The sequence below is a fragment of the Amblyomma mixtum genome, chromosome 7 (assembly GCF_055824585.1).
Source record: "Amblyomma mixtum isolate Tamu chromosome 7, ASM5582458v1, whole genome shotgun sequence".
Lineage (NCBI taxonomy): Eukaryota > Metazoa > Arthropoda > Arachnida > Ixodida > Ixodidae > Amblyomma > Amblyomma mixtum.
Genome location: NC_143018.1, coordinates 65,911,112 through 65,981,287, shown reverse-complemented (window position 1 = coordinate 65,981,287; position 70,176 = coordinate 65,911,112). Strand labels below are relative to the sequence as shown.

The following is a 70,176-nucleotide window of genomic DNA, read 5'->3' as shown; positions in this document are numbered from 1 at the left end:
GCAACGCCAGCTAAGTTACACAAGTGGTACTATACTCTCCGCAGTGCCCACACTGTGGCGAGGTAGCTAACCTCTACCATATGGTGTGGGCTTGCCAATTTAGTCCCGTAGTTGATCCCATTCCAAACCCCTCAGAGGAGCAGTGGGAGGCTATCCTGCTCAGCGATGATCCTGACCGTCAGCACTGGCTGGTTTGTAGGGCCAGCGCAGCAACAATTACCAGTGGACTACCGGAGTAGGCGGCCCACCCACATGTTCAAGAATATTCAGCAAATAAATATGTTTTCAATCAATCAATCAATTGTAGGGATCAGGCAAGAGTTCTGGGGGAGGCTTACGGACGTGGCACGCCCAGATCGTGTGGTCGAAGTTATCTTTCTCGCCGTTGTTGTTGTTGTTGTTGTGACTGAGAGAAGGATTAAGAGGAAATTGCACGGGCCTGCTACTGGCTCGAGCCAAGCCACCACCGCTGCCACGTGCAGATAGAGGAGAGTTAAAAGATCAGAGAAAAGAGAAAAAGGAAAGAAAAGACGCGCGTCGCAGCAACAACTGCGTCCGCCGGAGCGGACGCTGCTCAAAAAGAAGCGGCCGAAGCCGCGCTCGCCGAAGCGAGAACAGATACTCCTTTTCCCTTTTCTCGCCGCAAAAGCGGCAGCACGGTATTTATATCGTCTCGCCGCAAAAGCGGCAGCACAGTATTTATATCCCTGAAGGCGAAAGCCTTTCCTTTCCCACTGGTTTGCATTGGTTTCTTTATTTTTTTTTTCATTTTTTGCGTTTTTATTTTTTATTTATTTCTTGCTTTATTTCTGTTCATTTTTCTTGATTTTATTTATTCCTTTAATTTTTCTCTTAGTATTTATTTTTTAATTTTTTCTTCAGCGAAAAGAGGAAAATGGGAGTGAACGAAGACACCGTATTCGCTAGACGCGCCTTTGTTCATTCCCAACCATTGAGCTGACATGGCGGAGTGGTTAGCTGGCATGGCTGGCGGAGTGGTTAGCATGCTCGCCTCGCATTCCGGAGACCCTGGTTCGATTCGCCAACCCGACCGTCTAATTCGGATTTATTTATTTATTTACTTATTTATTTATTTGTTTATTTATTTATTTATTTATTAATGCGGAAGCCTTTAATGCCTCATCATTGTAAGCAGAAGTTGTCAACAGAAATGGCACGCTTTTAAATTGGCGGAAACGCTCGTGACGTCACAGTGTGCGAATTTCAAATGGGGCCAATTGTACTTTCGCTAGTAACCATGCAACGAATTAAATGGATGGTATAGTGAGGCTCCAAATAAAAATAAGTAAATAAATCCGAGTAGGAAATTGGTCGAGTTCGGGAATCGAACCAGGGTCTACAGAGTGCGAGACGAGCACGCTATAACCACTCCGTCATGAGAGCTCGATAGTTTGGAATGAACAAAGGCGCGTCTAGTGAAAACGGTGCCTTCGTTCACTCCCATCTTCCTCGCTAACCTGACGGAAGTGTTTTTAAAAAAACGCAAAAATTAGAAAGGAAAAATTGAAGGAATTAAAATAAATTAAGAAAATAAGAAGGAGCAAAAAGTATAAAAGATAAGTAACAAATTAAAAACACCTAAAAATAAAAAATAAAGAAATCAATGCAAACCGATGCGCAATTAAGGAAAGGCCTTGCAGCACTGTCCACATCGCGGTGGAAACCTGAACTAGAGGGAAGGTGCATAACTGCCCTCTTAGAACAGTGGACACCTAAACCGTGCTTTAAGCTAAGTGGCGGTAGTGACAGGTGTGTGTGCTGCATGCGTCGGCATTGACAACGTTGTGCCAGAAACGCGGCGCTGAATCTATAGGCCGTCGGCGTTCATTGTGTTCATTGGCGTTGGAGTTGACGTTTTACACTCCGATCATTTTAAGGAAAGGAAGTGCGCATAATGGCTCCCTGGGTCAATGGACGCCTGAATCATGCTTATAGTTGCGTGCAGTGATCAGAGAGAGATCTGGGCTGCAGTCATTGACGAGGTTGTGTCACAAGGCAAAGTAGTGCGGAAAACGCTTTCGCCTCTGCGCACTTTAGACAGTTTCGAACGCGCTGCATATACATTATTGTCTGGCCTGCGTCTCGTCGTGTCCGCGTACGCTTGGTGTTATGCCCGTAAACATTTCATGCTTACTCTACTCTCGGTTACGGGAGAGGAAAAAGTGCTTCCGCGCCGTCTCCAAGGATGTCGCAGCGGTCCCACAGTCACGCATGTAAAAGACCATCCTCTGGGCCTTCCGCTCATGACATTTCCCCCTTTGGCAGGCTCGCCGAGTATTCGAACGCGCTGCATATACATTCTTGTCAGGCCTCCGTCTCGTCGTGTCAGCGTGCGCTTCTGCATCGTCCTGCATTTCTATGCCGCCACCGTCACAGCTGCTTAAGACGAGCAATGGAGCCTGACAGAAACTGGATACAGTTGACGAGGCTGGGCGGAAGAGATTCGCCAGACACCCACAGTAGGGTGGCTAGACTGGCCACCCTACCCACAGGAAACGATTGCGTCCACATCGACCCGTACGCAGTATGTGTGGTGTGGTGTGTTGAACACTAGACCCATTTCAAGATTTTGACTAGTACCATCTACAACCACTGTGTTATGCCCGTAAACATTTCATGCTTACTCTACTCTCGGTTACGGGAGAGGCAGAGATTTTTTTATCCGCATGCGTACAACTAAGGTACATAACAATTACAAAAAAAAATATTGAATTCTGAAAACAATGAACTATAAAACGAATCCAAAAAAGAATAAGCTACCAAATCAAATAATATGAGTTCTTGGCACTTAATCAAAGAGGAGTGCTTAATCGCACCTCCTGACATCTTACAGGAATAGTGCATGAAACTCGAAGTCCACTGGGTGCTTTTTTTAACAAGCAAGTAACGGCAAATGACCGAAGCTCAACGACGGATGCGGTTTGTCCACAATCGAATATACGCAAGCTCCGACGAGTGGCCAATGATGCTCGCATGATCTCTAACCAAATGGGAGCTTTATTTGGGGCACACAATGCATTAAGCCTTAGGAATTGACAAAAGCAATAGCCTAGCAGACGTCTCAAATCCCGAAGCATACGATAAAAGTAAATCATTCACAGCAAAATATATCCAGCAATCAATCGTAATAAAGTTACACACTGTCAACACACAAACCTTAATCACAACGGCATCCCCTACAGCCCGCGTTAAAACACATAAACCACACTACACTTAGTAAAGCGGTCGCGACTCACTGAGGAAATCATTACAAATTTCCAAAAGAAAAAAAAAGGCGAACGCAATCGCGAACGCGACAATAACAAAATATTTACAAGAAAGAAAACTCCCTTGGTTTGGTTTACGGGGTTAGCAACCCAATACGAACGAGGTATGAGGGACGCCGTAGTAAAGGGCTCCGGAAATTTCGACCACCTGGGCTTCTTTAACCCGTGCTGACATCGCACAGCACACGGGTAGAATGCTAGAGTCGCGTGCAGTCTCAGCGCCAATTGAACACCAGACGGACGAAATTATTTCGGAGCCCGCACCTACGCCGCCTTCGTTCCAACCATTTCTATTACTGGCAGTAAAGTTTCTACTACCACCCAATCCATATTCAAGAAACGGAAGTAATCAAAACTAATTGCACACTATTGACAAGCGAAAAAAAAAACACGAACGCAAATGCCACGACCGCCGGTTACACGTGCAATGAAATATACAGAATGAATAACAAAGCGCAACTGATATGAAAAAATAAACAATGGCGCCAACCGCAATGACAGATATTACAGCAGACCACAATAAACAAACGCACTCAAGCTACATGCGCACTACTAACATGCAATCAAACGGGTTCATCATCCTTCAAGGAGGCTGCGATGTAAAATCTCATTCACCATACGCCTGCGGAAGTACGGCAAGTGCTCCTGCCTGAAGCAAATGGGTGCGTCCCGGCTCAGGCCCTCTGCAAACTGACACATGAAGACTCCGCAGTCGATGCTGTTTTGCTGCACGTCTCTGTTTGAGTAACACTGCCAGACGTCCCAGTTCACGTCACAATTGCGGGTGTGGCTCTCCACTTCCAAGTACTCCCCCAATTCGTCGACGATTCTGGCGTGTACGTCGCGCACACCTAGGGTGTCGTAGATGACCAGCTCAGGCTTGCGGAAATCCACCACGGCGAGACACCAGTGGGCGGGGGACTCGAAGTGCACAGGCATCAGTAGAGTGTCGTAAGCGAAGATGTCGATGCTTTGCCTCCAGCCTCTCACGCCATGTTCAGAGCCAGCTATTTTAGTGAAGAACAAAGCACCGAACGTGTAAACGCGCGGACCACCTCGCTTCTCCGACCGTTCCGCGATCATGGCCCGGTAAAAGTCCACGACATTCTCATTAAGCAACTCGCCTTCTCTGAGCGTAGCTATGTCATACCGCCTGAGAACCAAAGGGAAGGCCTTCACCAAAACCTCCTGCGGAGGGCCCAGCTTCAATGCTTCAGACACTTCTTCTTGCATGGCTGCCGTTAGTTCAGCGAACTCTGTACCCGCCGCTGCGATCGTTGACGTTTCCATCTTGTATATTTATCTGCCAGCTTGTACAAAAGCGCTGAGGAGATGATACCTCTGAAAAATAGTCCGTCCCAAACGGCTCCCCCCTCCACAACTGCAGGGAGACGCAGAGCACATAAAGCCCGCGAACGTCACTGGGCGAGCGTCTGTCGTAAACGCAAGAACGCTGCTCGGTCTGCACGGTCGCCGTTTGTGTTACCTCGGAGCTGCAGACGGGCTATGGCTTTCCGAACACTTCACTGCGGCTCGGACAGCAACCGATCGAGGCATGCGTGCACGGCTACGAGAAGGCACAACCTTCCGAGGAAGCGGCAAGATGTGTGAAACTGACACATGAAGACTGCGCCGTCGATGCTGTTTTCCTGAAACGGCACATCTCTCCTGTAACACTGCCAGCCGTCCCAGTTCAAGTCATAGTGGCGGAAGTGGCTCTCCTCTTCCAAGTACTTCGCCAATCTGTCGACGATATCGGCGTGAACGTAGCGCATGCCTAGGGTGTCGTAGATGACCAGCTCAGGCTTGCGGAAATCCACCACGGCGAGACACCAGTGGGCGGGGGACTCGAAGTGCACAGGCATCAGTAGAGTGTCGTAAGAGAAGATGTCGATGCTTTGCCTCCAGCCTCTCACGCCATGTTCAGAGCCAGCTATTTTAGTGAAGAACAAAGCACCGAACGTGTAAACGCGCGGACCACCTCGCTTCTCCGACCGTTCCGCGATCATGGCCCGGTAAAAGTCCACGACATTCTCATTAAGCAACTCGCCTTCTCTGAGCGTAGCTATGTCATACCGCCTGAGAACCAAAGGGAAGGCCTTCACCAAAACCTCCTGCGGAGGGCCCAGCTTCAATGCTTCAGACACTTCTTCTTGCATGGCTGCCGTTAGTTCAGCGAACTCTGTACCCGCCGCTGCGATCGTTGACGTTTCCATCTTGTATATTTATCTGCCAGCTTGTACAAGAGCGCTGAGGAGATGATACCTCTGAAAAATAGTCCGTCCCAAACGGCTCCCCCCTCCACAACTGCAGGGAGACGCAGAGCACATAAAGCCCGCGAACGTCACTGGGCGAGCGTCTGTCGTAAACGCAAGAACGCTGCTCGGTCTGCACGGTCGCCGTTTGTGTTACCTCGGAGCTGCAGACGGGCTATGGCTTTCCGAACACTTCACTGCGGCTCGGACAGCAACCGATCGAGGCATGCGTGCACGGCTACGAGAAGGCACAACCTTCCGAGGAAGCGGCAAGATGTGTGAAACTGACACATGAAGACTGCGCCGTCGATGCTGTTTTCCTGAAACGGCACATCTCTCCTGTAACACTGCCAGCCGTCCCAGTTCAAGTCATAGTGGCGGAAGTGGCTCTCCTCTTCCAAGTACTTCCCAATCTGTCGACGATATCGGCGTGAACGTAGCGCATGCCTAGGGTGTCGTAGATGACCAGCTCAGGCTTGCGGAAATCCACCACGGCGAGACACCAGTGGGCGGGGGACTCGAAGTGCACAGGCATCAGTAGAGTGTCGTAAGAGAAGATGTCGATGCTTTGCCTCCAGCCTCTCACGCCATGTTCAGAGCCAGCTATTTTAGTGAAGAACAAAGCACCGAACGTGTAAACGCGCGGACCACCTCGCTTCTCCGACCGTTCCGCGATCATGGCCCGGTAAAAGTCCACGACATTCTCATTAAGCAACTCGCTTTCTCTGAGCGTAGCTATGTCATACCGCCTGAGAACCAAAGGGAAGGCCTTCACCAAAACCTCCTGCGTAGGGCCCAACTTCAATGCTTCAGACACTTCTTCTTGCATGGCTGCCGTTAGTTCAGCGAACTCTGTACCCGCCGCTGCGATCGTTGACGTTTCCATCTTGTATACTTATCTGCCAGCTTGTACAAGAGCGATGAGGAGATGATACCTCTGAAAAATAGTCCGTCCCAAACGGCTCCCCCCTCCACAACTGCAGGGAGACGCAGAGCACATAAAGCCCGCGAACGTCACTGGGCGAGCGTCTGTCGTAAACGCAAGAACGCTGCTCGGTCTGCACGGTCGCCGTTTGTGTTACCTCGGAGCTGCAGACGGGCTATGGCTTTCCGAACACTTCACTGCGGCTCGGACAGCAACCGATCGAGGCATGCGTGCACGGCTACGAGAAGGCACAACCGTCCGAGGAAGCGGCAAGATGTGTGAAACTGACACATGAAGACTGCGCCGTCGATGCTGTTTTCCTGAAACGGCACATCTCTCCTGTAACACTGCCAGCCGTCCCAGTTCAAGTCATAGTGGCGGAAGTGGCTCTCCTCTTCCAAGTACTTCGCCAATCTGTCGACGATATCGGCGTGAACGTAGCGCATGCCTAGGGTGTCGTAGATGACCAGCTCAGGCTTGCGGAAATCCACCACGGCGAGACACCAGTGGGCGGGGGACTCGAAGTGCACAGGCATCAGTAGAGTGTCGTAAGCGAAGATGTCGATGCTTTGCCTCCAGCCTCTCACGCCATGTTCAGAGCCAGCTATTTTAGTGAAGAACAAAGCACCGAACGTGTAAACGCGCGGACCACCTCGCTTCTCCGACCGTTCCGCGATCATGGCCCGGTAAAAGTCCACGACATTCTCATTAAGCAACTCGCCTTCTCTGAGCGTAGCTATGTCATACCGCCTGAGAACCAAAGGGAAGGCCTTCACCAAAACCTCCTGCGTAGGGCCCAACTTCAATGCTTCAGACACTTCTTCTTGCATGGCTGCCGTTAGTTCAGCGAACTCTGTACCCGCCGCTGCGATCGTTGACGTTTCCATCTTGTATATTTATCTGCCAGCTTGTACAAGAGCGATGAGGAGATGATACCTCTGAAAAATAGTCCGTCCCAAACGGCTCCCCCCTCCACAACTGCAGGGAGACGCAGAGCACATAAAGCCCGCGAACGTCACTGGGCGAGCGTCTGTCGTAAACGCAAGAACGCTGCTCGGTCTGCACGGTCGCCGTTTGTGTTACCTCGGAGCTGCAGACGGGCTATGGCTTTCCGAACACTTCACTGCGGCTCGGACAGCAACCGATCGAGGCATGCGTGCACGGCTACGAGAAGGCACAACCGTCCGAGGAAGCGGCAAGATGTGTGAAACTGACACATGAAGACTGCGCCGTCGATGCTGTTTTCCTGAAACGGCACATCTCTCCTGTAACACTGCCAGCCGTCCCAGTTCAAGTCATAGTGGCGGAAGTGGCTCTCCTCTTCCAAGTACTTCGCCAATCTGTCGACGATATCGGCGTGAACGTAGCGCATGCCTAGGGTGTCGTAGATGACCAGCTCAGGCTTGCGGAAATCCACCACGGCGAGACACCAGTGGGCGGGGGACTCGAAGTGCACAGGCATCAGTAGAGTGTCGTAAGAGAAGATGTCGATGCTTTGCCTCCAGCCTCTCACGCCATGTTCAGAGCCAGCTATTTTAGTGAAGAACAAAGCACCGAACGTGTAAACGCGCGGACCACCTCGCTTCTCCGACCGTTCCGCGATCATGGCCCGGTAAACGTCCACGACATTCTCATTAAGCAACACGCCTTCTCTGAGCGTAGCTATGTCATACCGCCTGAGAACCAAAGGGAAGGCCTTCACCAAAACCTCCTGCGGAGGGCCCAACTTCAATGCTTCAGACACTTCTTCTTGCATGGCTGCCGTTAGTTCAGCGAACTCTGTACCCGCCGCTGCGATCGTTGACGTTTCCATCTTGTATATTTATCTGCCAGCTTGTACAAGAGCTCTGAGGAGATGATACCTCTGAAAAATAGTCCGTCTAAAACGGCTCCCCCCTCCACAACTGCAGGGAGACGCAGAGCACATAAAGCCCGCGAACGTCACTGGGCGAGCGTCTGTCGTAAACGCAAGAACGCTGCTCGGTCTGCACGGTCGCCGTTTGTGTTACCTCGGAGCTGCAGACGGGCTATGGCTTTCCGAACACTTCACTGCGGCTCGGACAGCAACCGATCGAGGCATGCGTGCACGGCTACGAGAAGGCACAACCTTCCGAGGAAGCGGCAAGATGTGTGAAACTGACACATGAAGACTGCGCCGTCGATGCTGTTTTCCTGAAACGGCACATCTCTCCTGTAACACTGCCAGCCGTCCCAGTTCAAGTCATAGTGGCGGAAGTGGCTCTCCTCTTCAAAGTACTTCGCCAATCTGTCGACGATATCGGCGTGAACGTAGCGCATGCCTAGGGTGTCGTAGATGACCAGCTCAGGCTTGCGGAAATCCACCACGGCGAGACACCAGTGGGATAGGAACGCAATATGCAGAGGCACGAGTAGAATGTCGTAATCGAAGATGTCGACGCCTCGCGTCCAGCGTCTCACGCCGTCATGTCCACAGCGAGCCAGTTTGATGAAGAAAGTACAGAACGCGTAAACGCGCGGACCACCTTGCTTCTCCGACCGTTCTGCGATCATGGCCAGGTAAAAGTTCACGACATTATCGTTAAGCAACTGTCCTTCTCACAGCGGAGCTGTGTCACGCCGCCTTAAAACCAAAGAGAAGGCCTCTACCAAGACCTCCTGTGGATCGCCCATCTTCAACGCTTCAGACACTTCTTCTTGCATGGCAGCGGTTAGTTGAGAAAACTCTGTGCCCGCGATCTTCTCCATCCTGCGGGTTTGCACAAGAGCGCTGAGGAGATGGTAGCCCTGAAAAACAGTCCGTCCCAAACGGCTGCTCCCTCCACAACTGCAGAGAGACGCAAAGCACATAAAGCCCGCGAACGTCACTGGGCGAGCGTCTGTCGTAAACGCAAGAACGCTGCTCGCTCTGCACGGTCGGTGTTCGTGTTACCTGGGAGCTGCAGACGGGCTATGGCTTTCCGAACACTTCACTGCGGATCTAACAGTTACTGATCGAGGCATGCGTGCACGGCTACGAGAAGGCACTACCATCCGAAGGCGCGCAAGCTGTGTGAACCTAGTTTTGCGTACACCTCCCAGGACCCCTCAACAACCGCTTCTTATATCGGCAAAGACCACAACGCCAGCGCCTTTGCGCGCCTCCAGGTGTAGAAATTTAGGGGGCGCTTTGGCTTTCTAAAGTGCTGCAAGGCGAAAGCGTTTCCTGGACACTGTTTGTTTTTATTTACTTTATTTTTCACATTTTGTTTTTGAGGTATTTTTTGCTCCTTTTCTTAATTTTATTGTTTTTTATTTTCATTTTCACATCTTAATTTTCTTTTTATTTTTATTTTCCTTTTCTTGACTTTACTCCTTTTATTTATGAAGCCCATGCATTCGCTAGATGCGCCTTTATTCATGCTGGAACCTTGAGCCTTTTAAGCAGACACCGAAAGGCGGACGAATGTGCCGACGCGTCTGTCGACGCCGCTGCCGACGCGTCTGTCAACCCTCCTGCCGACGCGTCTGTCAACACGGCTGCCGACGCGTCTGTCGACACTCCTGCCGATGCGTCTGTCGACACGGCTGCCGACGCGTCTGTCGACAGTTCTGCCGACGCGTCTGTCGACACGGCTGCCGACGCGTCTGTCGACACTCCTGCCGACGCGTCTGTCGACACGGCTGCCGACGCGTCTGTCGACACTCCTGCCGACACTCCTGCCGACGCGTCTGTCGACACGGCTGCCGACGCGTCTGCCGACACTCCTGCCGACGCGTCTGCTAACGACAGTATGAAGCATTAAAGGCTTTCGCCTTAATAAAGCTAAAGTCCTTAATGGCTCATGCTGCGCTGTCCGTCCGTGCTCGCGGTCTCCGTCCATGCGCTACCTCCTCCGCAATTTCCTTTCCTCAAATTCATTGTCTTCACTAGGGGCCCTCTTTCCGTTCCTTCTTTCACTCCCACTGCCTCCATTCCTGTACGGCGCGGTTCGGGTGCCCACCGCGACAGTTGCTAGGCAACTGCTCTTGCAGCCGCAACACCACAAAAGCGTGATTCAGGCGTCCATTGACCCAGGGAGCCACAATTTGCTCCCTTCTTTTCCTTAAAATGATCCGAGTGCAAAACGCCAACGCCAATGAACGCCGAACGGACAACGGCGACGGTGACGCCGCGAAACGGGCGCCAAAGAGCTCGCTTTAAAACACTGCAATCGAAATAGAGACCGCAGTCACCAAAGACAAAATTACGAGGAACTTTAGCGGCTGAAGTGGCGACAGGTGAAAGCCAGTGCTACATTCTGCTACGCGATTTCTCCCTTCACATTCTGTTGGTGCATTAATTAATTGCCAATTAATGACGCTTAATATTTGCCTTCAGGAGCGGAACGCGACAGCGTGTTGTAGCGCTAGGGAATCCACGGAACGCCGCCACCCGTTCGGAGTGATGCCTTGCCCTTTGAACGCAGCGCTTTTTGACGAAAGGAAATTTAGCTTTAATTTTCTGTATCTCGGTGGACACCTGAATGGAGCTTTAATTCTCTGTCATCTCGGTGGACATTTGAACCGCACCGTAGAGGAAGGGAGGAAGCGGAGTGAAAGAAGAAAGAGACAGAGGGGGCCGTAATGAAGAAAATGAAAATTATATTTGAGGAAAGGAAATTAAGCAGTAACTGTCTCACATATCTCGGTGGACACCAGTTGGACATTGCATTTGAAGAAAGGAAATTGCGCAGGAACTCTCACATTTTTCGATGGACACCCGTCAAAATTCGCCCGCAGTGACGTCACGACCATTTCGACCAATCTGAAACGCGGACAAATTTGCTAATGCGTCTCGGTGACGACAGTATGAGCCATTAAAAACTTTCGCCTTAAATTTGGCGGGGACTTCGCTTTGGTAAAGCCTGGTAGGTTGCGAAAGCAAAAGCGCAGCGCCTCCTACAGAAGGAACGCAGTCCGCCGCGTCTACAGGTCACGCGTGGCTAGCGGCCGCCGCTGCGCGACAGCTCGACTTCGTAGCCCATCTCTCACCCTGGTATGACGTCAGAGGTCATTCTAAAGGTCAAACGGGGCTTCCGGCCGCCGCTACGCGAAAGGCCGTTCATGAGCGTAGTATTGCTTTTGCAATAAAAATTCAGTGAACTAACCAATCACAGTCAACGGGACTTTTAGATAATGTGACGTTATCCTTTAGTGGCATTGGGGATCAGCGGGGATGGGGAGACAGCATGTAGGCACAGGTCAATAACCAGAGAGAAAAGCGTCATTGTCCTGCGCCTGCACCCTGGCCCCTTGCTAAGGGGTCCGGGTGCGGTCCGGGTTGCCACCGAGATGACAGAGAATTACTGCGCCATTTCCTGAAAAAGCGTTGCATTCAAAGGGCAAGGCATCGCGCCCAACGGGTGGTGGCGTTCCTCCCTCCCCGTACGATGCGGTTCGGGTGGCCACCGAGATGACAGAGAATTACTGCGCCATTTCCTCAAAAAGCGTTGGGTTCCAAGCGCAAGGCATGGCGCCGAATGGGTGGTGACGTTCCTCCTTTCCTGTACGGTGCGGTTCGGGTGTCCACCGAGATGACAGAGATTTACTGTGCCATTTTCTCTCCTCAAAAAGCGTCGCGTTCAAAGGGCAAAGCATCGCGCCGAACGCGTGGTGGCGTTCCGTGGACTGCCTGGTAGCGCTACCACCCGCTGTCGCGTTCCACTCCTAAAGGTGAAGCTTAAGCCTAATTAATTAACAGTTAATTACCATTTAGTCATTAATCAGTAATTAGCCACTAATTAGTAATTTGTCTTTATTTCGTTAATTATGTGTGACGTCATTAATGTCACATGGGCAAAGTGGTGCGGAAAACGCATTCCCCTGTATGCACTTTAGCCAAAGTGCCCCTTGAATTTTTTTTATCCGCATGCACACAAATAAGGTAGATAAAAATTGAAAAAAATATTGAATTTTGGAAACTATAAATTATAAAACGAACGACAAATCAATAAGCAACCAATCAAATAATATGAGTTATTGGCACTTAATCAGAGGAGTGCTAAATCACAAATCCTGACATCTTACACCAATAGTACATAAAACTTGAAGTGCACAAGCAAGCGTCGGCAACTCACCGAAGCTCAACGACGGATGCGGTTTGTCCACAATCGAATATACGCAAGCTCCGAGAGGGACCAATGATGCTCGCACGATCTCTAACCAAATGAGAGCTTTATTTGGGTTACACAATGTTGTAAGCCTTAGGAATTGACAGAAGCAATAGCCTGGCAGACGTATCAAATCCTGAAGCATACGATAACAGTCAATCATTCACAGCAAAATACATCCAACAATCAATCGCAATAAAGATGCACACTTTCAACACAAACCTTATGTAAAACGTGGAACTGAACACTTATTCAATGTTCCCCCGCGGTGGCTGAGCGGTTATGCCTTTCGGCTGTTGGCCCGAAAGATGCGGGTTCGATCCCGGCCGCGACAACCCAATTTCGATGGGGACGAAATTCAAGAGGCCCGTGTATTATGTGATGTCAGTGTACTTCAAACAACACAAGGTGATCGAATCACAACAGCGTCCCCTATAGCCCGCGTTAAGACACATAAACCAAACTTAGTAAAGCGGTCACACGTCATTGAGGAAATCATTACAAGTCACCAAAAAAACATAAAAAAGCGAACGCAATTGCGAACGAGACAATAAGAAAATATTTACAAGAAGGAAAACTCGCTTGGTTTAGTTAATGGGGTTTAGCAACCCAAAGCGAACGGGCTCTGAGGGACGCCGTACTGAAGGGCGCAGGAAATCTCGACCACTTGGGGTTCTTAAACCTGTAATGACATCTTCAAAGAGTACTGACATCGCACAGTACATGGGTAGAATGCCCGAGCCGCGTGCAATCTCAGCGCGAATTGAACCTCAGACGGTCGAAATTATTTCGGAGGCCTCGGATACGCCGTCTTCACTCTCACCATTTCTGTCACTGGCAATAAGCCTGGTTGGTTTATGGGGTTTAACGTCAAAAAGCGACTAAGGCTATGAAAGACGCCGTAATGGAAGGCTCCGGATATTTCGGCCACCTGGAGTTCTTTAACGTGCACTAACATCAAACAGTACACGGGCCTCTAGAATTTCTCCTCCAAAGAAATTCAACCGCCGTGGCCGGGATCGAACCCGCGTCTTTCGGATAAGGTTTCTAGTGCCACCCAATGCGTATTCAACAAACAGAAGTAATTAAAACTAACTGCACACTGTCGACATGCGAAAAAAAACTCACGAACGCAAATGCCACGACCACCGGTTACACGTGCGATGCAGTATATGGGATAAATGACCAAGGGCAATGGATATGAAAAAATCAACAATGGCGCGAAACCCAAGGCCAAAAATTACAGCAGACCAGAATAAGGAAACAAACGCACTCAAGCTACATGCGCACTACTAACATGCAATCAAACGGGTTCCTTATCCTTCAAGGAGACTGCGATGTAAAATCTCATGCACCATACGCCTGCGGAAGTACGGCAAGTGCTGTTGCTTGAAGCAGATGGGTGCATCCCGGCTCAGGCACTCTGCAAACTGACACATGAAGACACCGCAGTCGATGTTGTTTTGCTGCACGTCTCTGTTTGAGTAACACTGCCAGCCGTCCCAGTTCACGTCACAATGGCGGGTGTGGCTCTCCACTTCTAAGTACTCCGCCAGTTTGTCGACGATACTGGCGTGCACGTCGCGCACGCCTAGGGTGTCGTAGATGACCAGCTCAGGCTTACGGAAATCCACCACGGCGAGACACCAGTGGGCGGGGGACTCAAAGTGCACAGGCATGAGTAGAATGTCGTAAGCGAAGATGTCGATGTTTTGCCTCCAGGCTCTCACGCCATGTTCAGAGCGAGCCATTTTGGTGAAGAACATTGCAGTGAACGCGTAAACACGCGGACCGCCTCGCTTCTCCGACCGTTCCAGGATCATCTCCCGGTAAAAGTCCACGACGTTCTCATTAAGCAACTCGCCTTCTCTGAGCGTAGCTAAGTCAGACCGCCTGAGAACAAAAGGGAAGGCTTTCGCCAAAACCTCCAGCGGAGGGCCAGACTTCAACGCTTCAGACACTTCTTCTTGCATGGCTGCTGTTAGTTGAGGAAACTCTGTGCCCGCCTTGTCCGCTGCGATCATTGACGTTTCCATCTTGAATATTTATCTGCGAGTCTGTACAAGAGCCCTGAGGAGATGATAGCTCTGAAAAACAGTCCGTCCCAAACGGCTGCTCCCTCCACAACTGCAGAGAGACGCAGAGCACATAAAGCCCGCGAACGTCACTGGGCTAGCGTCTGTCGTAAACGCAAGAACGCTGCTCGCTGTGCACGGTCGGCGTTCGTGTTACCTGGGAGCTGCAGACAGGCTTTGGCTTCCCGAACACTGCACTGCGGCTCGAACAGTTACCGATCGAGGCATGCGTGCACGGCTACGAGAAGGCACAACCATCCGAAGACGCGCAAGCTGTGTGAACCTAGTTTTGCGTACACCTCCCAGGACCCGTTGTGTTGTTGTTGTGACTGAGAGAAGGATGAGAAGGAAATTGCACGGGCCTGCTACTGGCTCGAGCCAAGCCACCACCGCTGCCACGTGCAGATAGAGGAGAGTTAAAAGATCAGAGGAAGGAGAGAGAGGAAAGGAAAGACGCGCGTCGCTGCAACAACTGGCGGACGCTGCTCAAAAAAACACATAAGCGGCCGAAGCCGCGCTCGCCACCTCCCAGGACCCCTCAACAACCGCTTCTTATATCGGCAAAGACCACAACGCCTGCGCCTTTGCAGTTCGCGCCTCCAGGTGTGAAAAATTCTGGGGGCACTTTGGCTCTCTAAAGTGCTGCAAGGCGAAAGCGTTTCCTGGCCACTGTTTTAATTTACTTTTTATTTTTCCTATTTTGTTTTTTATTTATTTTTTTGCTCCTTTTCTTGATTTTGTTTTTTATTTTCATTTTCACATCTTATTTTTATTTTGTTTTTATTCTTTATTTTCTTATTTTTATTTTTTATTTTCCTTTTCTTGACTTTGCTCCTTTAATTTATGAAGCCCATGCATTCGCTACAAGCGCCTTTATTCATGTTGGAACCTTTAGCCTTTTAAGCAGTGACACCGAAAGGCGGACGAATCTGCCGACGCGTCTGTCGACACGGCTGTCGACGCGTCTGTCGACACTCCTGCCGACGCGTCTGTCGACACGGCTGCCGACGCGTCTGTCGACACTCCTGCCGACGCGTCTGTCGACACGGCTGCCGACGTGTGTCGACACTCCTGCCGACGCGTCTGTCGACACGGCTGCCGACGCGTCTGTCGACACGGCTGCTGACGCGTCTGTCAACACGGCTGCCGACGCGTCTGCTAACAACAGTATGAGGCATTAGAGGCTTTCGCCTTAATAAAGCTAAAGGCCTTAATGGCTCATGCTGCGGTGTCCGTCCGTGCTCGCGGCGTCCGTTCATGCTCGCGGTGTCCGTCCGTGCGCTGTAATCGTGCCAACTGTGGCCCCTCCTCCGCGCAGCGGCGCAACCTCCTCCAAAATTTCCTTTCCTCAAATTCATTTTCTTCACTACGGGCCCTCTTTCCATTCCTTCTTTCACTCCCATTGCCTCCCGTCCTGAACGGTGCGGTTCGGGTGTCCACCGCGACGGTTGCTAGGCAACTGCCCTTGCAGCCGCAACAACACAAAAGCGCGATTCAGGCGTCCATTGACCCAGGGAGCCACAATTTGCTCACTTCTTTTCCTTAAAGTGATCCGAGTGCAAAACGCCAACGCCAACGCCAATGAACGCCGAACGGACAACGGCGACGGTGACGCCGCAAAACGGGCGCCAAAGAGCTCGCTCTAAAACACTGCAATCGAAATAGAGAGTGGTGACAGGCGAAAGCCAGTGCTACATTCTGCTACGCGATTTTTCCCTTCACATTCTGTTGGTGCATTAATTAACTGCCAATTAATGACGCTTAATATTTGCCTTCAGGAGTGGAACGCGACAGCGTGTTGTAGCGCTAGGGAATCTACAGAACGCCACAACCCGTTCGGCGTGACGCGTTGCCCTTTGAACGCAGCGCTTTTTGACGAAAGCAAATGGAGCTTTCATTCTCTGTAGGTGGACACCTGACCGCACCGTACAGGAAGGGAGGAAGTGGAGCGAAAGAAGAAAGAGAAAGAGGGGGCCGTAATGAAGAAAATGAAAAATATATTTGATGATGATGATGAAAACGTTTATTAAAGCCACAATGCCTTAGTTGAAGGGAAGGCTGATAGGGTCCCTTGTCCGGGAGCCGTATCCGGGCAGATCGAAGTGCCAAGGCGCGTGGGATGAAGTTCGTTTGTCAGGGGAGTGAAGCACGCAACGTGGGAGAATCTGCTGGAGAATCTAGGCAGTGACCACTATATCCTGAAGACCACGATAGCAGCCACCAACATCAAGCGCAAGCTCGGCACGGCCAAGATCACCAACTGGCCGGCTTTCCGCAAGGCTTGCGCGGACCTGGAAGGGGGGATTACTTCCATAGATGATTGGTGTCAACCACTTAAAGACATCCAGAAGCGGTACACTCAGGAAGTGGATCGCACCGAGCAAACACCAGAGGTGGACCCTCGGCTCATCAGGCTATGGGAGGCGCGTCGAGGACTCACCAAGCTCTGGAAGAAGCAGCGCTTTAACAGGAAGCTCAAGCTCAAGATCGCAGAAGTCACCAAGATAGCGGAGGAGTACGCGACCCAACTGGCCAGGCAGAGCTGGCAGCAGTTCAGTAGCTCGCTGGACGGCACCCTCAGCACGGCCAAAACGTGGCGTATACTCAAGACCCTCCTCGACCCTACCCAAACCAGGGCCGAAAGCGGTAAAGCTATCCGCAGACTCGTCCACACCTTCGAGGGTACGGAAGAGGAACTGCTAGATAAGGCCAAAGAGAAATGCTACGGCACGACCTTGCCTGCGGCATACGCGAAACCATACCTGGGGAACCCGAACACCCACTTAGACAGGCCGATCACCGGGGAAGAAGTGTTCGCTGCCATAAAGGCATGCACGCGCAACACTGCGGCGGGAGCAGACAAGATCCAGAACGCACTCATACGCAACCTCTGCGACGAGGCGGTCGACCAACTGACCACCTTCCTCAACGGGCACTGGACCGCAGGAACGGTTCCTGAAGAGTGGAAGCATGCAGAGGTCGTAATGATCCCCAAACCGGGTTAGAAACTCCAGATCGAAAATCTCCGACCTATCTCACTCACCTCCTGCCTAGGCAAGCTCTACGAGCGAGTCGTTACTCGGAGGCTCCAAAGCTACATGGAAGACGAAGACCTGTACCCCCACAGTATGTTCGGCTTCCGAGCCCACCTCTCCACCCAGGACATCCTCTTACAACTCAAAGAGGAAGTCCTCACCAACGTCCCGAGCGTAGGCGAGAACGTGGCTATGGCCCTCGACATCAAAGGAGCCTTTGACAACGTTAGCCACACGGCTGTAATGGAAGGACTCGACAACATCCACTGCGGCGAGAAGATTCACAGCTACGTGAAGGCCTTTCTCTCCAACCGCACTGCAACGGTTGGGCTCGGAGACCTTCGCAGCGCTAAATTTTCGACCCCCAACAAAGGCACACCTCAAGGGTCCGTCATCTCGCCACTACTTTTCAACGTGGCCATTATCGGCCTCGCGAGACAACTCGAGAAGATCGAAGGCATACAGCACGCAATATACGCTGACGACGTCACGGTCTGGGTTACCACTGGGTCGCTCGGCCAGAAAGGAGAACGACTGCAAGCAGCGGCTACCTGCGTGGAAGAATATGTCAGTGCACGAGGCCTCGCCTGCTCCACCGAAAAATCAGAACTCCTGCGAATCCACAAAGGGAAACACAAGAAAGGTTCCCTCAATGTCTCCCTCGAAGGACAGCTAATTCCCGAACGAGACAAGATACGAGTCTTGGGAATGTGGCTGCAGAGCAACGAGCGATGCGGCCATACGCTCGGCCTTCTCAAGCAATCGACCACTCAGGTCGCCAGAACGATCACGCGCGTGTCGCAGAAGCGGAGCGGCATGCGAGAGGGGGATACCCTGCGCCTGGTTCAGAGCCTGGTGGTCAGTCGCGTGGGTTACGCCCTCCCGTACTTCAACCTCAACAAAGGAGAAGTGGATAGTGCAGATACCATACTCCGCAAAGCTTACAAGACAGCCCTGCATCTACCAATGAACACCTCCAACGAAAAATTCAGGGGGCACTTTGACTGTCTAAAGTGGGTAGAGGCGGAAGCGTTTTCCGCACCACCTTCGCTGTTTCTGTGGCACTGGTGGCGTCACATATAATTGAGTACTAATCACTAAGTGATGACAAATCACTAATTAATGGTTAATTACTGATTGATGCCTGAATACTAATTAACTGCTAATTAATGACGCTTAAGCTTCGCCTTTAGGAGTGGAACGCGACAGCGCGTTGTAGCGCTGCCAGGGAGTCCACGGAACGCCACCACCCGTTCGGCGCGATGCCTTGCTCTTTGAACGCAACACTTTTTGAGGAAAGGAAATGGCGCAGTAATTCTCTGTCATCTCTGTGGACACCTGAACCGCACCGTAGAGGAAGGGAGGAAGTGGGAGTGAAAGAAGATAGATAAAGAGGAGCCGTAAGGAAGAAAATGAAAATTGTATTTGAGGAAAGGAAATTACGCAGTAACTGTCTCACAAAATTCAGGGGGGGCACTTTTTTGGCCTAAAGTGTGGTCACTGATTTGTGGTTAGGATGTTAAGCTTCGCCCCTAAGAGTGGAACGCGACAGCGTCTTGCAATGCTGCCAGGGAGTCCACAGAACGCCATCGCCCATTCGGTTCTAGCTTCGCTCGTCGGTAAATTGGTTTTTGAGGAAAAGAAATGTATCTGTCTGTCATTTGTCGGTGGACACCTAAACCTCGCCGGAAGGGAATGAAGGAGGATGAGAGTGAGTGAAGACACCGTATTCACGAGACGCGCCTTTGTTCATTCCAAACCGTCGAGCTGGCATGGCGGAGTGGATAGCATGCTCGTCTCTCACGCCGAAGAACGGGGTTCGATTCCCGAGCTCGACCAATTTCTTAATCGGTTTTATTTATTTATATGGCCTGACTAGTAAAACAAATTAGGCTAATTCGGTAATTAAGCAATTAACTAAGCTCAGTCCCACTTGGAGCATCACTATACGATCCCTTCAATTGGTTGCACGGTTACTAGCCAAAGTACAATTGGCCCCGTTTGAAATTCGCGCACTGTGACGTCACGACCGTTTCCACCAATTGAAAAGCGTGACATTTTCTGTCGACAACTGCTGCTTACAACGATGAGACATTAAAGGCTTCCGCCTTAAAAACTACTGGCTCTTGGAATTCACAACACCTTCGAAGAGATCAAAGAAGCCCAACTGGTCACGCAGTTAGCTAGGCTCCAGCAGACTCCTACGGGGCGCTCGCTCCTTAGGCAATTGGGGCTAGGCGGAACTGCGGAATTCGAGAATCGTACTGCGAGCATACCGGACGCAATCCGCCAGACGCTAAAGGTTCGCTCCCTTCCCCGGAACATGGACCCCAACTTGTATGCGGCCCGTAGGGCAGCCCGGGCGAGGTATGTACAACAAAATCTAGCTACAAAATCCACAACGGTATACACGGACGCGGCTCCGTATACAGGAAGCTCACATAACAGCACAGTGGCGGTAGTTATTGATTCGAACTTAAAGGAATTAGCTAGCGCCTCAGTGAGGGATTGCACGGTAACCGAAGGGGAGGAGCTGGCCGTAGCTCTAGCGGCGGTAGCCGGTTATCGAAGCAACATGTCCCTTACCATCCTTACAGATTCGAGAGAAGCGTGCCGTAACTACATGAACGGCCGCACAGGTCGCGCCGCGCTCCGGCTCCTCCAGAGCGCCACCCCACCAAAAGTCACACATAGCATTTACTGGGTGCTAGGACACACCGACATAGCGGGGAACGAACGCGCCGACGACGTAGCTCGAGGGTATACGAGCCGAGCTTACTCCCAATCGGACGATCTACCCGACCGAGTCAGCCCTACGTACTCAGACATTCTCAACTACTATAAGGGGGTACGGATCCGCTATCCGCCGCCTCATCCTGATCTAGATCAACTAGAGGCAGTGTATTGGCGAAGATTGCAGACAGGAACATTCCCAAACCTGCATATCCTTAGCAAGATTTACCCGACGCAATATCGGGACACTTGCCCGTGGTGTGGCAGCAAACCATCGTTGTACCACATCACGTGGGAATGCAGTAAAAACGGCAGCTTTCGCAAAGACCCGAGTGCAGAACAGTGGGAGAGCCGGCTCTCCAGCGGCGATCTGGGTTGCCAACAAGGTCTGATCCAGCACGCCCAACGAGCAGCGAAGCTCAGCGGAGCCCTGGAACAGGGGCACCGACCCTGTGAGAAGAAGGAAGATGGACCTCTTCTTTCTCGTCTGCTACTAGCACCTTTCTAGAGCAATAAAAGTCTTTCCTACCTACCTACCTACCAGGACGCCGTTGGTGAAGCCGCTGCCCTTGCTCTGGCGACGAGGGCTCGTTGTTCCTCGAGGTCCGAGCTGGACAGGGCCGCCTCCCAGCCCTCCCGCGTTGGCTGATTTATGATCTCAATGCTGTCATTTTTCTGACAAGCCCATACCATGTGGTACAAGTTTGCCTTCTGGCCACAAAATTTGCATTGTGCCGAAAAGGACTCGGGCTCAATGGCGTGAAGCGTAGCTGGGTTATTGAAAGCAGTTTGTAGCCTGCGAAGACGACATTCCTCTGATTTACTGAGACCCTTAGCGGGCCTCGGGAGTGTCTGCCTTTCAAGGCGCAAATGTTGCAATATTTCTGAATATGTCGTTAGCGGAGAGGGGGAGCCAGAATCAGGAAGGGAGGACGTAGAAGGATGCCGGGGAAGAAAAGCTCGGGCCGAAGCGTGTGCGCGCTCGTTCCCTTCAACTCCCTGGTGACCTGGTACCCATATTAATTCCTTCCGTTCAGCTGAAGTCCTACATTGACTAAGAATTTTGCAGGCTAGCGGCGTGATTCTGCCACGCATATAGTTTCTATAAGCCGCCTGGGAATCTGTAACTAAGTATTTAGATTCGGAGTGCGTTGCGGCTAGGGCTATCGCTACTTCCTCCATAGCCTGTGTATCCCCGTTACGAACTGAAAGCCCGTCTACGACTTGCATTTGGTGCACCACTGAGATTGTTGATATTCCTTGTACAGGACCCGCAGCGTCCACGAAGAAGGCTCCTTCTTTTGTTGAATAGCACTCGTTCATCTTCTTGCTCCTCGCCACTCGTCTAGCATGATGATGCTCCGGGTGCATGTTTTTGGGAAGCGGAAGCGTAAGGAATTTGCTCTTCCACTCTTTAGGTATATCTTGTCTCCCAGCCACTTGCTGCGGAAAGCTAATGTTTGAATCTTCTAAGACCCTGCGGCCGGTCGTAGTTGTGGCCAGGCGCACTACCTGGCTTGTAAGATGGGCGCTAATCAATTCATCAGCCGTGTTGTGTACCCCTAGTTTTAGTAGACGCTCAGTAGATGCTTTCATGGGTAGGCCGAGTGCCTTCTTATAAGCCGTTCGAATGATAACGTCCAGATGGTTTAGATCGGTCTTCCTCAAACGAAGGTACGGGGCCACGTACACTATCCTGCAGATGACAAAGGCCTGTATTAGTCTAAGGGTATCATGTTCTTGCATGCCGTTTTTCTTGCTTGTGATACGAGATATCATACGGATGACTTGTTCGCACACCGTTCGGAGCTTGGTGATCGCTGCTGCGTTCACACCCTTGTTGTTAATGAGCAGCCCCAAAATCCGTATTGTTTCCACCTCGGGAATAGGTGTATCATGGACCGAGATTTCCAGCGATGCAGTATCCCCCTTCCCTCGCAGGACGAGGAGCTCCGACTTGTCCGGGGAACAGCGCAGTCCGCATTCTTCAGCATACTTTTCAACCGTACTGGCAGCTTCTTGGAGGGCCTTCTCCATCTGTCCCATGTTTCCCTCCGTTGTCCATATGGTTATGTCATCCGCGTATAGGGCTTGGCGGATTCCCCTTATGGCATTAAGTTGTTCCGGCAGGTGCATGAGGGCAACGTTGAAGAGCAGTGGAGAAAGGACTGCTCCCTGAGGCGTCCCCCTGGTGCCCATGGGTATCGCCTCGGACCTCGTGTCGCCAATCCTGATGTGCGCTTGGCTATCTTGCAAGAAAGCCTTGATGTAATTAAAGGTACGCTATCCGCAGTGAGTACCCTGTAGATTGTCCAGAATCTTGGAATGCTTCACGTTGTCGAAAGCCCCCTTCAGATCTAATGCTAGTATGGCCCTACTGTTTCGTTTGCGAGGGGGATCGATAACCTCCATCTTCAGCTGCAGTAACACGTCCTGGGTTGACAAGTGTGCCCTAAAGCCAAACATTGTGGGAGGTATAATATTGTAGTCTTCTATATACGTAGAAGGTCGCATGTGTACCGCCTTCTCCATCAGTTTCCCGGCGCACGACGTAAGCTAGATGGGCCTGAGGTTATTGATGTTCACCTCCCTTCCAGGCTTGGGAATAAAGCTGACATCAGCCGTCTTCCATGCCTTGGGTAACTGTCCACTTTTCCAGCATTCGTTGATGTACTGCGTGATATGTTCAAGCGCTTGCTGATTGAGATTGACAAGCAATCCCACCGTCACCATGTCGTTCCCTGGCGCCGTGCGCCGCCTCATGGCCATAAGCGCCGCCTGTATTTCCTCGACTTCGAACTCTCTGTCCAGGTCCGGATTGTCCATACACTCATAATCCCGTACTGGCTCGTTGTCTTTCACTGTACAGAGGTACTTGCTCACGAGGAAAGGAAATTAGGCAGTAACTGTCTCACATGTCGGTGGACACCAGTCGGAAATTGTATTTGAGGGGGGTTGAAGCATGACGGTTGTACTATAGATGTACAATAAAAACAAATTCAGGGGGCACTTTGGATCTCTAAAGTTCTGCAAGGCGAAAGCGTTTCCTGGCGCGCTTTTTTTATTTTTTAAATATTACTCTTTTATTTTTGTTTCCTTTCTTATTGTTTTATTTATTTATGAAACCCATGCATTCACTAAATGCGCCTTTATTCATGCTCAAACCCTGAGCCTTCGTGGCGGAGTGGAGCCAAATGCCCTGATTCGATTCCCAGCCACGACACAGTTTTTATTGCGAAAGCAATACTACGCTCATGAACGCCCTTTCGCGTAGCGGCGGCCGGTAGCCACGTTTGACTTCTAGAACGACCTCTGACGTCATACAAGGGTGAGAGATAGGCTACCAAGTCGTATCGTCGCGCAGCGGCGGCCGGTAGCCACGCGTGACCTGTAGACGCGGCGCAATGCGTTCCTTCTGTTGGAGACGCTACGCTTTTGCTTTCGCAACCTACCAGGCTTAACACCAAAGCTAAGTCCCCGCCAATTTTTTAAGGCGAAAGCCTTTAATGCCTCATACTGTCGTTAGCAGCCGTATGGGCAGCCGTGTCGGAAGATGTGTCCGCGTCTTAAGGCGGAAGCCTTTAATGCCTCATCGTTAAAGCACGAGTCGTCGACAGAAATGTCACACTTTTCCATTGGTCGAAACGGTCGTGACATCACAGTGTGCGAATTTCAAAAGGTGCCAATTGTACTTTGGGCTAGTAACCATGCAACCAATTAAAGGGGTCGTATAGTGATACTCCAAGTGGGACTGAGTTTAGCTAATTGCTTAATTACCCAATTAGCGTAATTAACCCTTCTAGTCAGGCCAGATAAATAAATAAAACCGAGTAGGAAATTGTTCAAGTTAGGAAATCGAACCCCGGTCACCGCAGTGCGAGGCGAGCATGCTAACCACTCCGCCATGCTAGCTCGATGGTTTGGAATGAACAAAGGCGCGTCTAGTGAATACGGTGTCTTCGTTCACTACCATCTTCCTCCCTTACCGTTACGGCGAGATTTGGGTGTCCACCCAGATATGCGAGACAGATGCATTTCCTTTCCTCAAAAACCAATTTACCGACGAGCAAGGCGCAGAACCGAACGGGCGATGGCGTTCTATGGAATCCCTGGCAGCGTTGCAAGACGCTGTCGCGTTTCGTGAAGCCTAACATTTTAACAACGCATCAGTGACACAAGCAGCAACACCGCGCTTAAGGCTTTCGCCTCACCGCACTTTAGGTCAACAATGTACCCCCTGAATTTTTTTGACGGGTGTCCACAGAGATATGTGAGAGAGTTACTGTGTAACTTCCTTTCCTCAAATACAATTTTCAGTTTCTTCACTACGGCCGTCTTTCTTTTTTCACTCCCACTTCATCCCTTCCTGTACAGTGCGGTTAAGGTAAAATTGGTAAATTGGTTTTGAGGAAAGGAAATGGCGCAGTATCTGTCTCACATACCTCGGCGGACACCTGAACCACGCCGTAAGGGAAAGGAGGAAAGTGGGAGTGGAAGAAGAAATAGAGAAATAGGTGCCGTAGTGGAGGTCTCCGGAATAATTTCGACCACCTGAGGATCTTTAACGTGCGCTGACATCGCACAGCACACGGGCGCCTCTTGCGTTTCGCCTCCATCGAAACGCGGCCGCCGCGGTTGGGTTCGAACCCGGGTACTCCGGCTCGGTAGACTAGCGCCTTACCACTGAGCCACCGCGGCGGATGGGTTCAGGTGTCCACCGAGATGACAGAGAATTATTGCGCCATTTCCTTTCCTCAAAAATCGTTGCGTTAAAGGGGCAAGGCATCGCGCAGAACAGGTGGTAGAGTTCCGTGGACTCCCTGGCAGCGCTAGAACACGTTGTCGCGTTCCACTCCTGAAGGCGAAGCTTAAGCGTCATTAATTAGCAGTCAATTAGTACTTAGTCATTAATCAGTAATCAGTCATTAATTAGTAATTGGTCATTACTTCATCATCAATTATGTGTGACGTCAATCAATGGTGACGTCACCAGTGCCACATAGGCAAAGTGGTGCGAAAACGCTTGCGCCTCTACGCACTTCAGACAATCAAAGTGCCCCCTGAATTTTTTTTAAGTAGTGACACCGAAACGCGGACACATCTGCCGATACGGCTGCTAACGACAGTATGTGTCATTAAAGGCTTTCACCTTTAAAATTGTACAGGACATCGTTTTAGAGAGCAGGTCTTCGGCGCCCGTTTATGCGTTTTGTGGCGTTGCCGTCGCCGTTGTCCCGTAGAGACTATATGGTTGTCCCTCGTAACCCGCAGTGGACACCTGCGCTTTAAGCTACAAAACCACCGGAGCGGGAGCTCGGAAAGCAGAGGTATGGCGCATAACTGGCCTCTTGAAACAGTGGACACCTCTATTATGTTTTAAGCTACGTAGCGGTAGTTACAGATGTGCGCTGCATGCATTGGCATTGACAAGGTTGTGCCCGAAATGCGGCGCTGACGCTATAGGCCATCGGCGTTCACTATGTTATTGGCGCTGACAATTTTACACACCGATCATTTTAAGGCAAGGAAGTGCACATAACTGGCTCCCTGGGGGGTCAGTGGACGCCTGAATCGTGCTTATAGGTACGTGGGGTGACAGAGAGAGGTGTGGGCTGCATGCGTTACAGCTGAAAACGGTGAGCGCTCTCTCGCCATGAACCATTTAACTGCCACTTGCCAGTGTGGCAGGATGGGTGGAGACTGTAATGTAGATATACAGGCAAAGAGTAACTTCCTACCAATTCTGCGGGAGAACAACCCGTTCCTCTCGCTCGTAATGCCTCCCACGGATGTGACAACCGCGCGAAATACTTGCATAGGCCTCGTCTTTGAAAACCAAGCACTCGTGCAACAACAAGTCAAGCATAAATCCGTCCATTTCTCCGACCACAAAGCTTCCGTCATGACAATGAAGAACTGTTTTAGTTGAGTGTTTCTTGAAGAATGCGCCTTCCCTCTGGTTTAGGTGTCCAGCGAGATGTGGACACCTCACCCTCACCTCACGCTGAGTATATCCTGGCATAGCAGAGGTAAGCCACTGCCAATTTTAGTTTCGGAAGCAACACTACGCTGTTTGTGTGATTTCGTGGAGCCCCGGAGAGCCCTAAATGCGCATGCGCGAGTATGAGACATTTATTGCGTAATTTCCTTTCTTCAAATACGGTTAATTTTCGTCATTACGGTCCTCTTTTTCTTCTTTCACTCCCACTTTCTCCATTCCCCTACAAACGGATGACCGGTGTCCATATGAGGCAGTTACTGAGTAATTTCCTTTTCTCAAATACAATTTTAATTTTCTTCATTACGGCCCCTCTTTCTCTCTCTTCTTTCACACCCACTTCCTTCCTTCCTGTACGGTGGGGTTCGGGTGTCCACCGAGATGCCAGAGAATTACTGCGCCATTTCCTTTCCTCAAAAAGCGTTGCGTTCAAAGGGCAAGGCATCACGCCGAACGGGTGGTGGCGTTCCGTGGACTCTCTGGCAGCGCTGCAACACGCTGTCGCCTTCCACTCCTATCGGCGAATCTTAAGCATCGCTAATTAGCAGTTAATTCGTATTAAGGCGAAAGCCTTTAATGCCTCATACTGTCGTTAGCAGACGCGTCGGCACGATTGTCGACAGACGCGTTGGCAGAAGTGTCGACAGGCGCGTCGGCAGCCGTGTCGACAGACGCGTCGGCAGAAGTGTCGACAGACGCGTCGGCAGCCGTGTCGACAGACGCGTCGGCAGATTCGGCCGCCTTTCGGCGTCCCTGTTTAAAAGGCTCAAGGTTCCAGCATGAATAAAGGCGCAACTAGTGAATGCATGGGCTTCATAAATAAAATAAAAGGAGTAAAGTCCCGAAATTGAAAATAACCAATAAAAATAAAAAATAGACAAAAATAAAAACAAAATACAAATAAGATGTGAAAATAAATAAAAAACAATAAAATTAAGCAAAGGAGCGAAAAACAAAAAACATATGACAAATAAAAAAGTAAATAAAAACAAACAGTGCGCCAGGAAACGCTTTCGCCTTGCAGCACTTTAGAGAGCCCAAGTGCCTCCTGAATTTTTTTAGTGATTAGTCAGTAATTAGCCATTAATAATTTTCAGTTACTCAGTAATTAGTACTTGATTACGTCATCCAGTGGTGGCGTCACCAGTGCCACAGAGCCAGTCAAAGTGGTGCGGAAAAAGCTTTCGTCTCTACGCACTTTCGACAAAGTGCCCCCTGAGATGCCGCCGCCGCTGCCACACCGTTGCTTCCGCTATTCTACTCGGGATGGCCATTAGTTTAACCACTGCCAATTTTTTTTTCCGCATCCGCACTGAAAAGATACCTAACAATTGTAAAAGAATATTGAATTATTGACACTCTAAATTATAAAACGGATCAACAATTCAGCAAGCTACCAAATCAAATATGATGAGTGATTCGCACTTAATCATAGAGGATTCCTAAATCGCACTTCCTGACATGAAACACGAAGTGCACTGGGTGCTGTTTAGCAGGGAAGTATCGGCAAGCGAACGAAGCTCAACGGATGCGGTTTGTCCACAATCTAATATACGCAAGCTCCAACGAGTGACCAATGTTGTTCGCACAATCTGTAACAAAATAGGAGCTTTATTTGGGGTACACAATGCAGTAAGCCTTAGAAAGTGACAAAACAATAGCCAAGCAGACGTCTGAAATCGTGAAGCATACAATAACAGTCATTCACAGCAAAATACATCCAACAATCAATCGCAATAAAGTTAAATATTCACTGTCAACTCATAAACCTTATGTAAAACGTGGAATTGAGCAATTAATTAGTCAAGCTGCCACGGCGGTGGCTCAGTGGTTATGCCTTTCAGCTGCTGACCTGAGAGTTGCGGGTTCGATCCCGGCTGCCATTTCTATCACTGCCAATAAAGTTTTTAGTGCCACCCAATGCATATTCAACAAATAGAAGTAATGAAAACAAAGTGCACATTATCGACATGCAAAAAAAAGCACGAACGCAAGTAGCCCCGCTAGCGGTTATACATGTAATGAAATATACAGAACGAATAACCAAGGGCCATAGATATAAAAAAGTCAACAATGGCACCAACTTCAACGAGACAAAATATAGAAGACGCCAAAAAAACAAAAAACGGCCCAAAGCTTCATGCTCTCTACTCACAAGAAAACAAACGAACGCCCTCAAGTCACATTCATTAATTCATTTCATTCATTTATTTATACTGTCAGCCCAGACCACGGGCTTTAACAGGAGTGGATAATTGTGTATGAAAAATTGCAAGAACACAAACAATTGAAACGGGCACAAAATTCACTACATAAAGCGTTCACCACTTATACAAAAAAAATTCATACATGCATACCACTAACGTGCAAACGGGCACCTCATGCTTCAAGGAGCCTGCAGTGCAAAATCTCATGCACCATACGCCTGCGGAAGTACGGCATGTGCTCTTGCTTGAAGCAAATGGGTGCGTCCCGACTCAGGTGCTCTGCAAACTGACACATGAAGACTGCGCCGTCGATGCTGTTTTCCTGAAGCGGCACATCTCTCCTGTAACACTGCCAGCCGTCCCACTTCAAGTCATAGTGGCGGAAGTGGCTCTCCTGTTCCAAGTACTTCGCCAATCTGTCGACGATATCGGCGTGAACGTAGCGCATGCCTAGCGTGTCGTAGATGACCAGCTCAGGCTTGCGGAAATCCACCACGGCGAGACACCAGTGGGATAGGAACGCAAAATGCAGAGGCACGAGTAGAATGTCGTAATCGAAGATGTCGACGCCTCGCGTCCAGCGTCTCACGCCGCCATGTCCACAGCGAGCCAGTTTGATGAAGAAGAAAGTACAGAACGCGTAAACGCGCGGACCACCTTGCTTCTCCGACCGTTCTGCGATCATGGCCAGGTAAAAGTTCACGACATTGTCGTTAAGCAACTGGCCTTCTCTGAGCGTAGCTGCGTCACACCGCCTTAAAACCAAAGAGAAGGCCTCTACCAAGACCTCCTGGGGATCGCCCATCTTCAACGCTTCAGACACTTCTTCTTGCATGGCAGCGGTTAGTTGAGCAAACTCTGTGCCCGCGATCTTCTCCATCCTGCGGGTTTGCACAAGAGCGCTGAAGAGATGGTAGCCCTGAAAAACAGTCCGTCCCAAACGGCTGCTCCCTCCACAACTGCAGAGAGACGCAAAACACATAAATCCCGCGAACGTCACTGGGCGAGCGTCTGTCGTAAACGCAAGAACGCTGCTCGCTCTGCACGGTCGGCGTTCGTGTTACCTGGGAGCTGCAGACGGGCTATGGCTTTCCGAACACTTCACTGCGGATCTAACAGTTACTGATCGAGGCATGCGTTCACGGCTACGAGAAGGAACTACCATCCGAAGGCGCGCAACATATGTGAAACCGACACATGAAGACTGCGCCGTCGATGCTGTTTTCCTGAAGCGGCACACCTCTCCTGTAACACTGCCAGCCGTCCCAGTTCAAGTCATAGTGGCGGAAGTGGCTCTCCTCTTCCAAGTACTTCGCCAATCTGTCGACGATATCGCCGTGAACGTAGCGCATGCCTATACTCCGTTTCATACATCATGTGCAACGCGGTGAAGGCTACGGAAGTAGTCTGCAGAAAAAAATAGAGTTGTATCCCTCCGCGCTGTTTTGTGGCCGTGCGGTCTAACGCGTCGCTCCATCTTCCTCCCTTCCCGTTACGGCGAGGTTTAGGTGTCCACCGAAATATGACAGATACATTTCCTTTCCTCAAAAACCAATTTACCGACGAGCAAGGCGTATTTGTCCGCGTTTCAGATTGGTCCAAATTGTCGTCACGCCGCTGAGCTGGACGCCATTTTCTCAAAAGTAAAAGGGAGGCGGACAGAAAGAGTAAACACGGCGGCCAGCGGGGACAGCGAAAACGTGAAATGGAAAAAGACGACACACGCAAAATACAGAATCACAGATCTCGACCGATTCGCTCGCAATATCATCGCTTTTTGTCACGCTCATGACAAATGTATTACCCGCGAAGCCTGTCGGCAATGCATTTATTTTTCGCTCACCACAAGCAACGCACTATTTTCTGTCACGGATGCAGGCTGCGCAAAAAAGAGCGCTAGCTTTGACAGCGTTGCACCTGATGTATGAAACGGAGTATAGGGTGTCGTAGATGACCAGATCAGGCTTGCGGAAATCCACCACGGCGAGACACCAGTGGGATAGGAACGCAAAATGCAGAGGCACGAGTAGAATGTCGTAATCGAAGATGTCGACGCCTCGCGTCCAGCCTCTCACGCCGTCATGTCCACAGCGAGCCAGTTTGATGAAGAAGAAAGTACAGAACGCGTAAACGAGCGGACCACCTTGCTTCTCCGACCGTTCTGCGATCATGACCAGGTAAAAGTTCACGACATTGTCGTTAAGCAACTGGCCGTCTCTGAGCGTAGCTGAGTCACACCGCCTTAAAGCCAAAGAGAAGGCCTCTACAAAGATCTCCTGGGGATCGCACATCTTCAACGCTTCAGACACTTCTTGCATGGCAGCGGTTAGTTGAGCAAACTCTGTGCCCGCCAACTTCTCCATCCTGCGGGTTTGTACAAGAGCGCTGAGGAGATGGTAGCCCTGAAAAACAGTCCGTCCCAAACGGCTGCTCCCTCCACAACTGCAGAGAGACGCAGAGCACATAAAGCCCGCGAACGTCACTGGGCGAGCGTCTGTCGTAAACGCAAGAACGCTGCTCGCTCTGCACGGTCGGCGTTCGTGTTACCTGGGAGCAGCAGACGGGCTATGGCTTCCTGAACACTTCACTGCGGATCTAACAGTTACTTATCGAGGCATGCGTGCACGGCTACGAGAAGGCACTACCATCCGAAGGCGCGCAAGATGTGTGAAACTGACACATGAAGACTGCGCCGTCGATGCTGTTTTCCTGAAGCGGCACATCTCTCCTCTAACACTGCCAGCCGTCCCAGTTCAAGTCATAGTGGCGGAAGTAGCTCTCCTCTTCCAAGTATTCCGCCAATCTGTCGACGATATCGGCGTGAACGTAGCGCATGCCTAGGGTGTCGTAGATGACCAGCTCAGGCTTGCGGAAATCCACCACGGCGAGACACCAGTGGGATAGGAACGCAAAATGCAGAGGCACGAGTAGAATGTCGTAATCGAAGATGTCGACGCCTCGTGTCCAGCGTCTCACGCCGTCATGTCCACAGCGAGCCAGTTTGATGAAGAAGTACAGAACGCGTAAACGAGCGGACCACCTTGCTTCTCCGACCGTTCTGCGATCATGGCCAGGTAAAAGTTCACGACATTGTCGTTAAGCAACTGGCCGTCTCTGAGCGTAGCTGAGTCACACCGCCTTAAAACCAAAGAGAAGGCCTCTACCAAGACCTCCTGGGGATTGCCCATCTTCAAGGCTTCAGACACTTCTTCTTACATGGCAGCGATTAGTTGAGCAAACTCTGTGCCCGCGATCTTCTCCATCCTGCGGGTTTGTACAAGAGCGCAAAGGAGATGATAGCTCTGAAACACAGTCCGTCCCAAACGGCTGCTACCTCCACAACTGGGGACGCCGCGTTTGAGCGCGGAGCGATCGGACGCGTGGTGCATCGGCTCTGTCGATTTCTCGGCTGGAACCGCGGCAACCTGATGTAACGCCTATCAAACCTGTGCGACTGCAACCGTGAAGTCAGCAGGATCCTGGAGAACCCGATCACACCCAGGTACGCCGAGTTTTCGGCCATTTCGAGCAACCCTCCGCATCACCACGTAGCGGTCGAGCTAAGCCTAACGGCTCCGGCTCCTCCGCCGCTGGCTGCGGAGACGCCTACCGGCCAACCTCTCAACATGGCTCTACCTGAACAACGCGGATACGACCCCACGACTCTGTCGTGATCATCTGTCCCTGTAAGCCAGCCAGAGGACGGCCCATCCACCATTTCGGTGCAGCAAGCTGCCCTTTTCCAAGTCGTTGAGAGCCGGCGCCGCCGCCGGCAGAACGCACGAGGAGCGGCAATGCCCAAGACTCCTCTCAACAATTCAACAACGGGAGACGCTCGCGCTCCGTCTTCTACACCTCCACAGAAAACTTCTTCACCAGTCTCGAAGTGGACTCCCAAGCCAACGGTCAGGATGAACACTGACGACTACGTGGTAGTGCTGCGGCCACGCAGTACGGTCTCCCTCAAGACGGCCTTCCAGCAAGGTGAGCTCGGCACTGCCATTTCGCAACTCATCGGTAGGCAGCACATGAACACCATCACCATTTCACCAAATTGGGAACAAAATATCATCGTGTGTGGCAAGCAGAACCGAGAAGTGGTTAAAAAGCTGCTCACGGACATTCAAATCAACACCAGCAGAGGATCGCTCGCATTTCACGGCCACCTCAAGCTCACCGGTGATGTGTGTCGCGGTGTGATATCTGTTCAGAACTTAGAAACCAGTGAGTCACTAAAACATAATGTGCAGTGGCGCGGTGGTGAACTAGTTCATGTGCGCAAGCTGGGACAAATAAACGTAGCTGTGCTGACTTTCGAGGGACGCACCGTTCCGCGTTACGTCCACTATAACGCAGAACTGACTCCCATCAAGGAGTACAAAAAACAGTGCCAGTGTGCTACCGTTGCGGCACACTGGGGCACCGGGTGGACAACTGTCTCACCCCGGTCAAGGAAAGATGCGGCCTTTGTGGCCAAAACGTGGGGCCTGGTACTGAGGGGATGGCCCCCAACGTCGGCAATCATATGTGCTTAATCTGTGGGGGCCCGCACCTCACCAGCTCCCGCGAATGCACCGCCAAATTCATCAAGTTGCCGCAGCCAGGGCCCAGGACGCCACCCAAGGGAGCCAATGCCGGCGCTACACGGGGAGGGCGGCAGCAAAACAACCAGAAGACGCCACGGCGTGGCGTGATGCCTCCCCCTGGCAAGACAGCAACAGTAACGCCACCAGCCAGAGCAGCGAAGTTCCCAGCTCTCAGCGCTTCATCTGGCGGCGCCGCCTGCAACCAACCCAAGGTAGGCAGCTGGGCGAGGGTTGCCTCCTCTCCTTCCCCTCCTCCCTCATCCCCCACCAGCACCGCCGAGACGCAGGAACTCAAACGCGAGCTCGCCCTCTTGCGAGCTCAAAACGAAAAACTAGCCAGCGAGCTTAACTCCCTCAAATCCCAATTCCATACTCCGCCCGCGTCGAGCGACGAGGCAGAAAACATGACAGGGAGATCCCTCCTCCTGTGGAGAGTCGCGCCGCGGCCCTGGAGAGCCGGGTGACCGCAATTGAAACACAATTGGCTGACCTCCCCAAAATTATCCATGATACCATCACGCGTCAGGTGGAGAGTGTCATCGCACAGGTGACACAAGCCGTAACGCACATTATCCAAAAATGGATAAAAGACAATCCGCGCGTCCTTAAACGCGTAGGACCCATCAGGGACGCTAACCGCCCCTCAAAATTCAATAGAGCTATTCCCGATGAGTTTGACTTTTCGGAAGACTCCTGCACGTCTGCGCCGGGCACTAGCGGACTGGGGAGTCTTAACAACGCGACCCCACCCTCCGCCTCCGACCATGGCCCCCAACCCTAAGTCGCGAGCAAGAACAACTCAGCCGCTTACACTAACGCAGTGGACCGGCCAAGGTCTCAAGAACCACAAGAAGCGGACTCATCTCCGCCTCTATCTTGAGAACCTTGAGTTCCTCGTCGCCGTGGTTGCCCTTCAGGAACCCGGCGCCGGTGCCAAACTCACAAACTACACTACATTTCAACACAACCCGCAAACATGTATACTTGTTCACAAGCGATACACTGCGCAGGAGGTCACACTTCCCACAACACCGTCTTTCCCATACACGATGATTTCAGTGCTGCCCCTAAAGCGGTTTCACCCACCTGTATACATTCTAAATATTTACTGCCCACCGAAACTTAAGAACGTCACGTTCAATGAAATTTTCACTCAAGCTATGCAGGTGGCGGGTAGGGATCCCCTCCTAATCGTCGGCGATTTCAACGCCCCGACCAGGCTAAGGGGATACCCCCGGGAGGACAGGCGTGGGAGGAAGCTTGCGGAACTTCTTTCCACACTTGGACTCACCCTGCACACTGACCCCGCCAACCCAACACGTGTCGGCAATTCCATTCAACGAGATACTTGCCCGGACCTCACATTTCCAAGCAACATACGCCATGCCGACTGGCTGAATACAGAGGGCACTCTAGGTAGTGATCACTGTATAATCAACACAACCATTTGCATGCGTCCCCTGAAACGCCCACTAAAACAAGCTCGTATCCCTGACTGGACGACTTTCCGCACCCCTCTACCTATCGTCGACCCCCTCCAGTCGGGATACGACGCCTGGTCCAGATCGCTCACGTCTACACTCACACAACACGAAAAGCAGATACAGCTCACAGAAACACAAACAGACGTGGACAACCACCTTCTCCACCTTTGGGAGGCCCCTCGCAGCCTGACGAAGCGATGGAAGAAACTATGGTAACCAACAACATGTGTATTACGTGGACGTTGCCGACCCACACCACGGGCCGCAGTCGTACACAACACAAACACAGTTAACGGCCTCACTTTCAAAGCCTACAGCGCAACACACGCGGAGGAGATTGCCATTGCTCTGGCTCTCACTACTCCCAAGTCGAAACACATCATCACTGACTCGCGAGGGGCCTGTCGGAACTATGAGTTGGGCTGGGCTCCCCCGCTTGCCTGGCGCATATTGGAATATAGCTGCCGATGCGAAGATCCAACTGCACGCAACCTGATTTGGGCCCCCGGTCACCAGGGCCTCCATGGAAACGAACAGGCCGATCAGGCCGCCCGCGCACTTTCTCCCCGGTCTATCTCCCTGTCCTTGGACGCCTACTCACAATCAGACAATCTGGCCCTTACATTCAGACACATCACCGATTACTACAAGGAGGAGCACCGGCGCTACCCGGACCCCTGTAAGGGACTGGATCGTGCTGACGAGCGCCTCCTCATCAAAATTCTTACTAACACTCTACTGTGCCCGGCGGTTCTTAAACATTTCAACGCATCCTTTGATGGCACGTGCCAGTTCTGTGGGGAGGTGGCTGACACCTTCCACATGGTTTGGGCGTGTCAATCAAACCCATCTATCCCCCCGAACCCCAACCCCACCAGAGAGGACTGGGAGGTGGCCCTGCTCGGCTGTCAGGACCTAAAGACCCAAAAGGCCTTAGTTCACCGGACGCGGGCGGCGTTGCTTGCCAATGGGGCCCCGGAATAGGGGCTCCACCTAGTATTGTTAGGGGAAAGGGCCAATAGGGCCTACCCCAATCACCTCTCTGTAAATATTTATTGCACTATAAATGTTTTTCACCACCACCACCCTCCACAACTGCAGGGAGACGCAGAGCCCATAAAGCCCGCGAACGTCACTGGGCGAGCGTCTGTCGTAAACGCAACAACGCTGCTCGCTCTGCACGGTCGGCGTTCGTGTTACCTGGGAGCTGCAGACGGGCTATGGCTTTCCGAACACTTCACTGGGGATCTAACAGTTACTGATCGAGGCATGCGTGCACGGCTACGAGAAGGCACTACCATCCGAAGGCTCACAAGATGTGTGAACCTAGTTTTGCGTACACCTCCCAGGACCGCTCAACAACCGCTTCCTATATCGACGAAGACCACAATGCCTGCGCGTTTGCAGTTCGCGCCCCCAGGTGTATTCCGGCCTGTCTCAACGACGTCGCTTCCTCCCGGTTGGTCAAAAAGAAATATGACAACGTTCGCGCTTTCTGCCTGAGACGAAAAATTAAGCGAGTGCGAACCAATCACACTCAATTAGACTTTAAATAACGTGACGCTATCCATAAGGGGCATAAGGGATTATCGTGGTGGGGAGGGTCGAACACATGCGCTGTACAATAACCAGATGGTGGGGCTTCATTGTGATGTGCCTGGACCCTGGCCCCTCGCTAATACCCTATGACCCTAATCGTTGGCCTCACCCTATTCGAAAATTCCAGACCTCGTCTCACTTATACGCCCCACTTCTGAGAGGTATGAAGATTTTGAAGGCGTCTTGAAACCGCGCGCCTCACTCTGTGAATATACAAAGGCTGGAGAAGCGCGAAGCTTGGTCTTTGAGTGTGTGTGTGTGGGGGGGGGGTGATAAAATGAGGGTTTTTTTTTTTTGAAAAAAAAAAGTGCACAGGACATTTTTTTTTTGGAGGGGGGGGGGGGGCAGTGCATTAGAGGCTTGGCAGGAAAGGGGAGACGTGCTTCATCCTGGTGTGGTGGTGTTCATTGTTGGTCTACATAGCTTCGACCTTATCACCCCTCGGGGCCACTATCACGAACAATGAACAGCCCCCCACCCGGTGAGGGCATGGGGACAAAACCGTGCCGCCCCTTTCCTGCCTAGCCTCTGCAGCATTGTCAAGAAAAGTTGCTGGTCCAACCAGGCCGCCATCACGGCCTCGTGCAGGAGAACCTTCGTTTTGAGGCAATGAAAGGCGCACTTTTTAGCTTCAGACATGTCTCGCGCGCCGCGGTGGCTCAGTGGTTAAGGCACTCGCCTACCGAGCCGGAGTACATGGGTTCCAACCCGACCGCGGCGGCCGCGTTATGATGGAGGCGAAACGCAAGAGGCGCCCGTGTGCAGTGCGATGTCAGTGCACGTTAAAGATCCCCAGGTGGTCGAAATTATTCCGAAGACCTCCACTACGGCACCTCATTCTCTCCCTCTTCTTTCAGCCCCACCTTACTCCCTTCCCTTATGGCGCGGTTCAGGTGTCCGCCGAGATAGGTGGGACAGATACTGCGCCGTTTCCTTTCCTCAAAAACCAAGTTACCAATTTACAACATGTCTACTGGCGTAAATTAGTAATCTACAAATAAAGATACCCGCTGCGGTGGCTCAGTGGTAACGACGCTGTGAGCGCGCGGAGCCAGAGGACGTGCAACGCATCGACCCCGCAAACTTTTGGCTTGAGCCACGGAATTTCGAGTGGAACCACATCAAAAAGGCTGCGCCTGTCTTCGGGAACTTGACAGCTACCTGTGAACACCACTAGCCCACAGGTAGGACTACTTTAGGCTTTTTAGGGCTGATTTTCACTGCAAGAAAGCGGACGCCGCGTCGGCAGGCCGCTCAACACGGCAAAACTCTGCTGCGCGCGCAGCAGCGCTTCACGGCGGGCCCCAATGTAAGACCGGACCCGCTTGAAAACCAAAGCCGCTCCCGCGGCTTCATCCCGAAGATATTGTCATCATCCTCAAGCCCCGGGTGGCCGTCGCTTTCAAGGATGTTTAGCAATACGGCGGGCTGGGAGCAGCGTTCTCGGCCTACCTGTGCGCCAAGACCGCAGCATCGCTCAGCCTTCTTCAAAACCTCATCGCCTCAGGCACCCGTGAGTCGCACGTCGCGGAAAAGCTTCTGCGTGACTTTCAACTCACATCATCAAAGGGCCGGCTCCCCATGTACGGCTAGTTGAAACTCGCTGGCGTTGTGTGCCGCGGCGTCATCACCGTGGCCAAGCACGAGACCAGTGAGTCACTTCAAAACAAGATCCAGTGGCGTGCTGGAGAGCTTGTCGATATCCGCAAACTTGGTAGATGAGACGTCGCGCCGCTGAGCTTCGTTGGAAAAGAGGTGCCGCGATATGTGCATTACAACTCAGAGGTGAACATTTTGCCTGCGTACAAGAGACCCATCCCAGCCTGCGTGCAGTACGGCCCTCTGGGCCACCAGGTGGACACATGCCCCTGCCAGGTCGAAAAGTGTGGCCTGTGTGACCAAACGGTGCCGACCGTTAACGGGGTCAAGACGCCTCGTAAAAGCTCTCCGTCCTGTGCAGAGTGTGGACAAGCCCACGTTACCAACTCCCGCGACTGCAAGCGCAAGTTAAGCAAGCTCGAGGTGCCTTGTCCCAAGGCTAAAACGCCCAGAGCTCCCAGCAAACCGGCGAACTGGCAAGCCGCCAAGTCATCCAAATTTAGGTGCCAGCGCCGGAACGCCCCGTGGTGCTCACGCCACCGACCACAAAACGTCGTCACCTTTTCCCTCGTCGGTGAAGCCACCGCCCGAGAACAAGACGGTGCCCCCATCGCCACCGCCCAGCGGATGGGACTATGCAGGGACACTCGCCACTTCCCGGCACTTAAGACAAATGACGCTGCCGGCGCCCGAGTATCAGCGCCCCAGCACGGCAAACATGTGAGCAGCTGGGCTCAGATCGCCCCCTCCTCCCCCCATTTCCTCTTCTCCCCGCTCACCGAGGAATACATAAAACGGAACGACGTGCTCCGGGCACAGAATGAGCTTTTTGCTCAACAAAATTCAAAATTTCGAGCCAAATTGCCGTCCCCCGCACCGAGCCCGCAGAACTCGGACGCAATGAAGAGCGTCGCGGAGATCTCGTCTGCCCTCGTGACGGCCATCTGCGCGATAGAGGAGCGCTTAACCTCCAAATTGTGATCTATGATCGAGACTGCCAAGGACCAGATATTCACCAAGGTCACAGCTGCCATCCCCGCGGTGGTCTCAAAACTCATCTCAGACAACCCCCACGTTCTCCGTCGGACGGGGCCCATTAGGGACGTATCCCGTCCTTCAAAATTCAACCGTATGATTATTGATTCGGACAAAGAAGACAGATGCCCCGCTCCTTCCGTCACCTCTCCTTTGATGGCGGAAGTAGCTGGCTCTGGGGAAGCCATACCCTCCTCCTCCCTCCTAAAAATTTTCAGTCATGGCGAGACACCTTAATCAAAGACGTTCCGCCGCCTCCAATTCAACCATGTCAACTTCAATAACACAATGAGACTTTAGAGGCTTTAAGGACTGCACTAAGTGGGCCAATTTCCGCCGCTACATTGAAACCTTCGAGTTTCTACCAGCCGTGGTTGCCCTCCAGGAGCCAGGCCAGGGCGCCACACTTCCAAGTTACACGACGTTCGAACAGGATCCCGGGTCCTGTCTTCTCGTTCACAAAACCTACACAGCCAACTGAGTGGATCGCGACCTGCATCTCGAGTATTCCTGTGTAATGGTGACTATCCTACCACTCCGCCGCAGGGACCCGCCGTTGTATATGCTCAACGTGTACTGCTCTCCCAAACTGAAGCGAATAGACTTTTGCGGACCTTTTTAGCCGCGCGCTAAGAGTAGCGGGTGCGATCCCCTCCTGATTGTCGGCGACTTTAACGCTCCCAGTCAGCTGTGGGGATATCACAAGGAGGAGTCGCGTGGACGAAAGCTGGCGAAGCTTGTGTCCACGTTGGGCCTCACCCTCCACACGGACTCCGTCCACCCAACCCGGCTAAGAAACTCCATGACACGGGATATGTGTTCGCAATTAACTTTCACTCGCAACATACGACACGCAGACTGGCTCAACACCAAGGAGACCCTCGGTAGCGACCACTGCATCCTTAACAGTATGCTACGCCACGCCCCCTCAAGCGTCCCAGAACACATGCCCCTATCCCAGATTGGACGAAATTCATAAAAATTTTGACTCACTTGATAATACACCCATTTCCGAGCAAGGCTGACCAACATGGTCCCAACAGCTGCTGACACATATTTGCTGGCATGAAACTCATATCCAGCTCTCGGAGGTGGTTACGGACGTGGATAACCACCTTCTACACCACTGGTAAGCCCGTCGCAGCCTCGTCCGCTGTTGGTGACGCCAGAAACACAACAAAAAGCTTAAAGCTCGAATTTCCGAGCTCACCCAGAAAGCGCAGAGTACGCACCCCAACTCGCCGATTCCAGCTGTGTGCATAGGTGCAACACAGCCGCGCGACAGATCTCCAGCCGAAACACGTGGCGTCTCTTTCGAGCCCTAATCGACCCAACCCAAACCCGAAGCGAAACAAAAAACATTTGCAGCTAGGCTTGCACGCTTTCCCTGGAAACACGACTGAACTGTCACAGAAACTTCGCTACCAGAATCAGTGTACAGCCCAAGAACCCCGTAGATCTGCGTACTCTTATCCAGGCAGAGTGAACACGGAGCTGGATAAACTTTTCCAGCTCCATGATCTGCGGGCGGCTCTCGCCAAAATGAAACGGGGCACTGTGCCAGGAAGGGATAAGGTCACCGTCAAGCTTTTTACCAAACTGCCCGACTTGGCATACCACTCCCTCCTCGACTACTTCAATGCAATTTGGCGCGAGGACACCCCCCTGCCAATCGACTGGAAAACGACTCTGGTAACCTTTATTGCTAAAGCAGGCAAACCAATTCACACAGATAACCTCCGCCCCATCTCTCTCATCTCCTGTGTGGGCAAACTAATGGAGACAATGATGCAGGATTGGTTATCTGCATGTCTTGAACACAAACGTGTATTTGCGAGCAACATATTCGGATTCCGCTCAAACAGATCCTCACAAGATGTCCTCCTGCAACTCAATCAGGAAGTCCTTGACCCTCTCGAATGCCCTCATAATGATCGGGTAGTACTCGCCATGGACCTTAAAGGGGCATCTGACAATGTACCACACGGGATCATACTCACTAACCTAATCCAGACCGACTGTGACCTCAACACATTACGAACATGCCGATTTCTAACGGATCATCAAACCTACATCCGCATTCAAGATAAAGAGCATCGTCCTCACCTACTTGGCACGTGGGGAACCCCCCAAGGCGAGGTACTCTCCCCGCGGCTCTTCAGTCTGGCTATGATGCACCTGCCGGCCCAGCTGGGTGATGTCGCTGGCGTTTAGCATTCCCTGTACGCCGATGACATCACCATGTTGGCCACGCATGGCAGCATAGGGGACATTGAAACCAGCCTGCAAACAGAGGCGACGATAGTAGACTGCTACGGCCGTCGCTGTGGTCTTCAATGTTCCCCTCAAAAATCAGATTTTGTGCACCTCCGCTCCTCATAAAAGTGGACAACTCAAATATCTCTTTCTCTTTACAGTGGTCCCATACGCGAAAGTGACGAGATGCGGGTACTCGGACTCTACATCCACAAATACAGACGGCCAGACGCCACATTAGCCACACCCCGTAAGGTGGGGGACCAGGTGGGCCTCATGGTCTGCCGTGTTTCCAACAACTACGCGGGGTTACGAAGTAAGGATGCCTTGCGGCTGGCAAACGCCTCCGTAATCAGTCAAACTCTCTATTCCACTCCTTATCTCCACCCATAGAAACAAGAGGAAGATGCCCTTAAGATCATCCTTCTCAAATTATGAAGTGTACCCTTGACCTCCCCATCGCTACTTATGGCCCTTTAGGTGGTGAATGCTTTCAGGGAGCTCCGGGAGGCTCACCTAAAAGACCAGTACACCCGCTTGTTGCAAACAGAGTCGGGTCGCCGCATTCTTTCTCGACTCCATATCCGACACACCACTCCCATAGAAGACAGGTTTCACATCCCATAACTGTGGAGACGCGCCATCCATGTGCGACCTCTTCCAGCCAAAATATCACACGAAGATCATAATGGTCGGCTCCTGGCACGAGCGGAAGCCCTAGCTCGTGCCCTAGCCTCAAGTGCCCGTTGGCTCTCTAAAGTAGAACAGCCGAGCAGGGCAGCCTCTCAGCTCTCTCGGGTAGGTGAAGTTAAAGGGGGGTAGGCGGGGTTAGAGCGGCAAGCCCACACCATTTGATATGCATCCGAAGATGCGCACCCACACTGCGCGCATTCCCCGTTAAAAGCCGGATTGAGATACTGTAGTACTGCCGGGCACTGCTGTATTGGTGTACAATCGCAGGAGCCAGCGCTCCTCAATTTGGCTAGCCCTTTTGCAGGCGGGAGGGCGGGGGGGTGAAAAAGACTGCGTCGGGTTTTGTACAAGTAAGCAATTTCTTTGTAAGTAAGGGCCTGATTGGGTTCTGGTTCCTCAAGCGGCGGGGGCCGAGGCGATGCCTGGTAGCTAAGCGCGCGGGATGAGGTGTCTGCAGCCTCGTTCCCTCTAGTCCCGCATGTGCTGGGGCCCAAATGACGACACGTGTGTCCAGTCTATCCCGGTACTTAATCTGTGGAGGATTTCTGCGGCGCGTTGAGAAATGCACCCTTGTTTTAAATTTCGACAAGCTCCCCGGGAGTCAGTGATGATAGCCGTGGAGTCTGGTTATGCAGCGGCCAGTGCTATGGCGACATCAACCGCGTGTGTGGTGTATGGGGCGCGGAAAGTGAGTCTCTGGATGTATGTGTTCTGGTGGATGACCGCGGCCGTGTACCACCCGCCGTGGTGTGGGCCAGGAGCACCGTTGTAGAAGATTCCGTAACGAGACGCATAGCGTCTGTTGAGGTCCACCACACGCGCTGTGGGACGTCCCTCGTGAGTCTCTTTTGTCATGTTTTGTAGCAGGGGTCGAAATTTCAGCGCATAGCGCCAGTCCTCTAGAACTTCGGTTCGCTCCTGTGTTTGCGCATTGTAAGCAATGCGCAGGTGGTCTAGAAGGTGTTTGCCTCCGAACGATTTGCTTAGATTCGCATAGATTTGTAAGTATTGGTTGCTTAAGTGCGCCTCCTGCAACTCCGCAAACGTGTTGGTCATTTCTATAGCAATGAGCCTTTGATTGGACATCGTTGTGGGGAGGTCGAGGGCGCGCTTATCGATTTTGCGAAGGATCACCTTCAGGGTGTTCTCATCGCATTTCTGCAAGTTGAAGTAGGGTACCGTATAGCGTATTCGGCTGCTTACGAATGTATTTGCCAGCCTCAAAGAGTCTTTGCATAGTAACCGCCCCTCCCCACTTTTAGATACCCGACGGACAATACTACCCACCTGGTCTCCAATCTTTTGGAGCTTCCGCAGAGTTGTATCAATCTTTCTGTTGCAGTGAATAAAGAGTCCCAACACTCTTATCTATCTCATCGCGTTCAGGTATGGGGCCACTGTCAAGGCCGAGGGCAATTTTAGTGGCACCCTTCGGGTTGGGCCGGAGGTGTACGAATTGTGAATCGGTCGGAGAGCATTACAGGCCACAGCGACGAAAGTATCCGTCCACAATAGTCGCCGCTTGTTGCAGTTTGGCCTCGATTTGGCCGTGCTACCCTTGTGTTGCACACAGCGTGATGACGTCGGCATACAGGGCATGCCTGATGCCTGGGACATCGTTAAGCAATGGGGAAAGGTGAGCCATGGCGAGATTAAAGAGGAGGAGAGAGAGGACCGCTCCCTGCGGAGTTCATCGCGTACCCAAGGGGTACGGGCCATACTCCTGGTCTTGAATACTTTTATTGGTTTGCTGAACAGTAAGGAATCGTCGGATGCACCTAAACGTGCTGTGTCCACAGTTTGTCTGCGAGAAATCTGTGAGGACTATGTCGTGGGTTACGTTGTCGAAAGCCCCTTTCAGGTCTAAGGCGAGGACCACCTTGTCGCTACTGGGGTATTCGACTGGAGCCAAGACTTCTTTGTGGAGTTGGAGCAGGACTTCCTGCGCGGACCGATGAGGGCGGAAGCTGTGCATGGTCTCCGCAGAAGCCTGAGTTCTAGGTATTGATAGAGTCTGTCCCTGACCATGGTTTCCATCAAGTTCCCCACAAAAGAGATCAATGAAATGGGTCAGAGATTTTCGATGTTCATGGCTTTTCCAGGTTTCGGTATGCAGGTAACAAATGCGGTTTTCCACTCTATTGGGAGAGGTCTGCCCCCGTCACGTATGGCGTTGAAAAACTGTAGCAGGCTCAGGTATGCAGGACCCGGGAGATTAGCAAGGAGCTTAACCGTCACTCTGTCCCGTCCGAGCGCTGTGCCAAGTTTAATTTTTTCCAGAGCCGCTTTTAGGTCGTGCAGTTGGAACGGTCTATCCAGCTCCGCATTCTCAGAGCCTGTAGATGAGTATGCCGGCCCGCGGGAGTCCTGAACGCTACAGAAATATTTGTCTCTGAGCGCTATAGCCAATTTGCTAGTGTCCCCTTGGAAGGCGCGAACAGCCGTGTTTCAGCGTTTCGTTGCGTGTTTGGTTCGGATCAATCAATGGGCGGAAATGGCGCCATGTGCTCCGATTCGACATCTGTCGACCTGCAGTATTGCAGCGGTGCACCCAGTTTGAGTCAGCGAAATGGACCGCATACTCGGCTGCCTTTTGGGTGAGTACCGCTATACGAATTTGAGTTGGCGGTTATGCATCTGCCAGCGCCATTGGCAGATGAGGCTGTGCCGGGCCTCCCAGAGGTGTAGGAGGTAGTTGTCCACCACCGGCATTGCTTCTGAGAGCTGAACCTGTTGTTGAACCTTACGAAGCCAGCCCACCAGGCTTTGAGACCAGGATTCATAGCCCTGTTGAGCTATAGGTTCAGAGTTGATGTACTCCGAGCGAAAGCATGCCCAGTCTGGGAGTGTAGCTTTCGGGTGAGGGCATGTAAGAGGTTTCGTGCGGTGCTGTGATGAGGATGCAGTGGTCGATACCAAGGGTTTTCTAGGTGTTGTGCCACTCCGCATATCTTGTATTTTTGGTAAATGTAAGATCCGGGCATGTATCCCGTGTTACTGAGCTGCCTATCCTGGTGGGGAGAATAGGATCCGTGTAAAGGGTTAGGCCCAACGTGTCGATAAGCTCCTCCAGCTTTCGTCCACGTTTCTCCTTCTTACGGTAGCCTCGGAGGGGATTGGATGCACTGAAATCCCTAACTATGATAAGGGGTTCCTTTCCTGCCAGCTTGCGGGCTTTGCTGCCTATGTCAGTGTACGTCACATTAGGAAGTTTAGGCGAACTGTATATGTTGCGCCGCCGCGGTGGCTCAGCGCTTATGGTGCTCGGCTGCTGACCCAAAAGACGCGGGTTCGATCCCGGTCGCGGCGGCTAGAATTTATTTGGAGGAGAAATTCTAGAGGCCCGTGTACTGTGCGATGTCAGCGCACGTTAAAGTACCCCAGGTGGTCGAAATTTCCGGAGCCTTCCACTACGGCGTCTCTCATACGCTTACGCTTTGGGACGTTAAACCCCATAAACCAAACCTGTATATGTTGAGTACGTGTAGTGAGGAGTCCTGTTTTCTAAGCGGATAGACGGTCACCATAACGTACGAATAGGCCGTATCGCAGTCCAACTCAACCGTGGCAGCTGTGAAATTTTTGTTGACGCAGAGTGCGGTCTGCGCATCCCCCTGATAGATCTTATGATGGTTAGTGTGGCGCTCTGTCCCTGCTCCTGAAGGGCTACCACTGCGGTCATTTCTGGGAGTGTTGTTAAGTGTAACCGAAGGGCGGCCCGCTTAGTGCATGCGCGGAAGCCCCTACAGTTCCACTGAAGAATTGCGGTTGAGGCCAAATTTTTGTCCGAGTGCCGGCGTTTACTATTGTCGCCCGTCATGGTGTCCACTTAAATTTTGCGCAGCACCCTGGAAGAGAGGGGAGAGCCGTCAGGGTTCGCCCCACAGACCACTGCCTTGTGTGAGACCTCTCTCTCTCTCCATATATGTCCTCGTCCTCCGAGGGGCTTTATAATCTGGCAATTTTGCTATCCGCGCGATTGGTTGAGAGGCTTTTAACAGAACCCGAATTGCGGGTCTTGCTGAGTGGTTTTGTCCTGTCTACTACGGTTTCAAAAGCGGCTATGAATTGTGCCTCTAGGGCGCTGAAACGAGCCGTGATCTCGGCTGCCAAGCGCTCAACCTCGCTTCTATAGTGCCCTGATCTGGAGTGGAGCCGCTTGCTCCGAAGGGATGGTTGCTCCCGTCCCAGCCGTCAGATAGGGGGGGAACGGATTTTGCCTGGCGTTGTTCACTCAAAGCCAGTTTCCGGGTTAATAGTTCGACTTGTTTGCGTGAGGCCGTGATTTCAAGTTGCTCCGTTACTTGGGATGGCGCTTTAATTGGGGGTGGGGAATGAGAGAGGGAGGCTACCCTGGCCGCACCGCTCACCTGTCGCCCTTGCTGCACTCGGTCTGCCCAGGACTGCTGGTCCCCTAGAAGAGCGCTTTCTTCGGCACAATTCTAATCTAATCAGCCCAATTTGGGTACCCGCTAATGCTGGCAGCTCTGGAAAAGAACGGGCCGACCGACTCGCCCGAGGATTAACAATCTCTGGGCGGCCGGCCCCACGAATCCAGACGCCTTCGCTGAAGCCCCCCAAACTTTTGTTGACATCACCAATTTTCATAGAGAGGCGAGACGCCGTTGCCCGCCTCCCGACCCCGACCTCGACCAAGCGCAAGCAGCTCTGCTCCGCAGATTGCAGACGCACTCAATTCTCAGCCACTCCTAGCTGTCACTAATCACCAACAGGAAATATGACCCTACACATATGCCCAAATTGCCCTGCTTTCGTCCTGCTTTTAGCTGTCTTTTTTCGCTCTTTTATTGCATTTTATTTTCATTCTGCATTTTATTCCTAATGCCATCAACTTCTCTGTCGCTGTTCACAGGACGCCTAGCGGAAAAAGAAGAGAAGCTGCAGAGTGCAATAGACCAAGTCGAGCAGAACGTGAGGGACAGTGGCCTGCCGTGCCCGGCAGGAAAGTCACAATGCGTAGAAGGGCACGTGAAAGTACGACTCTCAGATCCAACTGAATCAAGCCGGTACAGGAGAAAACAGAAATCGAAGACATCGGGATGTGGCTACAAAACACGGGACAGTGCAGCAAAACCATCGGCTCCCTGAAGAACACAATGGAGAAAGTGGCCTGAGTGATACGAAGAATCAGCAGCAAAAGGGAGGGATTGAGGGAGGTGGCCACCCCCAAACTAATAGACAGCCTAAACACGAGCAGAGCGACGTACAGCCTCCCGTACCACGAGTTCAACAAACAGGAGCTCACACAAATCAACGCAGTCCTTAGCAAGCCGTACAAAACGGCGCTTTGTACGGAACAAAACGCATAAAAAGCAGGAAATTCGGAGGCAACCCTAGAGTGGTCTACATGTATGCAGCCAAGTACAGATACAAGCGCAAGACGGTTACCATAGCAGCGGACGAAGACAGGAGGGGGTGGGGGGTGAAATAGCAAGCGCAATGATAGCCAGCCAAAGCATATAAGCCGCCATCGCCCTAGCAATCGCGGGCGGAAACGCGACAAGATTTAATTATAGTCACAGACTACACAGACAAACAAGCTTGAATGGACTACATGTGAGGCAGAATATACAAGGCAGCAACGCGCATGCTGCAAAAGGCACCAAGAACCACAACCATCGGCAAACACGTAATCGTATGGGTTCCGGGAGACGAGGGAATGAGAGGCAATTTGGTAGCGGACGATTCAGCTCTGGGATACGTCCCCTGAGCATTCTGCACCACAGGCACCTTCGACCATGTCATTTACACGTACTCAGACATCCTAGTTCGTTAGAGGGGCCAATGTAAGCGATACTCAGCGCTGCACAAAAAGCTAACCAAACAAGAGGCGGTAGGTTGGAGAAGGCTGCAGAATGGCACCTGTCCGCACTTGCATGAGCTCCACAAGATGTACCCTGTACAATGCACCGACGGTAGTCCGTGGTGCAAGGACAAACCGACACGTATACACATAACATGAACGTCCCCAGGGTGGAAATTTGGGCAAGTCGGTATTGATCCATAACATAAGAGTAGCGCAAAACCAGGACGACGGACACAAGGGAAGAGAACACACACCAACAACATGATAGATGCTCTACCCTTGTGTCTGTCGTCTTGGTTTTGCGCTACTCTTATGTTATGAACGTCCCGTAAGCAAATTAGATCCTAAAATAGACAATTCGACTGTGACGCAGTGGGAGCACGACCTGCACCGAGTGAGCCTCTACACGTAACGTAACCTCTTAATGAACAGCACTATTCCATACAGGCAATAACACAAACATTAAAAAAAAAACAAGCGCAATCAACCTCAGAATGCGAGTATATGTTTGCGGTGGCGCCAAGTAAATCGAGCTCACAGGGCGCCAACGCATTGTCCCATTTCGGCTGTCATTCACGAGCGAAGCGATATTTCTGGCCGCGCATCTACCTCGCAGCAAGAAAAAGCCAGCACATATATAGCTCGCAAGGAAACGCTTACCATGACTGGTTTCTCACCGATTACCTTTCCCACGAGTTAAGAACAACATAACGGCATCATTCGTCGACAGCCCGACGGTCACCGCTGCTTACGAGTTAAAATACTGCTTACAAACGAGGATAGGAAGCTTGTCGCTGCGCGTATAATCTGTTCTAAGCGCACAGCTCTTCTTATAGGGGTTTAGGAGCCAACTCAATAAAACATCAACGTTTCGACCTACCATGAGTGGACGATCAAGTTTGATTTCCTGTTTGTTATATCCCCAGAGCACGCTATTCTTCATGATATATGCGTTTCTTTTTGCTTCCTAAATTATTTCCTCCCTTTGGTCTAGCATGCAGTCTCTGTCATCATTTATCGAGGTAGTCAACTATAGGTAACTCTAAGTTTTGTAGCGTGATCGTACCGCGCTCCTCATTATAAACCATTTCACTACCGATTTTTCAGCGCTAAATCTGTGCTTTAGAGGCTATAAGCCTCTTTCCCGCAAATATCTGCCATGTCTTAAAGGCCTCTCACGCCGTATGCATCAAGAATCCCCTCACTCCTATCTTTCGCTCAATCTCCCTGTGTAGCGCATAAATAGGTATGGCGATAAAGGACATTCTTGCCTAAGATCGTTTTTAACTGCAACTCTTTTGCACCCATCATTTTCTGCCAGTTCATAGCTACGTTGTCCTGGTAAATTTCGATTGCTAATCATAATGTTTCACAGTCCACAACCTCTTTTTCAAACTTTGTCATAACAGGGCGTCGTTTACATTGTCGTAAGCCCCTTTGATGTCTAAATACATCATTCACAGAGGTCGTTCATCGCTTGCAGCAATTACCTGCAAAAAAGTTGTCGTCTAATCTGCGTCTTTGTCTGAATCCATTCTGAATTTCTCTCTATACCGCCGCCTCTTCATTTCAACCTTGTTGTTGATCCTTGATGGCTTTCATTGCAATTCGATACATTGCCGATGTCTTCGTTAGAGGCCTATAGGACTTAATGCGGTCTGTTTCACCTTGGCTTTTGTGTATAAGGCTCATTTTACTCTCTCATCAGCTGGCTTATTTTTTTTTTAGTTCAGAGTACGCCACTTAAATCAGCATACAAAGTCATTCCTGTTTATTTACCACTGAATGGAATTTGTCTGAGTAGTACTGCGTCCAAACCGGTTGCTACATTCGAAGGGACGCTTTTCTACGCTTTTCCCCGATCTAACTGATCTATGTCTCACCACAAACCTCCGCTTTGTAGCAGCCTGCATCAAGCTACGTTGGCGCTATCAAACGCTTTAAAAGCTTCTTCTAATTGTTCGCAAATACATTGCATGGACGCTTCATTTTCCAATAGGTCACCACCATCCTTCTGTATATATGGCGACGCGTTTCCTTCTAATTGGTACTAAGTGCCTTTAGGTGGTTCCAGATCTTTCTAGGTGCCTGCTTATCTCTTCGTCGAATATCTGCCGTCCACTTATCTGTTATAGGCTTAATCATTTCATGGACCATATTTTTGGCATGGTTTTCTGTACTCGTCTCATTTCTCTTGAATTTCAGGCAAGGGTCTATTTTCTTGTTCTTCTTTCTGGTGTGCCCTGGAAGCTGCTTGGCTGCTTGATATAGCCTATTTAATATCGACATCCCACCAGCATTGGAGTCTCTTTTTGCCTCTCCTCCGCTTTTTCTTAAATACCTTACCTACAACCCTCTCAATCAGCTTTATAACTTCATCATACGTCCATGATCTACTCGGGACCTTATGAATAGACTTTTCTACCGCTCCTGATATGGTCTTCAAATAAAGGTCATTCATAGAATTCTGTGCTTCATGTTATGCTTTCATGGACCAGCTTCATCCTTTCTTCTATACCGAACCATTAGGATTAACGTCTTATAATCTCTCACAGTACTACTTAATCCTTCCTCGTCTATTTTCATTACATTCAGCCTTTCATGCAAATCCCCCGTCATTATGCAGTATTTAATGCTGGAGTGGGAGGCGCCCGATTCCCAAGTGATTACGCCATCACATTTCACTTCCCTATTTACTTTAATAAGTTTATTCTGCTCACACGTGCTAAACATCTTTTTTCCAGTACCGTCTATTTGGCTTTCTTGCTGTAAGGACGTGTTCGGGAGCGGCTCCTGGAGACCGGAAAATTTTCCGTTTTGAACGGGGACTTCGAACGTAGGGAGCGAATTCGCAGCAACAAATGGTTGAGTTTTTTGTTGCTTTTTTTCCAAGTTTAGTGCAGTCAGATACTAGATTATCAGTGGAATTGAAGGAGATTTTGTTCTTTCGTTGCCGCGTTTTCTCGGCCGGCTTTCTGTTGCAAGGCCTGGCTTTTCATGAATTAGGACTTTCGACGTTAGGCACCAATTATCTCTCTGATGGTTAAATGTTTTTTTTTTCTTAAGAGCTCGGTGTGTGCGGCTGTGCAAAAGTTCACCCACGTGTTCACTCTTGGTAAACACGCGGCGGTTTTTGTTTGCCTCTCTTGTATCCCTCTGGGTTAAGCTCTGTGTGAACGTAGACTCTGTCCTCCTGCATGCACTAAAAGCAGGGAAAATGATTAAAGTGAAGTATGAAGAGTGTGGTGGAGATCTGGAGGTCGGGAGCCAGGCAGACAAGAGATGCGATGAGGCCGGATACGTCTGCAGACACTGCGACATGGCGAGGAAGATGAAAGTGATAATGAGCCAGCATACGAACGTGTGCAAGCATGTCAGTCAATTAGAGAAAAAGCTGCAGGCTGAAAGAAAAGATATAGCAGCCGTAGAACAAAGGCTGAAAAAAAAGTTGAAGTTGAGATGGCCGGGTTCATCATTTTCGTTCAAAATGGCGGACGTGCAAAGAAGGATCACGAACTGTTGACCCATGAGAAGCTGGAATCCGATGGTAGAGGCTCCGACAAAGCGTGGTGAAAAACTATGCAGCTACAGCCATGAACGTATGCCGAGACAAGGGCGAAGGTGAACAAAATAATGAAGCGAACGAAGAGCACTTGCAAAGGAATGACTTAGGGAAACGAGGTCAGAAGACCGGAGCCGACAGTTTGACAGCGGTGGGGGACTCGAATACACGCAGATGCGAATAAGCGATAAAGGAAAGACTGACGAACAGTACATCTGTAAAAGTCACAGCACTGTCGGGAGGGACTGCGGAGTCGGAGGGCGAAATCTTGTCGTGCTAGCTGGAGGCTTGAAAGACGTTCTTAGGGGTATAAGAGGAGTGGTGTCAAAGCGCAAAGCAGGGGGAGTGGAAGACCTGTGATCAATGATCCCGCAGGTGTGGATTGCGGTGTGCACACTACCAGAGGTCCGCTACCGGGGCATCTGTGCGCAAGATGCAGTGTTCGCTGCAAACTGAGATATCCTAAAGCTGCGACATGAAATGCAGTTTGAGGTAGTGGAAATCAACGAGCGAGCGGCGACGGCGGCAGCTGCTATGCGGCTGTGAACAGAATTTGATCGCAGCTATCTGTCCTACCACCAGCTCGGTACCCTTCCGCGATCCTTAAAAAAGATTCATTTTTCCATTCCTTTATCCCAGGGCTTGTTGTTTACGATAGCAACAAGTGTTTGTCCGCTTTTCTTAGACTGGCGCCAGAGATCTGCCGTACAGAAGGCAGCTGGGCGCGGCGGTGTACGGCAGTGGAGGCAATGCTGCCACCGGACGGCACCGTCGGACTGAACTCTGCGTTGTAAACAACTAAGATGTTTTCAAATACAGCTTCGCTCTGCCGGTCACCTCGTCACTTCGTTTGTTGCACCCGAGTGGCCGTTGGCTGCCGTAACCGAGTGCCGTGGCGAGCAGTGGGACAACGGCAAACCGCGATTAAGCATAACCGTAGTTAGACTGCCCGTGTGACACGAATATGAAACAGTGCTAGAAGTGGTTATAGCTCAGCATGGACGGGAACCAACTGGAAAAGGCAAAAAATTTAGAAACAGATAAGAAAATAAAATACCCGAAAGATAAATGTTGATATAATAAATATTCTGTGCAGGCAGTATATGTACGCTGCGTACCGCTGGTTTGCCTCACAGAACGACCAAACTGGAGAAAACAAACGATACTGAAGGAAGATTGTGTTGATCCTTCGTTCAACAAAGCGCGGGATGGAGCGGAGCAACCGAGCATAGCAGGACGGCCGGCCGACTTTCCGGGGATGTCGTCACTTCCTGCAGTTCTCCCCTGTTGCCGTTCACCCACCCGGGGGTACCGGAAGCGACTAGTCCGGGTCGGCGGCATGTAATTGACAACCGATCTCGGCTCTTTTCATAAACAGTATCGAGAAAAAAGTGAAACATAATTTATATGGTCCCTTCTTCCCAATCAGCTTCCCTTTAAGAAAAGTAGAAAAGGGGACAAAAAAGAAAATAATCATTTTCGAGAACGTTCTGCACATGATCCAAGCCTTCGAAAACACTTATCCGCTAACTATTCATTTTGAGCGTGAAATTTGTGACCTTGCTTTTACCCCATTTCATGATTGAAGACGCGTTTAATGAAAATAGACGGTGCTATTTATATTTTTCTGCAAAATAATTCTGTCTTTAAACGCGATGTCCACTGCCACAACTCGTTAATGAAGGTGCCCTTAATGTTTAAAAAAAAACATTTCTTTTTTCCAGCTAAGAACAGGAAGTGCACAACCTCCTTGAAAAGATTCACACGAAGCAATATATCCCCCAGAGTCTTTGTTCTGTGGCCCACGACAAGTGCAAGAAGACAGTGCGTTGCGCCCAGCGCTCAATGCGGTTCAATGAAGCGCCTGCTCGCTGTCCCCAAAAATACACAAAATGAGGGTCAACTTTCATTTCTCGGGCACGTGCGTGTAGCCCTTCGAGAGACCGCACGCCCTTGCCATTTCACTCTTCGCCCAGTTTTTACGCAGCCGTGCCACGGACCTATATAAAGAGACCATGATGAGTGTATTTGCCGTAGCACTTTTCACGCTCTTTGGGAACGCGCACAGGCCGCTTCAGAGCCACTACTACTTGCTCTTATACTGGTCATCGTGGGGTATTAGCATCCGGCTCACGTCTCCGAATTCTCTCCTCACTGTGCGTAGAATGATGAGGCGCTTCCCGCGAAACCAGGGGCTCGTGACTCCCTTACCCGCATAGAAGAAAGGCTCGATATTGTTGTGTGTAATCTAGTATATTCTGCTTGTAGTCAACGGCAGATGCGCTTGTAAGCGGGGTGCATGTGTGACATATATTTGGTTGGAGCTCTTTTAACTCGGCCTCGCCTATTTCTAATTTCCACTTGATTGGAAGTGGCATGCTCGGAACAGACCAATGTCAAGTGTGTGAAAAAGGGGCCCTGATTTTTAACTGCACTTAATACGAATGAATATTCTGTTCAGGAGCGTAAATTGCTGGGCTAGTTGTTTCTTGTCCTGCGTCTGTGTTCCGCTGGTTCCACCCTGACAACAATATTCTGTTCATTTCGCTTTTGGACAATCGAGAGTCACTTCTACTATAGTCGAGGGTTCGACAAAAGTTCGCCTGGTCCCACATTAATGAAGAATAAATGTAACAGTGACTGACCAAGTCAAAGTAAAGTGACGTTTCGGAGCCCGTACGGCTTCCGAAACGTCATATTTGCTTTCACTTGGTCAGTAACTGTTATAATTTTTCTTTACTTTACTGTACGTGTGGTGACGGCTGGTCGGGGCCTTCGGCTCGCGCGAAGCTCAGACCCACGCTGGTTGGTGGCCTTTACACACCGTAGTAACCACAACACGGACCGAGTGAAACCCTGCGCCAATGCTGCTGCTCCGCTGCACAAGAAAGACAAGTGCAGCCTGCAGTTACAGCGTTCGTTTTCGCTTATTACTCGTTAGCGGCATCGACCTATGTGGCCGCACTGAGATAGCGGAGTGGCTAGCAGTATGGCCGATAGTTGACAATGAATTTGGTCAAGTTGTCGGATTCGCCTTGAGCCCATCTTGGTCTGTGGAACCGCCTCGCTTCCATTCGCAGCTCGAGGGATACATGAGTTGGTAACACTTCGTGAGGGTTCTTCTGATTATCGTATACCTTGTATTCTTTAACATTACGGCTACGCACGTCCTCATTCGTGGCCCGCAACAAGTGTCAGCCTCGGAGGGTTTGAGATAGTAGCTTGAGAAAACCCTAACAAACGTGCTATTTGTACAGACATTCCCGCATTATCTCGCAAAGGGCATATTTGAAGAGGTTTGTAACAATGCTCGCTGCATTATTGAAGCCTGTCTGATCGTTTCGCGGACTTCTAACAAAAGGTCGTTTGAGAAAATTACATGCGAAGCTCTTGCACTTATCGGAGGCATTTACCCAGGTGATGGACAAGGTGCCTGCAAAAGCCATCGCCAGTGGACATAAACGGCCTCGTTGAAAGTCTCAGGATAATAAACTCAATCACTGCGAGCTTTGTGTTTAATTACGGCGTCGTTCAGCGTTCACAAAGTACTGTTCGCCCGCTGCTACAATATGCGCCCTGCATCGTGTCGCCTCGAGTGGCAGCCTGAAGGTTGTGCCTCTCTCCACGTTCAACAGATGGAGCCACAGCGCCTTCAAAATGGCGGAAACCAAATTTGTTTCTTGTTCTGGTCTATAAAACTTTACAGTCGTTTTCATGGTTCATTTACTTTTCCCAGTGGTATTGCATTGACAAAGCACAGCATAATGACATCTTGCGCACTTTGCCTCCATAAAAAAACTGCCGCCGCGGCCCAGATTCGATCTCGAAACATTGAGCTTGCCATATATCCGCTGGTCCGTGCAAAGCAGCGGGCGGCGATTCTTTACAGCTGTTCTGTTCAGGTATGCGAAATAACACGGTCACAACCGGCTTCAAGAAAGTAATGGAATGGAGGCTTTGCCAGCGCGACCGGCGCGAAATGCCCTTCAAACAGCTCATACTCTCTCACTTGGCCTAGCGAACTACAACGCGGGATACCCGCCACGTGTCCATGCTAAAAAGAGAGAGCGGGCGAGGGGAGATGGACGTATACATGGTTCTAAACGCACGCTTCGCCCACAGTCTCGGAGGCTGTGCTAGTTCAGTACTTGTGTTTCTGGCCCAAGGTTTCGTGCTTAAATCTAATATGCGAAACAAGGCCATGCCCCAGACAGCCGCATATCTTTTTTAGTGTGCAGTTGCTCGTTCTCCCAGCGGACGCTGCACGGAGTAAGAGCGAGCGTTCTCTGCAGCACTCGACTCGTCCGCTAGCGTCGCTATATTCCGAACACGCGGGTCGCTAGGGTCTTCCTCTACCCGGGGAATTGCGTGTCGTGCGTTGCAATAAAAGCGTGGTTTCAACGGCCAAAGTTTACCGCGCCGCTCTTGCTTGAAAAGCAAACGCACTCTGTTCAAAACAGTTTGCGTATGTGCGCCGGGATCTGGGCGTGCTCGTGCTTGGAGGGAGTTGCATTTTTATTCCCGGAGCAGAACCGCGTGGGAAATCACTGCGTGGCCTGTTGCAAGCCTCAGCGCCGCAAGATGAATACACAACCCAGCGATGTGCAAGTAAAAGGTGGTGGTTTAGCTTGTCCCCGGTTGCACCAAAAGTTCACTAAATTCCTGCCTTACCTTCTTTTTTCTTTTTTTTTCTTTGCTACTGGGGTATATGAAGGAGCATTCATGCGCCGCCTTTCATATTCGTAAAAGGCTGCTTGTAAGTACAAAATGCGACGCTGCTTCCCAGGTCTACAGGGTCCTCGGTGAAATTGCAAAACATGATCGGCCCAACGGGTGGGTTTATTCCCAGGCGAACTTTGCATACCAGGCAGACTTCAAAACACTTGCCGGGGAAGACTGTTCTTGTTGAATAGAAAATAATAAATAGGACAGATAGAAAGCTCAACTCGTTTCGCTAAAACTTCCGCTTGAAGAATGTTTCTAGGGATTTTCAGGAAATATATTTTCCTTAGAAGGACTCTGAAAAGAGTTCATGCACAATATTTTTAATTGCGTTTTTTTAAAATACTGCTCCGTGCATCAATATGCGGAGAGGTCAAATATTCCGCGACCTCTGGCTGATAAGACAATGTAAAAACCTATGCATTTTACCAAACAAAAGCCTATTCATTCAACATTTCTCCACGTTAGTGAGAGTGCATTTCTTCACATGATAGGTTTCTTTTTCGTAAAATGCTCCCAAATCAGTTTTTTACCTTTTTTCAATTCTCTGTTCCCGGCGGCAATGGCGTCATTTCTGGCTTCACGGACTATTCCACGGAACACGAGCTTTGCTCCACCACGAGTATCGAATCTGGGAAATAATCAATGGCTTCAGCAAAGGCAATTGGTTCCCAGAGGATTCATGTTTCTCATATTGTTTCGGATACTGGAGGAATTTCTCATTTTCGATGCTTGAGTCTGAAGTTTTTGTAATTTGACAGTACCCACAAGTGCTTTCACAATTTTATGCGGTAATTTTCGGAAGAATTTCTGAACGGCACCAACATTTGCGTCATTGGCTGATTATCCAAGGCAAGCACTGAATTCCTGATTTTCCTCTCAAACTTGTCTGCTTTGAAACCACTTAACTAACTTGAAAACAATGATCCTAGATGAATATTCATTCCCAACGTGGCACGAGTTCCACTTTTCGTTATAGTACGTCTAGATAGCATGCTTACCTGGAAAAGCATCGTGAAGCAATTAAACCTTTAAAACTGCATGAAACATGGCCTTAATGCTCGGCAATACAAGCATCTCGTGCTTAAAAATCTACTAACAAAGTGTTCAAAAATTTTGGACCCCCCCTGTACATGTATCATCAGGTGCAATTCACGTTCACCGGGCACACTATAATCTATAATTGAAGTTCTTCTCATGCAGTTCGGCTTCTTTGTCAAGAGCTGAACGGTGGCTGTGACATGCAAGTTTACTCAGGTGACGTGAGGCATAAAAATACTCTTATATAATTGCTGCTTTGCTATTTTAATTGGCTTCAACACTTACGCCAGCCTTCACCAAGAGACGGAGCAACTGCAAATGAAACCGCAACTTGAATGTAGCACTTTCTCTTTTTTGGCTTATCTGACCTGAAATCAAATTTTACGCCGTAGCCATCATTCGGCTGCCCAAACCGAAATAGAATGAAGGAAGCCATGAAATTCTAGACATTTGCCGCACAACGCAAGGGAAGAAAATGGAAGCAAAATATTGAGTCAGTACCTGTTTAGTAGAGAAGGAAAACGAGTAACGCGACCGCTTCGTGCTTTCGTTGTCGGCAATCAAGTTACCGCTGACTTTGAGCCAAGAGCCCGACTTCCGTGGATAACCAGAACATACATCCTGCTACCGTATTTACCATGACTTTATTGCGCACCTTTATTTATGTCTGTCGTAATATCCTGACTACGCGACTCTGTTCGGGGAAATCTGGCGACATAGCATAACACGTGCAAAGCGCCATTCGCGGAAAAAAAACTACCGGTGCTCTCAGCAGCGACCTGACGCCATGTTTCCACTGCTTTTAATGCCAGGCTTCGCAAGCACCTGCCGCCGCTTAAAGTGACTTCGCCTCAAATTTCTCGAGCCTAGCTCAAGCTGAAGAGAGGCAAAAATTAGGCAGCGCGTGGCCTGAGACTCCTATAGCAGATGCTCAGCACTCACAGCTTTCCGAGAGGTTTAGTGTTCTAAAAGCAAAGTACAAAAAAAAATAAACAGTGTTTACGATTACAAGAATTCTGGCTGCGAAAAAGCCAGAACATATAGTCTAAAGTCCCTAGATACATTCCTAGGCGGGTTTGTTAAAAAAGTCTTCAGGCACTTTAGTGCAAGCTTCCACTAGCTTGTTCTTTGTGAACCGAGCTGCACTTCATCAGTATTTTTTTTTGGTTGTGCAGCCTTGAAGGTTCGTCTTACAGCAGGGCGGAAAAGCACTACATTAGTAAGCTGCTTTCAGGATTGGCTTAGGTTAGGTTTATGGGGGTTTAACGTCCCAAAGCGACTCAGGCTATGAGGGACGCCGTAGTGAAGGTCTTCGGACAACGTTTATGGAGAGTGAAATGAAAGAATTTCGGTGGTTACGCCATCAGCACTCCACGCGTCCTTAACAGCCACGAGAAACATGATGTGAGCAGTTGAAGGTCGCGCTATTTATGAACATGAAGCAGAAATTTGTATTTCACCCGAGCAAACTCGTATCCGAAGTTGTTCGCGGGCAATGAATACCATCGAAGTGACATGAAATACCATAGTTCGAGCTGGCCGCGTGGTGCAACTCATCATTATCATCAGCCTGACTACACCCACTGCAGGGCAAAGGCCTCTCCCATGTCTCTCCAATTAACCCTGTCCTTTGTCAGTTGCCGCCACTGTATCCCCGCAAACTTCTTAATCTCCTCCGCCCACCTAACTTTCTGCCGTCCCCTGCTACGCTTGCCTTCTCTCGGTATCCACTCCGTTACCCTTAAGGACCAGCGGTTATCTCGCCTTCGCATTACATGCCCTGCCCAAGCCCATTTCTTCCTCTTGATTTCAACTAAGATGTCATTAACCCGCGTTTGTTCCCTCACCCACTCCGCCCTCTTCCGATCTCTTAACGTTACACCTATCATTTTCCTTTCCATAGCTCGCTGCGTTGTTCTTAACTTAAGCTGAACCCTCTTTGTTAGCCTCCGCGTTTCTAAAATACGATAAAGTCATGCAAACGCCGGGATTAAGAAACAGAGAGGCAATTAGAAGTTAATCAAGGAGAGCTCCGTGGTTTTATGCGCAGCCTATTTATTTCAAAGTTACAGGTGTTAGCACTGGGCATGTAAACGCTAACGTTTCTTAGAGGGCGAGCGCAAATAACTTCCCAAAGAGATTTGCAGTCTTGAGATACTTTGTCTTGTAGTTTATAAACAAGGTCTCGATGCGTTATCACCTGCTCCCACCTGTAGTCTCTTTACGAAATGCACACTAAACAACTCTTCATTGTTTAGTGTAAGCTTGCAACCAGTAGCCGATGAAAGCGCATGGACGTGTATATCCGTAGCATAGTTTTGTGATCATACCAGCTTCGGTAATCTGCTTATTAACATTGTTTTCCCCCACTGACACTGCATAGAGGTCAACAGACAATGGCGCTTCCTACGAGCCGGTCAGCCAACTATCGGCGGCTCCCTGCAGCGTCTTGTTTCTCTACTGTCTTCGTGTTGTGAGCAACGCTGAGCAGTTAGTCCCAATGCCGCAGGTGATGTGACAGTGTGGTAACCTCAAAAAAAAATTATGAGGACATTTTGGCAACTAAAGTGTTGAAAGGCGACAGCCTCTGACGACTTCTCTGACTACTGCCATGACGACTTCCGGTGTATGTGACGTCACACCGCTCCTGTGGCTATATCCACACCCAAATTATACATCTTTCGTGGATATTAAGTGCTAATTACACTTAATTACACATTTTTTCTATCTAATTTGACAAAAATCCGACGTTTTTTCGACCATTCTGTGACAATTTTCACTCTGCTGTGACGACTTCCGCTAGATGTGACGTCACACTGTTCCCGTAGCAATATCGACGTCCGCCCTATTTCGACGCAATTTCGAAATTTTTCGCCTATAATTTATTAACTATTAATCTACTGCCATGAAACTTGGTCTCTAGGCTCATTTTATCCTCCTCTATCTGAACCAACCATTCGTTTTCTCTTACCTTTTTTAGTTCCCGAGTTAACACGAGTTAAACGCTTCCAAAGGTGTGACACCCTCTGCTAACGGACGGCAGTACCAGCCGTTAAAGGGAAACTGCATAGGTTTTAGAAATCAACGAGCTTAAGAGGGTCGAATGTGTGAAACCTGTAGGTAAAGCATGCGAAGTCTTTTTGGGCTAGCACTTGAAATAGTGAAGTAATCGCCGATTAAAATCCGGACGCCATTCCAGCTTCTCCGCAGCGCACAACGCCAAGTGGGGGGCGCATGATGACGTCATCGAAGGTATGGGTACATCTCCAACGCACAAACGCGTGCTTTGAAGGAAAAAAACCAACGCCACCGAAGGCGAACCCTGCCGAGAGTTGTTTGGCAGCGTCTAACGCGTCAGGGCAGGGTGTGGCTGACGACAGCGGTAATTTGAAATCATACCTTCCATGACGTCACGCTGAGTTTCCCTGCACTTCTCCGGTGCATTGAGGAGAAGCGCAAAATTCAATCGTCGATTACGTCACTATTTTAAATGCTAGTGAAAATACACTTGGCATGCTTTACGTGCAGCCTATAAAGATCTGTATCCTTGAATGTCGCGAAATTCTCAAAAAATTGCTGCAGTTGCCCTTTAAAGGCTTTCGCCTTAATATTCGCGCAATGAGAGCTGCAGATTTTGACGCGATAGCGCTATAGGCCACGTTACACAGAAAATCCGGCGCCGGCATTGTCGGCCTCGGCGTTGTGAGCGAAATATCACGGGCATGGCTTAGGCATGTGGTCATCGGAGCTCAACCTAGGAAGTAGGTGGGCCGCCTAGGCCTAGCGGCGTCATCACAACCTGCCCACCGCGGCAGATGGCAGTTAAATTAATGACTGGCCGCTCGGGAAGAGCAACCCGGGTCGTACAGGGCCTACCGCTTGGACCTGCACTTAGTTTCACTTAATATGTTTTGCGTGGATCCCAACTAGATTTTAGCTAGAGATCTAGATGTTGTTTCAAACTTGCTTTGTATAAATATTCCGAAATAAACTTCAGTTCAATTCATCTGCCATAGCAGGGCACTGGAGCATTGCTTAACCATTGCACCACTGCGCCAGGAGGGGTATGAGGACCAGGGTTGCCGTTGGGAATTTTTCAGAAAGAGCCAGAACTGAAGCTAAAAGTAGCCAAAAGTAGCCACGCTACAAGATCTTGGCGCCAAATTTGTAGCCAAGTAGAAAAGAACCATTATTATAAGCCACTTTTATTAATGAACAATAAATAATATCATTTTGAATCAACACAAAAACACAGTAAATAAAGAACACGGAATTTTGGGCCACTTGCTCGGCCTTTTTCCATTCTTCTCGAAACGTGCGCTTTGTTCTTGCGTCTTATCCCATGGTAGACGCCGGTGTCGGCAAGCCGAAGGCACAAAAACAGAAGCTTTGTCGCCATGCGGCACACAAGTGTTATTTCACCGGTACCGTGCTGCTCGTTCCTCTCCTGGCGTCATGCCGTTCACACGGCTGCACCTAAACGCATGGTTTCGGATGCATGATCCTAACGGAGAAAGTACTCTAGATGAGCGTTATTTTCTCCAGATGGAGTGCAGCGTCCGCGCGGCCTTTTGCTTCGCCGTGCACTTGAATTAGCGTTATTTTCTCCAGATGCCGCGCAACGTCCTTGGAAATAATTGTTCTTGTTTGTTCTTGCTTGCTATTGTATATGCAATTGCAAAAAAAAATGGCTAGTAAATGCGCCAAAATAGAAGTTCAAAGTAGCCAGAAAGTAGCCAAGGAGCCAACGTGAAATTTTCATCGCCAGACGGGGTCGAAAAGTAGCCAATTTGGCGCAAAGTAGCCACCAACGGCAACCCTGATGAGGACTCCCAGGGATCTAAGAATGTCGAGAATGACCTTCTGAATATATGGAAATTAACCCATTACGATATCGTGTCATACCCTTAATGCGGAGCTTAAATGTCTCGAATTTTTTTTTAAACATGGGTCCTTAGTCGAGTTACACAACTGGTAGGATAAAGTAGTTCGATGTCCGAAGCTGTGTGCCCTAAACTTAATGCCGTCTTCAAAGTTTCCTAAGAACGGATGCAAGTGGATGGTGACGCAGTGGAAGAGAAAAAGAAAGAACTGTCAAGTTGGCTGCGTACTCAAGATTGTCGTGCAAAGTGCTGCTTCAAGGCGTACTACTTCAACTGCGGCCACGCTGACTTCGGAGAGCTCAAAAACTAAATAAATTTTGAGCCTCGTGCGCCTTTCTGGATTTGGGTGCAGGCGTAATTATTTTTACGGCCCAGACTTTCGCTTCTACCCTTACAGTCGAACTATGTAGCTGATCCCAGGTCGAATTTCATCATCTTCTGTAGTTCCCCTACCCCCCGCTTTTTAAAGCATGGGGATTTAACTGTGGAAAAACTTCGCCTCCCGAAGTTAACTAATCTGATAAACGCCCCCACTTTGTACAGTCCTTTTCGAATTCCACGGACATATACCCTCCACTCGCGAGCAGTAACCGCGTGAAGAAAATATATCAAACAATAACTAATCCAAAACATTGAAATCAACGTGCTGTGAGACTATATGTGTTCATCTCTTATCTTCCCAAGTTATAACAACCTAATACCCTCCGGCACCCGCTCAAGATTTGCTTACGAAACGTCCTAAGTTCTCGGAGCATAAAGTTGCCTAATTCTAGCTTTGCAGGCAGTCGTGCGCAAAACAGCGGCTCTGTTGCCTAATACTTAGCGCGTTTGTTGTTGATGCTTATTCAGCTTAGCCGACTTCAAGGAAGGATTCTTTTTTTATCTCTACAAGAAGAAAAAAACTAGGTTTCTTCGAAACAAATACGGCAGAATAAGCACATGCGATGAAGAATGTCCTGATAGAACATACACGCTTACAACCACCTGCTACGGTGTTGGCTCAGGTTCTGTTTCGCATTGAATAATGTCTATAAACTTCCTACAGACTTTCTACAGACTGTCTCAAGAAACTTTAGAAAGGTTTTAATACTCGGCTGCTAAGCGCAAGTTCTCGGCTTCGATTCTAGACGCTGTGATCAGATTTTCAGGGAGGTGACAATAAAAAATACTGCGAGTACTCGTACTTAAGTTTCTGTGCGTGTTAAGGAACTGCAGGTGCTAGAAATTAACCTAGAGCCTTCACTACACGTAACTCATAACTTAAAGCGTTTCTTTGTGACGTTAAGATCTAATATTCAATTAAAGGCGCGTGAAGTTAGGCAAAATTCATCAATACCTCTACCACGTACACATACACACACGCATAATGACCACACATGCAAGTTCATATAAATCTATAGTTGAATACAACTGAAGAGCGAAGTGGCAGATGCATCTCAAAAGAGGGCCTTCAACCAATGATGTCGATCTGTTCTATATGACGTCACAGTCAAGCCTCGCAGCTAGCAGCCACTTGTGATACCACGCCGGTAGGTCCAGGGAGGTTGATCGCAACGTCATGACAATAGGGCGACGTCATTGTTTTACAGCCCTCTGTTGAGGGACACCTGCCAGACAGTTATTAAATTGTATTCCATTATAACTGAGCCCAAAATGGAGCAGAAAATCAAACTAAAGCTAACCTTACTCCGTAAATCTTTTGACAGTAAAAAATCGAGGTCTCGTGCCTGTATTACGAAAGGGTTGGAGCTCTTTTGGCTCTTTTCAGACAGACCATGCTATGCACAGTACGGCCTGCGGTGATGTTACGCCGGATTCATTTCTGGCTGATTATATTCCACGCACCATTTCCCTTTATTGTTTCACAGCATCATCACCGCAATAATTTTATTGATCTTTCCCCTGGCAGACGCGATCGTATCTATGCCGGCAGAGGCTGACAGGGTATGTGTTCGGCATACTCCAAAGCAGTGGCACCGGGAGGAAGCTGATGAGATAGGAAGCATGATCTGAACAAGCAGGCGAACGGGAAGCGAGCATTCGAAGAAGCAATCAAGAGAGGAACCGATCAAAGGAACTGGCTAAGAAGCAAGAGGGCCGAGATGTCATGTCGTTGAGATGTAAGCACGTGGTGTGACTTCCCTCCTCTCCCACCGCCTTCTCTCCACCTTCTCCTTATTGAGAAAACAACGTTTTTTTCTGCGCCAAATGACGAAAAGAACTACTATAACAGTTGTACAGGCAGAAAAAAAACGATCTGCCACTGAAACCATGGAAACCGTAGTTTAATGCTGCTTTGACCAAATGTTTAGGGGAATCCCCCAAGGTGGAGTAGATTTGGAGTAGATTTGGAGTAGCGGTGGTCCCGGGTTCGATCCCCGGACCAGGGCGAATTTTTCTTTAACTACGAAGTTTCTGAGAAAGCTGTATAGCTTTCCTTTGTAGCCGTATGGCTGCGCTCGGGTAGACGTCAATGAGTAATTACTCCCTTATCAATGCTGCTTTCTTTGTGATCATTTCGGTTAAAAGTATTGCTTCAGTAATCAGCATTACCATAAAAGGATTAAAAAGGCATTTAAATTTAGAAGTGCAAAAGTAAAATAAGTGAGTTTTACTTAGTTTTTTCTTGTGGTGCTGACTTGGGTGGGGGAATTTCTCCTGATCATCGCCCCCATGAAAAGGAATCAAGAATGTTCAGAGGGACACTGAGGACTGATTGAAGTTGGCGTGTATCAATAGGTTACAAGACTTCTAATGATGAAAAAGTAACTTCTACAAAAAACAGTGATTATAAGTTAAAAAGGTTATAAAAAATTTAATCTGATGTTACCAGCCCCATCTGTTCGCGTAATAAAACAGGGGTGTGTGGAAACATAATTTCAATACCTGATCCCTGAGGTTACACAACATCGCATCCGTTCCAAACAAGTATCACTGAGTCCTTTAGGCTATGAACGTCAAGAGTTTCAATCCACTGCCGGAAATCTTCGACTTACCAAAAAAAAAAAATGTGGAGAATAGTTTTTTACAAAGGATAAAAGTTGACAGTTGTTCTCATTTTCTTTTCATGATCATGATTAATCGTATTGCCCAAGGGCAGCTTTTTCGAAAGAGAACCATGGCACGAGGTGGGTTTTTGTTTACAAAAGCCAGGGTAAAAGACTTATTTTCCAAGCATCTTATCCCAGAGATGGCGAGCCCCAGGCAAGGTCAAAGGTTGGTCTGGATTGTAATGCCGGTGGGCATACGGCGACACGTGGTATGGAACCGAGTATCTCCGCCATACGAGCTGGATGATCAATTTATTTTTTTGTATGCTGGGATTGATTAGACGCGAAAATGTCTTGTTACGAACTTAGCTATTAACACTGTTCGTTTTTATCACTGACGTCCGAAATAGCTAGTCTGTGATGGAGAACCGAAAGAGGCAGAAATGTCGTGTGGGTCAAGAGGTTTATAGACAGAACATATTCATCCGCGAACGAACTAGTGTTCTTCCCGTTACATTGAGTGAACGGTATTTAGTAAGATGGCACAGCCTTAGCTAGTGGACAGGCGCAGTCGAAGACACTGTGCGGTCACGTTTTAAACGTGTTCATCTGGTTAAGGTTTAGATGGTTATAGCGAACGTTAGCCCACTGCCGCTATTTAAGCACGCAAGTGCAATTCTATATTATTCAATTGTCATTCAAATAAAAAAGAAAACATGTCACACTCCCGAGCCTAGCCAGTTCATCTCAAGGTTCAAGTTTCGTTTCGTAACGGGAGCGACGCAAGGCCCCGAGCGCGCAAGATGCTCAACTACAAGATCCTATAGAATCTCTATTTCTTTTCCTTTTTCCTATTGAGTCGCACTTCCTCTCTTTTTCTTGTTAAATTTATCTAGCTCACCGACCTAAACTTCTGTTCGTGCACGAGGTACGAGGTCTTGTGTTCAGGAAGCACAACGAAAGACTTGCGTACACGTCGATGGATCCTTGAGCAGACCCCATCAGCAAAATAAGGCGCGCGCTCAAAGTTCCTCGCAAACAGCATCCGGAAGTTTCAATAAGAACTCCACTGCGCACCCTGAAGTCCGCGTTATACGCCGTCTTTGGGATTTCCTCACACCTGCGGACGTTCCAAGTAGGCAGCAGCGCTTCTCAAAGTTTCGAAACAGGGCATGGTTGTCGGGGCATCTGCCGGAGAGGTTTATTTAATCAGATTCGACCAGTTCAGCACTCCTGCTCGCCTCTCTGCGTACAAGTGATGGAATGCATTACGCATTTAAGAATTCTTTCGATGGATCTTTCGGGGCGGTCTTTTTGTACCGCGAATCCGCGGAGTGCTTCCCAGGGAGGTAACTTTCTTAAGTTTAATATTTCACTAAGTCGGCCACTTCCGTGAGTGGGTGCAGTAGTTTCAAAAGGAAGGTAGAGAGAGGGTGTGGTAGATGGTCCTTGGCGATCACAAAACGAACAAGGGAGGGGAAAACTTCAGGTTGCTTGAGCCAACGATTAGACAAGGGGACTTGTCTTCGCCCAGACGAAGACAAGTCCCCTTGTCGAATCGTTGGCTCAAGCAACCTGAGGTTTTCCCCTCCCTTGTTCATTTCAAGAGGAAGGAAAGACAGCCGCTGCGCTTTCCCCATACGTGGCGCTGTCTGGAATCTTGAGTCCGCGAAGCGGTAAAAATAACAGAAGTACGTTAAAGAGAAAATACCCAACTTACAAAAATCCCCCCCCCCTCCCACTCCCTCCGTGGTCTAACATGGTAGTTGTCCTGCCTTCATCCGGGGATATTGTACCGATGTATGGTCAGTTTTTGTTTTCGTTTACCACTAACCAAACGCTACGAAGCGCGACAGATCGGTTCCTGTTCTACACGGACAACACATGACGAAACGGTGGGTTTTAAAGTGGACAAGCAGTTTCCTGGTGCAGGTGCCGGACGCTGGGGCTGTTCAGTTTTGCGATTTGTCGAAAAGCGAGCGGCTACAGACAGCTTCTGTTTAGGGAAGAAAACTTCAGAGAAGAGTTTTTGTTTTTTTTAGAAAAGAAGACTTCAGAGAAGGGTTGTCGTACGAACGTATAACTGCTGTCGCCAGACGGAAAATGAAGTAGCGGAATCAAAACGTCGTGCACTCAGTATGTTGAAGGGCGAAGATTAGGGAAGATAAAAGTGGGAAGAAAACTAAGGAAGGATTTGGAAAGCAAAAAAAAACGGTTTAGAAGGAGCTGAAAAAAACATCACATTGAAGCCATGCCAATGCGACCAGACCCACAACTCACGATTTAAGTTCTAAAGTGTGTGACTGAGAGACGCCGTAGTGGAGGTCTCCGGAAATTTCGACCACCTGGGGTTCTTTAACGTGCACTGACATCGCACAGTACACAGGCCTCTAGAATTTCTCCTCCAAAGAAATTCGGCCGCGGCGGTTGAATTTCTTTGGAGGAGAAATTCTAGAGGCCTGTGTACTGTGCGATGTCAGTGCACGTTAAAGAGCCCCAGGTGTTCGAAATTTTCGGAGCCCTCCACTACGGCGTCTCTCATAGCCTTAGTCGCTTTGGGACGTTAAACCCCATAAACCAACCAACTATTGATACTGTTATTCTATCTTGAAGGCGTCATTTCTTCTTGTTGTTTCCGAGTGCATCCCTAGCATAGTGTATATATATGTGGGAATTGGCGCAGTCAAGAAATAGAAAAGACTTCGGCTTTATTACGGCATCTGTTCCTTTATGCCATGTTTATGACTGTCTTGTCTGGTAAAGTAAAATGATTTCATTTGATTTGATAAAGGATAATGTCGCACCATGATGTGAAGGTACAGGTGAGATGTGGAAAAAGGTGCTAGATATATAATATCTAAAATAAAAGTAAGTGGTAACTAATTAAGGCATAAAACGAAGCGCCACTTTAAAATTTTTTTCAGATTCATTTATTGACAGTTTCTACCATGGCTACTGGTATAGCGTAGGTACTTTTTTCCTGAATTGGTATTTTTTTTTATTCAACAAAATGTAGCCAACTTACTTGCATAGCTCCTCTTCGTGGTTTTTTTTTTATCACTGGGCATCGCTCAAATCAATGCACCGCCTTCCCATAGTTCTCCCTACTTAATTACTTCGTTTGCAATCTCAATACTTTCGAAGTAAGGTCATAAGCACCTTGCCCTGTTATGACTTCGGAAGACATAGTTTTTAAAAATATATCAGAAACAAAGTCGGCGCCTTTGACATCAGACTTATCCGTTTCAGTTAATGGCGATTTCCTAGCTTAACTAGCTTCCTTGTTCCACGTGTAGATAAAGAGTTCTTCCTTCTTTCGAAAAGCTGAAGAGATGTAACTTCACCACGACACGTGGCACTGAGTTTTCGAACGCCTTCCATCGTTGTTGTAGTGTACTTAGTCCCGGAAGCCTTGAAGGCATGGTGCGTATCTGCTGCCTACGTATACTGGCTATCCGGTTCTTGTGCGTCGGCTGGCTTTGACGCATCTCAGGTGGCCATCGTCTAAGCCTAACGAGCCTCGCCGATCCCATTACGCCCCGGTGGTCTCCTGCTTGTCAAAGGGAGAGATCGGGAAAACTTTCAGCGCAGTCGCTTTTGTCGGTCCGGCCAATTAGCCAACGGAGACCAGCTGGCTAAGACGAAAACAACCCCCGTACAAAGGAGGCCTAGTTAACGGAAACCCTGATGTACAAACCCTGAAAACTATCGCCATGTACCGTTGCCCGCTTGCCGTGAAAGAATGCGAGAGTTTTCCGGGCCAGCTGCAAGGAACGTGGGTTTTACAGGGACGCGTTCGACGTTATCCGTGGCAACCAGAATTTCTTTGTGTGCTGAAGTTCTCCTTTCGAAACCTTTCTTCACAGGGCCGAAGTCCTCCCCTCGTGACATTTAGGGATGTTTTTAATGGACGAAAACTACAAAGAACACAGCAGAAAAGAAAAAAAGTTTTGGTCGGCGTATAAAAGCCGAAAGAGATAATAAGGCAGGGGTAAGAACTGACAGAGGGTACGTAGGGACTCACGTAACAAGGGGAGTCAGTGCCTTGAAACTAGCGCTCGTAATTTCAGAGTTAACCCTCTAATTCTTTCTGTCAAATATCATTCAGATGGTACTGATAACATCTGTTTTCTTTCGAGCCTCACAGAGCCAAGTGTACCGTATTTCCGAGCAATTTTGTCGAAGCATAATCACAGCTCAAGACGGTTTCTTGATACAGCATTAAACCTTCACGTTTACACATTCCGTAGGAGTCGAAAAGTACCCTTAGTAAGAATTATGGTTCATGTCCGTTAGCGTCATTAAATATAGAAACTTGAACAACCATTTCCACAACTCCTTCCTGATGAACGCTAACACACTTTCTAGACATTACAGCTACTCGAGTGGTCTGGGTAATAGCCACGATGATCGACTATTGCGCAGACAGAAGTTTTCCTGTAACCCAAACGTGATTGGTAAACGTACTTGTAGTAGGCGAGAAAGAAAAAAAAGAGATTTAATGTTGCACAGGTGCGGTAAAGAGTAAACGGAGGACGCTATCGCCTTCTAACATTTTTCACACGATTCCTAATTGAAACTGGGAGCTCTGGCCTGTCAAGGCAAGTACCGGACTCCAGTACGCTTGCTCATGGACAAGTAATATTTCTTCATGTCTGATAGCCCATACAAAAATGTCCTATGACAGTCTATATGTAATTGACCCAAAGAGCTATAAACCTTTTCTATGACCGTCTATAGCTGTAGTTACACGTGGATATGTTTTCTCTATAGACAGTTAAAACAATTGTTTGACTACGAACCAATAGCTCTGGTGGCATAGATTTTTTGATAGCTGGCAATAAGCACAACTTTGGTTGTGTATAGGCGCTCATAAAAAGTCATACCGGGTGTTTTTTTTTTTATAAGGTCCAAAATTTTAAAAAAAGGTAAATTCCTTTCGATTTATTTTAACCCTGGGAGTATACTGAGGGCTACGGTGGACACCAGGTAAGAGGCAGACTACTTTAATTAGTTCGCTGATTAACTGAATACGTTAATTAACTTTTATAATTTTTATTTTAGGGGATATGTTGTATTAGCAGAATTGGAGACCGTCTTCCAAACAGTCCATCCAAGAAAAAAAAATTTCATTAAAAAATTTTTTGTGCGCGTTACGAAGCGAGAAAAAGTCACCCTGGTAGGCAGCTTCACACTGCCATCCAGCGTCTGTGAGCGCCTGTGACGTAGCTCGCTCCGCCCTGCGCTTTTTTGTCAGTGCGTTTTTGTTCGAAC

General features: G+C 49.7%; 6 protein-coding genes and 3 pseudogenes across 9 annotated transcripts; 1 reads left to right on the top strand and 8 right to left on the bottom strand.

Annotated features, from left to right (window-relative positions):
* Window positions 1–3,863: 3,863 nt before the first annotated feature.
* Window positions 3,864–4,577, bottom strand: LOC149336364 (sentrin-specific protease 1 pseudogene; annotated as a pseudogene).
* A 233-nt stretch (window positions 4,578–4,810) lies between these two features.
* Window positions 4,811–5,503, bottom strand: LOC149336363 (sentrin-specific protease 1-like). Its single transcript, XM_089554137.1, has one exon. It carries the CDS (start codon window positions 5,501–5,503, stop codon window positions 4,811–4,813), a length of 693 nt encoding a protein of 230 aa, XP_089410263.1.
* A 403-nt stretch (window positions 5,504–5,906) lies between these two features.
* LOC149336362 (sentrin-specific protease 1-like) lies at window positions 5,907–6,371 on the bottom strand. Its single transcript, XM_089554136.1, has one exon. It carries the CDS (start codon window positions 6,369–6,371, stop codon window positions 5,907–5,909), a length of 465 nt encoding a protein of 154 aa, XP_089410262.1.
* Window positions 6,372–6,661: 290 nt separating this feature from the next.
* On the bottom strand, window positions 6,662–7,354 carry LOC149336361 (sentrin-specific protease 1-like). The gene has a single exon (XM_089554135.1). It carries the CDS (start codon window positions 7,352–7,354, stop codon window positions 6,662–6,664), a length of 693 nt encoding a protein of 230 aa, XP_089410261.1.
* A 233-nt stretch (window positions 7,355–7,587) lies between these two features.
* On the bottom strand, window positions 7,588–8,280 carry LOC149336360 (sentrin-specific protease 1-like). Its single transcript, XM_089554134.1, has one exon. The coding sequence runs from the start codon at window positions 8,278–8,280 to the stop codon at window positions 7,588–7,590; it is 693 nt and encodes a 230-aa protein (XP_089410260.1).
* Window positions 8,281–8,513: 233 nt separating this feature from the next.
* LOC149336359 (sentrin-specific protease 1-like) lies at window positions 8,514–8,999 on the bottom strand. The gene has a single exon (XM_089554133.1). It carries the CDS (start codon window positions 8,997–8,999, stop codon window positions 8,514–8,516), a length of 486 nt encoding a protein of 161 aa, XP_089410259.1.
* A 4,894-nt stretch (window positions 9,000–13,893) lies between these two features.
* Window positions 13,894–14,601, bottom strand: LOC149336358 (sentrin-specific protease 1 pseudogene; annotated as a pseudogene).
* A 14,196-nt stretch (window positions 14,602–28,797) lies between these two features.
* On the bottom strand, window positions 28,798–29,505 carry LOC149336357 (sentrin-specific protease 1 pseudogene; annotated as a pseudogene).
* Window positions 29,506–30,565: 1,060 nt separating this feature from the next.
* Window positions 30,566–54,992, top strand: LOC149336356 (uncharacterized). Of its 4 annotated transcripts, none has more exons than XM_089552846.1 (2): window positions 30,566–32,609; window positions 46,751–54,992. In XM_089552846.1, exons 1-2 carry the CDS (start codon window positions 32,420–32,422, stop codon window positions 46,984–46,986), a joined length of 426 nt encoding a protein of 141 aa, XP_089408972.1. In that variant the 5' UTR covers window positions 30,566–32,419; the 3' UTR covers window positions 46,987–54,992. The 4 variants fall into 4 exon arrangements, with proteins under 4 accessions (XP_089408972.1, XP_089408974.1, XP_089408976.1 ...); XM_089552848.1 differs by having other exon boundaries at window positions 30,566–33,423; XM_089552850.1 differs by lacking the exon at window positions 46,751–54,992 and adding an exon at window positions 41,346–46,448.
* The last annotated feature ends 15,184 nt before the right edge of the window (window positions 54,993–70,176 follow it).

Coding starts and splice junctions, on each gene's coding strand:
- LOC149336363 (XM_089554137.1), bottom strand. CDS start 5,503: ATGGAAACGTCAACGATCGCAGCGGCGGGTACAGAGTTCGCTGAACTA.
- LOC149336362 (XM_089554136.1), bottom strand. CDS start 6,371: ATGCAAGAAGAAGTGTCTGAAGCATTGAAGTTGGGCCCTACGCAGGAG.
- LOC149336361 (XM_089554135.1), bottom strand. CDS start 7,354: ATGGAAACGTCAACGATCGCAGCGGCGGGTACAGAGTTCGCTGAACTA.
- LOC149336360 (XM_089554134.1), bottom strand. CDS start 8,280: ATGGAAACGTCAACGATCGCAGCGGCGGGTACAGAGTTCGCTGAACTA.
- LOC149336359 (XM_089554133.1), bottom strand. CDS start 8,999: ATGATCGCAGAACGGTCGGAGAAGCAAGGTGGTCCGCGCGTTTACGCG.
- LOC149336356 (XM_089552846.1), top strand. CDS start 32,420: ATGCCCAAGACTCCTCTCAACAATTCAACAACGGGAGACGCTCGCGCT. Junction 32,610..46,750: donor CAAGACGGCCTTCCAGCAAG/GTGAGCTCGGCA, acceptor CGCTGTTCACAG/GACGCCTAGCGGAAAAAGAA.